This window comes from Grampus griseus, assembly GCF_964374135.1.
Source record: "Grampus griseus genome assembly, chromosome: 2".
Lineage (NCBI taxonomy): Eukaryota > Metazoa > Chordata > Mammalia > Artiodactyla > Delphinidae > Grampus > Grampus griseus.
The window spans coordinates 114,737,653-114,790,704 of record NC_139018.1 but is presented as its reverse complement, the minus strand read 5'-3'; the positions used below and the strand labels follow the sequence as shown (position 1 = coordinate 114,790,704).

Genomic DNA, 53,052 nt, shown 5'->3' with positions numbered 1-53,052 from the left:
ATTTCAAAATATATTGTATAAACAGTTCATACAACTCAGTAACAAAAAAGACAAACAACCTGGGCTTCCCTGGTGGCGCAGTGGTTAAGAATCTGCCTGCCAATGCAAGGGACACGGGTTCGAGCCCTGGCCTGGAAAGATCCCACTTGCTATGGAGCAACTAAGCCTGTGTGCCACAACTACTGAGCCTGAGCTCTAGAGCCCACAAGCCACAACTACTGAGCCCACGTGCCACAACTACTGAAGCCTGCGCACCTAGAGCCCGTGGTCCGCAACAAGAGAAGCCACGACAATGAGAAGCCCGTGCACTGCAACAAAGAGTAGCCCCCGCTCTCCACAACTAGAGAAAGCCTGCGCACAGCAACGAAGACCCAACACAGCCAAAAATAAATAAATTTTAAAAAGAAAACCCAATCAAAAAATGGGCAAAAGACCTAAATAGACATTTCTCTAAAGAAGACATACAGATGGCCAATAGGCACATGAAAAGTTGCTCAACATCACTAATTATTAGAGAAATGCAAATCAAAACTAAAATCAGGTATCACCTCACACCAGTCAGAATAGCCATCATTAAAATGTCTACAAATAACAAATGCTGGAGAGGGTGTAGAGAAAAGGGAACCCTCCTACACTGTTGGTGGGAATGTAAATTGGTACAGTCACTACAGAAAACAGTACAGAAGTCCCTTAAAAAACTAAAAATAGAGTTGCCATAGTGGGAACAAATCAAAGATTGCCATTTTCACCTCTCATATTCAAGATTATACTGGAGGAGAATCACAGTTCCTAGTTTTCTGAGTTTTATGAATTCAACTTTGGTACTGCTTACTGAGGTTGTGTACTTTTGCGTAAATTAATAATACAGCATATGTGGGGATTCCCTGGCGGTCCAGTTGTTAGCACTTCGTGCTTTCACTGCCAAGCAGCCAGGTTCAATCCCTGGTTGGGAAACTAAAATCCCACAAGCTGCGCAGCGTGGCAAAACAACAAGAACAAGCAAGAACAACAACAAAAACAAACAGCATATGCTAAAACAAATTAAAGTGCCTAAGGTAGAGCTTTTATATTATACATGATCATTATGAGTGTTGCCACTATGAAGGGGAAAGAACTCTGATCAGAAATGTGGACATCTTATTCAATGTCTTATTTTTTATATATATAAAAAGAGAAAACTGGACTAGATGTAGCTACACTTTGTTGGGCCCTGTAACTGTGATTATTTCCTTGATAATTTAAAATATATAAGTAAAAAGAAATATCAAAACACTTTAAAAAAATATTGTACTGGAAATTCTAGTCAGTGCAATCAGGCAGGAAAAAAAGTACAGATTAAACAGGAAGCAGTAAAGCTGTCTTAATTTGCAGATGACATGATTCTTTATGGAGAAAATCCAACTGAATTATACTTTTATATACAAGCAGGAAACTACTATAAATTGCAATTTTTAAAAAGATATAATTTGGGAATTCCCTGGCAGTCCAGTGGTTAACACTCCACATTCTCACTGCCAAGGGCCCAGGCTCAATCCTTGGTCAGGGAACTAAGAACCCACAAGCTGCATTGTGTGGCAAAAAAAAAAAAAAAAATACAATTTATAATAATATCAAAATTTTGTACTTTGCCAAAATATACTTTGTTCAAGGGGCAGAAATCTCAGTCTTGTAAGATGTCAGTTCTCTTCCAAATTGATCTACAGATTCAGTACAATCCCAGGAAAAATCTCAGCAGGCTTTTTTTTTTTTTAAGAAATTAACAAATTGATTCTAAAATTTATATGAAATGCAGAGGTCCTAGGATAGCCAAAACAACACTGAAAAAGAACAAAACTTGGAGGTCCAACACTAACTAATTTCAAGAATTATGGTAAAGCTAGAGTAATCAAGGCAGTGTGATATTGGCATAAAAATAAAGAAATGGGATAGCCTCATCCACCAGAGGACAGACAGCAGAAACAAGAAGAACTACAATTCTGCAGCCTGTGGGAGGAAAACCACATTCACAGAAAGATAGACAAAATGAAAAGTCAGAAGACTTTGTACCAGATGAAGGAACAAGATAAAACCCCAGAAAAACAATTAAATGAAGTGCAGATAGGCAACCTTCTAGAAAAAGAATTCAGAATAATGATAGTGAAGATGGTCCAGGACCTTGGAAAAAGAATGGAGGCAAAGATCGAGAAGATGCAAGAAATGTTTAACAAAGACCTAGAAAAATTAAAAAACAAACAGAAGAATTAAAGAATAAACAGAGATGAACAATACAATAACTGAAATGAAAAATATACTGGAAGGAATCAATAGCAGAATAAGTGAGGCAGAAGAACGGATAAGTGACCTGGAAGACAGAATGGTGGAATTCACTGCAGCAGAACAGAATAAAGAAAAAAGAATGAAAAGAAATGAAGACAGCCTAAGAGACCTCTGGGACAACCTTAAACACAACATTCGCATTATAGGGGTCCCAGAAGGAGAAGAGAGAGAGAAAGGACCCAAGAAGAGATTATAGTCAAAAACTTCCCTAACATAGGAAAGGAAATAGCCACCCAATTCCAGGAAGCACAGACAGTCCCAGGCAGGATAAACCCAAGAAGAAACACGCTGAGACACATAGTAATCAAATTGACAAAAATTAAAGGCAAAGAAAAATTATTGAAAGCAACAAGTAGAAAATGACAAATAACATACAGAGGAACTCCCATAAGGTTAACAGGTGATTTCTCAGCAGAAACTCTACAAGCCAGAAGGGAGTGGCACGATATTTTTAAAGTGATGAAACGGAAGAAGCTACAACCAAGATTACCCGGCAAGGATCCCATTCACATTCGATGGAGAAATCAAAAGCCTTACAAACAAGCAAAAGCTAAGAGAATTCAGCACCACCAAACCAGCTCTACAACAAAGGCAAGGGACTTCTCTAAGTGGGAAACACAAGAGAAGAAAACAACCTACAAAAACAAACCCAAAACAATTAAGAAAATGGTAGTAGGAACATATCGATAATTACCTTAAACGTGAATGAATTAAATGCTCCAACCAAAAGACACAGGCTCGCTGAATGGATACAAAAACAAGACCCATATATATGCTGTCTACAAGAGACCTACTTCAGACCTAGGGATACATACAGACTGAAAGTGAGGGGATGGAAAAAGATATTCCATGCAAATGGAAATCAAAAGAAAGCTGGAGTAGCAATACTCATATCAGATAAAATAGACTTTAAAATAAAGAATATTACAAGAGAAAAGGAACGACACTATGTAATGATCAAGGGATCAATCTGAGAAGAAGATATAACAATCATAAATATATATGCACCCAACACAGAAGCTCCTCAATACATAAGGCGACTGCTAACAGCTATAAAAGAGGAAATCGACAGTAACACTATAATAGTGGGGGACTTTAACACCTCACACCAATGGACAGATCATCCAGACAGAAAATTAATAAGGAAACACAAGCGTTAAATGACACACTAGACCACATAGACTTAATTGATATTTATAGGACATTCCATCCAAACACAGCAGATTACACTTTCTTCTCAAGTGTACACAGAACATTCTCCGGGATAGATCACATCTTGGGTAACAAATCAAGCCTCAGTAAATTCAAGAAAACTGAAATCATATCAAGCATCTTTTCTGACCACAACGCTATGAGATTAGAAATTGATTACAGGGAAAAACACATAAAAAACAAACACATGGAGGCTAAACAATACATTACTAAATAACCAAGAGATCATTGAATAAAACAAAGAGGAAATCGAAAATACCTAGAGACAAATGACAATGAAAACACGACAATCTAAAGCCTATGGGATGCAGCAAAAGCAGTTCTAACAGGGAAGTTTATAGCAATACAAGCCTACCTCAAGAAACAAGAAAAATCTCATATAAACAATGTAAGCTTACACCTAAAAGAACTAGAGAAAGAAAAGCAAACAAAACCCAAATTTAGTAGAAGGAAAGAAATCATAAATATCAGAGCAGAAATAAACGAACTAGAAGCACAGAAAAGAATAGCAAAGATCAATGAAACTAAAAGCTGGTTCTTTGAGAAGATAAACGAAATTGATAAACCTTTAGCCAGACTCATCAAGAAAAAGAGGGAGAAGATTCAAATCAATAGAGTTAGAGGGCTTCCCTGGTGGTGCAGTGGTTGAGAGTCCACCTGCCGATGCAGGGAACACGGGTTCGGGCCCCGGTCTGGGAGGATCCCACATGCCGCGGAGCAGCTGGGCCTGTAAGCCATGGCCGCTGAGCCTGCGCATCCGGAGCCTGTGCTCCGCAACGAGAGAGGCCACAACAGTGAGAGGCCCGCGTACCAAAAAGAATAAAAAAAAAATTTCCAACAAAGAAAAGTCCATGACAAGATGGCTTCACAGGTGAATTCTATCAAACATTTAAAGAAGAGCTAACACCCATCCTTCTCAAGCTATTCCAAAAAATTGCAGAGGAAGGAACACTCCCAAACTCATTCTTTGAGGCCACCATCACCCTGATAACCAAAACCAGACAAAGATACCACAAAAAAAGAAAATTACAGATCAATATCACTGATGAATATAGATGTAGAAATCCTCAAAAAATACTAGCAAACACAACACATTAAAAGGATCATACACCATGATCAAGTGGGATTTATCCCAGGGATGCAAGGATTCTTCAATATATGCAAATCAATCAATGTGACACACCATATTAGCAAATTGGAGAATAAAAACCATATGGTAATCTCAATAGATGCAGAAAAAACTTTTGACAAAATTCAACACCCATTTATGATAAAAACTTTCCAGAAAGTAGGCATAGAGGGAACCTACCTCAACATAATAAAGGCCACATATGACAAACCCACAGCAAACATCATTCTCAACGGTGAAAAACTGAAAGCATTTCCTCTAAGATCAAGAACAAGACAAGGATGTCCACTTTCACCACTATTATTCAACATAGTTTTGGAAGTCCTAAACACGGCAATCAGAGAAGAAAAAGAAATAAAGGGAATACAAATTGGAAAAGAAGAAGTAAAACTGGCATTGTTTGCAGATGACATGATACTATACATGGAGAATCCTAAAGATGCCACCAGAAAACTACTAGAGCTAATCAATGAATTTGGTAAAGTTGCAGGATACAAAATTAATGCACAGAAATCTCTTGCATTCCTATACACTAACAATGAAAGATCAAAAAGAGAAATTAAGGAAATAATCCCATTCACCGTTGCAACAAAAAGAATAAAATACCAAGGAATAAACCTACCTAAGGAGGTAAAAGACCTGTACTCAGAAAAGTATAAGACACTGATGAAAGAAATCAATGATGACACCAACAGATGGAGGGATATACCATGTTCTTGGATTGGAAGAATCAACATTGTGAAAATGACTATACTAACCAATGCAATCTACAGAGTCAATGCAATCCCTGTCAAATTACCAGTGGCAATTTTTATAGAACTAGAACAAAAAATCTTAAAATTTGTATGGACACACAAAAGACCCCGAATAACCAAAGCAGTCTTGAAGGAAAAAAAAAAACGGAGCTGGAGGAATCAGACTCCCTGACTTCAGACTATACTACAAAGCTACAGTAATCAGGACAATATGGTACTGACACAAAAACAGAAATATAGATCAATGGAACAGGATAGAAAGCCCAGAGATAAACCCATGCACCTATGGTCGACTAATGTATAACAAAGGAGGCAAGGATATACAATGGAGAAAAGACAGTCTCTTCAATAAGTGGTGCTGGGAAAACTGGACAGCTACATGAAAAAGAATGAAATTAGAACACTCCTTAACGCCATACACAAAAATAAACTAAAAATGGATTAGAGACCTAAATGTAAGACCAGACACTATAAAACCCTTAGAGGAAGACATAGGAAGAACACTCTTTGACATAAATCACAGAAAAATCTTTTTTGATCCACCTCTTACAGTAATGGAAATAAAAACAAAAATATACAAGTGGGACTTAATGAAACTTAAAAGCTTTTGCAAAGCAAAGGAAACTACAAACAAGATGAAAAGACAACCCTTAGAATGGGAGAAAATATTTGCAAACGAATCATCGGACAAAGGCTTAATCCCCAAAATATATAAACAGCGCATGTAGCTCAATATTAAAAAAACAAACAACCTGGGGCTTCCCTGGTGGTGCACTTGTTGAGAGTCTGCCTGCCGATGCAGGGGACACGGGTTCGTGCCCCGGTCCGAGAGGATCCCACATGCCGTGGAGTGGCTAGGCCCGTGAGCCATGCCCGCTGAGCCTGCACTTCCGGAGCCTGTGCTCTGCAACGGGAGAGGCCACAACAGTGAGAGGCCCGCATACCGCAAAAAAAAAAAAAAAAAAAAAAAAAAAAGCCCAATCCAAAACTGGGCAGAAGACCTAAATAGACATTTCTCCAAAGAAGACATACGGATGGCCAAAAGCACATGAAAAGCTGCTCAACATCACTAATTATTAGAGAAATGCAAATCAAAACTACAATGAGGTATCACCTCACACCAGTTAGAATGGGCATCATCAGAAAATCTACAAATAACAAATGCTGGAGAGGGTGTGGAGAAAAGGGAACCCTTTTGCACTGTTGGTGGTAATGTAAATTGATACAGCCACTATGGAGAACAGTATGAAGGTTCCTTAAAAAACTAAAAATAGAATTACCATATGACCCAGGAATCCCACTACTGGGCATATACGCAGAGAAATCCATAATTTAAAAAGACACATGGAGCCTCCCTGGTGGAGCAGTGGTAGAGAGTCCGCCTGCCCGATGCAGGGGACACTGGTTCGTGCCCCGGTCTGGGAGGATCCCACATGCCGCGGAGCGGCTGGGCCCATGAGCCATGGCCACTGAGCCTGATTCCTAAATGTGCGTCCGGAGCCTGTGCTCCACAACGGGAGAGGCCACAACACTGAGAGGCCCGCGTACTCAAAAAAAGAACAACAACAACAAAAAAGACACATGCACCCCAATATTCATTGCAGCACTGTTTACAATAGCCAGGTCATGTAAGCGACCTAAATGCCCATCGACAGACGAATGGATAAAGAAGATGTGGTACATATATACAATGGAATATTACTCAACCATAAAAAGGAACAAAATTGGGTCATTTGTAGAGACATGAATGGACCTAGAGACTGTCATACAGAGTGAAGTAAGTCAGAAAGAGAAAAACAAATATTGTATATTAACGCATATATGTGGAACCTAGAAAAATGGTACAGATGAACTGGTTTACAGGGCAGAAATAGAGACAGATGTAGAAAACAAACGTATGGACACCAATGGTGGAAAATGGTGGGGGGACGGGTGGTGGTCGTGGTGGGATGAATTGCAAGATGGGGATTGACATATATACACTAATATGTATAAAATAGATAACTAATATGAACCTGCTGTATAAAAATATAAATAAAATTAAGTTAGAAAGAAAGAAAGAAGAAAGAAATGGGTCAATGGAATGAAATAGAGTCCGGAAGTAATCACATAACATAAACATACAATTAATTTTTGACAAAGGCAGTTGAGTAAAGAAGGGGTAGCCTTTCTCAATAAATGCTGCTGGAACAAATGGATATCCATATGTAAAAAAATTTTTCTTAGTTAACTTGATCCATACCTCATGCCATACAAAAAAATTATTTAACTAAAAATGATTCATAAAACTAAATGTAAAACCTGATACTATAAAAACTTCTAGAAGAAAACATAAGGGAAAAATCCTTGTGTCCTTGGTTTAGGCAACAGTTTTTAGATATGCTACCAAACCCATTAAATAACAAATTGATAACTTGGTCATCATAAAAATTAAAACTAAAAACTACTATTGAAAAGTCACTGTTAAGAAAATGAAAATACAAGCCACAGACTGGGAGAAAAATCTTTACAAAGTATAACTGACAAAGAACTTGGAACTACAATATCTAAAGAATTTCTGGGACTTCTCTGGTTGTGCAGTGGTTAAGAATCTGCCTGCCAATGCAGGGGACATGGGTTCAAGCCCTGGTCCGGGAAGATCCCACATGCCATGGAGCAAATAAGCCCATGCACCACAACTACTGAGCCTGTGCTCTAGAGCCCGCGAGCCACAACTACTGAGCCTGTGTGCCACAACTACTGAAGCCCACACACCTAGAGCCTGTGCTCCGCAACAAGAGAAGCCACCACAATGAGAAGCCCGCACACCACAATGAAGAGTAACCCCCGCTCTCCACACATGAAGAAAGCCTAAGCACAACAATGAAGACCCAGCAGAGACAAAAATTTTTTTTAAAATTATATAAAATAAAAAAACAGAAGAAAACCATTAAGAAAATAAAAGAAGCTCTTAAAAAATCAGTATAAATAAGAATTAGAAAAATTCAGAAATGTGATAATTGGAAAAAAATAAGATTTTAAAAAGTAAGCTTACAAAACTCAGGAAAAAGAATAAACTAAAAGTTATTTCTGAAATGAAAAGTAAACTAGAATGGGGGCTTCCCTGGTGGTGCAGTGGTTAGGAATCCTCCTGTCAATGCAGGGGACATGGGTTCGATCCCTGGTCCAGGAAGATCCCACATACTGTGGAAAAACTGAGCCCGTGTGCCACAACTACTGAGCCTGCACTCTAGAGCCCACAAGCCACAACTACTGAGCCCATGCCATGACTACTGAAGCCCGCATTCCTAGAGCCCATTCTCCACAACAAGAGAAGCCACTGCAATGAGAAGCCTGTGCACTGCAGTGAAGAGTAGCCCCCACTCTCTGCAACTAGAGAAAGCCTGCACGCAGCAATGAAGACCCAATTCATCCAAAAAATAAATAAATGAATAAAAATCTAAAAAGAAAAATTTAACAGAGCCTCAGGGACCTATGGGATTCTAACAAAAGATCTAACATTCTTGTCATCATAGTCCTGGAGAAAAAGGTAAAAGAGATGAAAAAGTACTTGAATGGCTGAACACTACCCAAATTTAGCAAACCCCAAACAGGATAAAGGCAAAGAAATCCACTTCAAGACACCTCATAGTCAAACTTCTGAAACTAAAGACAAAGAGTAGAATTGCAAAAGCAGTGAGAAAGAAATGACACCTTACCTATCAGAGAAAAACAATTCGAATGATAATAGATTTCTCCTCAGAAACTGTGGAAGCCATAAAGAAGTGGCACATTTTTTTATGTGCTGAAAGAAAATAACTGTCAAGCCAGAATCCTGGGACTTTCCTGGTGGTCCAGTGGCTAAGATGCCACTCTCCCAATGCAGGGGGCCCGGTTTTGATCCCTGGTTAGGGAACTAGATCCCACATGCTGCAACTAAAAGTTCACATGCTGCAACTAAAAGAGCCCACATGATGCAATTGAAAGAGCCCGCGGGACTTCCCTTGTGGTGCAGTGGTTAAGAATCTCCCTGCCAATGCAGGGGACACGGGCTCAAGCCCTGGTCCAGGAAGATCCCACATGCCACGGAGCAACTAAGCCCATGCACCACAACTACTGAGCCTGTGCTCTAGAGCCCATGAGCCACAACTACTGAGCCCGTGTGCCACAACTACTGCAGCCCGCATGCCAGAGCCCATGGTCTTCAACGAGAGAAGCCACCACAGTGAGATGCCCGCGCACCACAACGAAGAGTGGCCCCTGCTCTCCACAACTAGAGAAAGCCCGCATTCAACAGCAAAGACACAATGCAGCCCAAAATAAATAAATAAATAAATGTAAAAAAATAAGAGTTTGAATACCACAACTAAAAGAGCCCGTATGCTGCAAAGATCCTGCATGCTGCAACAAAGGTCCCGTGTGTCGCAACTAAGACCCAGCGCAGCCAAATAAGTAAATTTTTTTTAAAAAAAGCTGTAATCCTGTATTCAGCAAAAATAACCTTCAGGAATGAAGGGGAAATCAAGATATCGATATTTTCAGATGAAGGAAAACTTAGGGAATTTGTCACCAGAAAAACTACGTTAAAAGGATGGCTAAAGAAGTTATTAAAATATAAAGGAAATGATAAAAGAAGGAATTCTAGACTATCTGGAAGGAGGAAAAAACAATGGAAAGATGAAAATATGGGGGGACTTCCTTGGCTGTCCAGTGGTTAAGATTCCACGCTCCCAGTGCAGGGGGCACGGGTTCAGTCCCTGATCAGGGAACTAAGATCCTGCATGCTGCACAGCGCAGCCAAAAAATTTTTTTAAATGAGATTTTTAAAAAAGATGAAAATATGGGTAAATATAATAGGCTTTATGGGTCTTCTTGAGTTTTCCAAGTTGTTTTTGAATAATACTGATGTGGTTCTCAAAGTATGTAGAAAACATAGTTAAGACAATTATATTATAAATGAGAGAAGATAAAGGGACTTAAGGTAGGTACACTTTCTATACTTCACTTGAACTGGTAAAATGTCAACACCAGTAAACTTTGATGTGTATGTATAATGTACCTAGAATAAGGAACAAGTAATCCTTAGGAAGATAGTAAAAAACAAAAAACAGAGATATGAAGGACAGAGGGAACAAAAAGAAGACAGAAAATTAAGTGGCAGATTTAAGCCCTAACATTATTGATAATTACATTAAATGTGAATGGTCTAAATACAACAATTAAAGGACAAAGATTGATGGCCTGAATTTAAAAAGTGACCCAACTATATCTTGTCACTTCAAATATAACAGTATAGGTAGGTTGAAAATAAAAGGATGGAAAAAGATATACTAGGCAAACATTAACCAAAAGAAATCAGGAGTGGCTATATTAATATCAGATAAAGTAGATCTCAGAGCAAGAAATTTGTCAAGAACAGAGAATGATATTACATAATGATAAAAGAGTCAATCTTAAATATGTATGCACCAATCAACAGAGTTGCAAAATATGTGAAGCAAAAACTAATAGAACTGAAAGGAGAAATAGATAAATTAAAATTACAGTTGTAGACTTCAATACGCATCTCTCAACAGGTGATAAAACAAGTAGCCATAAAGTCAGAAAAGATACAGAACTCCACAGCACCATCAACCAACAGGATCTAATCATCATTTATAGAACAATGCACCCAGCAACAGCAGAATATACATTCTTTTCAATCACCAAAAAACCCACATTTACCAAGATAGATCATATTCTGAGGATCACAAAACCTCAACAAATGTAAAAAAAATTGAAATCATACAGAGTATGTTCTCTGACCACAATGGACTCAAACTAGAAATCAGTAACAGAAAGATAACAGGAAAATCTCCAAACACTTGGAAACTAAACAATACACTTATAAATAAAATGAGGACGTTTCAAAGAAATTTTTAAAAATACATCAAGCTCAGTGAAAATGAAATGTTCTGGCAACCCATTCCATAATCAGGTAATTACAAGGAGTAACTTTTATTAAAAGTCAAAAAAGAATTTTAAAAAATCACAGTTTATTTCTGAATTTGAATTGTTGTAAGAACATTTTATTGATTCCAGTTGCTACTGCTGCTCTTGAGCAGTTTCTTAGAATAGTCAATGGAATTGACAGGTTAGCAATTTTACTGAAAGAAGGCAAGAAAAAATTAATGAAATAAACATATAATTTATTGTATTACTTCTCTGAACATCACTGACCCATCAAGAGTATACTCAGACATGAGCAAGAGTAATAAAATTCTATCAGGTCTGATATTTTGCCAACTTTCAGTCATATAAAAACAGCTTTACACATTTTTTTTTTTTTTTTTTTTTGCGGTACGCGGGCCTTGCGGCCTCTCCCGTTTCGGAGCACAGGCTCCGGACGCGCAGGCTCAGCAGCCATGGCTCACGGGCCCAGCCGCTCCGCGGCACGTGGGATCCTCCCGGACCGGGGCACGAACCCGCGTCCCCTGCATCGGCAGGCGGACCCCCAACCACTGCGCCACCAGGGAAGCCCTTTACACGTATTTTTCATTTTTATTATGAAAGTGTATTTGTGGAAATAGGAAGTGAACATATTTTATTTAACAAATTGTAACTTGATTTATATCTTTTAAATATTTAGATACCCGGTATGTCTGTTTTTCATTTCTTCTCTTGCCCTGGGCCCAGCAGATGTTAGGGGTGGGCCTGATCCTAACCTCCTTGACCCTCAGACCCTCAGCTTCCTTTTCCGGAAAAGGAGAATAACACTCCTGAGCTCACGAATTCGGATGAACTAGGCACCTGAGCAAATATGGCTAATGTAAGTTCCCTCACTCTCCTGAGGAGGAATTCATGTTCTAGGAGTGTTTTGGAGTCTTTGTTTTGTTTTTCTTTCTTTAAAATTTTATTTTTATTTTTTGGGGTATGCACGGGAGTCTCGTGGGTAAGGAAGTGGTTGAAAACACCGAAGGGAGAGTTGTGTGATAGGGCGGGGTGGGATCGGCTCCGAGTAACTGGCTTTGGTAGTGGGAATGGAGAAGAGGAATCCCCATCCGCCCCCGCAGGAAACGCTCCAGTGATTGGAGGTGTGTGTGCTTGTGTGTGCCGGTGTGTGAGGAGAGGGTTAGCTCTGACTCCCGCAGACATCACCACGCATGACGAAGCTACTTCCCCTCACGCGGTCCAAGGCGCACACGCGCGATCCACGGCCACGCCTGCACACACTCGACACACACAGGGTAACCGAGGGTCCGGTTGCCATGGCGAGCAGGAGCGCGAGAGCCCTGCCGCCCCGCCCGCCCCCGGCCGAGCCCGGTCAACTCCATCTCTGATTGGCCGCTGCTTCCTCATTATGCAAATCATTTGCGTAGACCCGGCGGCCAGCTGCCTTACGTCATCAAACACGGGGGCTGGGGCTCGGGGCTCAGCTCCGGGAGAGCTCGGGCGGGAGCCCAGAGAGCGAGGCGCGGGGACCTGAAGCTAGACCCCAGCATCCCGCCGCTTCGGCCCGGGCCTGCCCCGCCCCCTGCCCCGCCCTTTTCCAGCCCGCCCCACCCTTTCTACGCCCCTCCATCCGGACCCCGCCCCCGGTACAGCCCCCCGCCCTCGCTGCCCGTGTCCCGCCCCCTCCCCCCCTGGCCCTCGCCACCGGTCCAGGGAGGGGACGGCGGGACAGGCGGGACCGGCGGGAGGGCGGACCGGGCGGGGATATGGCCGCGGCGCCCGGAGGGTCTGCGCCGCCCGCCGGCCCCGGCCCGCGCCTGGGTTTCAGCACCGCGGACAGCGGCGTCGGCATGAGCGGGCTAAACCCGGGTCCTGCCGTGCCGATGAAGGACCACGACGCCATCAAGCTCTTCGTGGGGCAGATCCCGAGGGGCTTGGACGAGCAGGACCTCAAGCCGCTGTTCGAGGAGTTCGGCCGCATCTACGAGCTGACGGTGCTGAAGGACCGGCTCACCGGCCTCCACAAAGGTGCGCGGGGTCAGCCCAGCCCAGCCCAGCCCAGCCCAGCCCAGCCCTGCCCAGCCCTGCCCAGCCCCATTCCGATTAGAGTGCGGCCCAGCCCAAATCCCAGCCTCAACCCCAGCCCCAACCCTAGCTCTATCTAGAGCCAGTCCAACACCAGTCTAATACCAGCCCACTTCAGCCCAGTCTTCTTCCCAGATCACAGAACCCCCAACCCAGAATTTTCTCTCTGACATCCTCCCTCTGATCATCACTCTGGTCCCGACATGTACTCCACTCTAACCTCCAACTCCCTTCCCTTCACGTCTCACATTGCAACACTCCTCGCCTTTCAGCTGGACTTCCCTCTATCTCCCATCAGACATCTCAAATCCTGGAATTTGGAAACTTATTCCACCTTCTAGGTCTCTGACACCTTCAATCTCCCAAACCCTGGACCCAATCATTCCTGAACCACCATCCCTCCACCCCCATCTGGGGCCACCCCACTCAGGCCTAACCACCTTCACACACATTTTCGGCTTGCACCCCTCATTCTGGCCTCCAAGACCAGTCAACCCCCAGAACCTTCTTTTGATTCACACTGCCAACCTAAAATCTCACAGACACAAACTCTCCGCTTCTTCAGAACCCATGCCTGTCTAAGTCACAAAATCCAATTCCCCTCCCAGGAGGCTCTCAGCACCAAATTCCGCCTTCATGCTTAACAATAGCCCCAATCTCTCCTACTCCCATCCAGAATCCCACCACTGTCTTCCTTTTCTGATTTGAGTCCAGAACTCTGATCTCAGCTGGGAACTCTAGCCACCTTGTGCCCCCTCATCTCAGGCTTCTTCTCAGCTGAACCTACGCTTCTTTTACCCTCTAATCTTCCCACTCCTGTGACACATATTTGTCCCCTCCCAATCCTCTTTATGGCCTCCTGCTTTCCCTCCCTCACAGGGTGGTCCTGGACCAGAGCCTGTGGACCAGAGCCTCAGGGTGGGTCAGGTTGAAGAGGCAGAAAGGGGTCTTCTCCCTGCCCTAGCTAGAGAGAGACGCACCAGGTCCTATCCAGCCACACCCCTTTCCTCCTGTAGGAATAGGGAGGAGGCTTGTTTACATGCAGAAAAGTCTGTCCAGGCTGGGCTGGAGTAAGAGAGCCAGAGACACATTCATACATGGGCAGGGGAAGGAAATTATTTAAGAAGAAACACCTTTTTCTCTCCCCACCTTCACCATGCTGCAGTTTCAGGGTTTGGGGAGTGGGGGAGGGTCCCCAACTATCCTCCGTGATCTTTCCAGGAGAGAAGTGGTGGGTCCTGGGTAACAGTTAAATGTACTTTCCTAAGGGCTAAGAGCTGGAAACAGGCTGCCACCTTTTCAACTCAGAGGCTTTGGAGAGTTCCTAGGCACACTAACATAGAGGCTCCAGGAAAATGCCCATAGAAGATTTGGGAGCAGCTATGAAGCAGTGCATCTTCCACCCTCCTGGGTGGGGTCATTTTTAGAGGGGCATGAAATGACAAGACCATACCATCCAGATTCCTTCTAACACAGTCCAGCTGCCCAGCTGTACATCCATCCATAGCAATTTATTTTCTTATTTTCTAGACATTTATTTCAGTATGTAAGTACAAGCTAATCTTTCTGAGCCATCTGTACAGTAAGGGAAGTGTATAGAATACCTTTAATTCTCACTCAAACACCATCGGAGTCTCTGAACTGTTCCCTCACCCTTTCTCTCTTTCTCTCTACACTTAGTTCCAATTCTTCCTGTTTTTTTTTTCATTCATCTGTCCTTCAAGCCATGCGTCTCTGTCTTTTTATCCTTCATTCTTCCACTCTCTTTCCCAGGTAGTCACACAGGGCTCCTTTAGGCATCAGCTAGGCCCTCGAGCCTTTCTGAGAGGCCCCCAGCCCTGCCCAGTTCTGACATCAGCTAATACGGCTTGGTGGCAGTAGATGGAACAGAGATGTAAGCGGAATCAGGTGTTTGGTGATTTATCCCCAAACCAACCCACAGCTCTTGAAGGCAGGGTTGCCTTGCAAGATCACTGAGGAGGGTCTCCAAGTCAACATATTCTCCACCTTCTCCCCAGCAACAGTGATGTCCAAAAGCCAGAGTGACTCGTTTTCTTTTTGATGGCTGAGTACCACGGGGGGCAGCCACAGTGCTTTTAAAACAAGCTCAGCCTAGGAGTTTGGAGATTCCAAACCCTATCCTGCCACTTGTATACTCTCTGGGCTTCAGTTTCCCTATTGATATGATAAGAGTTTGTCCCAGGAGTTCTCTAAGGTCACTTTAACCCAATGAATGGCAGATATCCACCCACCTTAAGAGGGCAACCACATAGGAGACATTGGAGAAAATGTTCCCATTTGCCTTTGAAGTCTGCTGAGGTCTAAGTGGAAAACTGCACCACATTCCTAATGGCTTCCCACATCCACTTTCTCTTCCTTCAGTCTTTCTCCTTCCTACACTCAGAAGGCTGTTTTTGAAAACACAGACCTAATGTCACAACCCTTTAGTGGCTCTCCACTGTTCTTAGGAAAAAGTTCAAAATCCAGACTGAGGTTATAGATGAGCTGATCCCTGCACACCCCACTGGCCACTCTGCCCCTAAGTTACCAATCTCCAACCATACTAGCCTTCCATCCATTTCCCCAACACACTGAATTCTTCAGTCAGTCATCATATGTACTATTCTCTCTGCTTGAAATAATCGCCACACTTTTTGTTACCTCATTAACACCCGTTTGTTATTGAGAATTCAGTGTGTTCTTTGAGACATTCCTCAACCTTGTGGAGTTAGATACATCCCCCTCATGATCCTTTACATGATCCCCCTTAAGGCAGGAAATGTATCTGTCTTGTTGCCACTTTACCTTCAAGCCCTCATAATGTCCCACCATAATAAGTATTCAATAAATCTTTTCTGAATGAGTGAGTGCTCAATGACTTTTGGAAAGGAAGAAATCTTGGCCCTGTGCTTCTTAGCAGGCTACAGGTTCTGAGGCTGGACAAAGAGAGGGTAGGACTGATCCTCTGGCTCAACCCCGACTCCTTCTCTCCCCTGCATCTACTGATTCTTTTAGAGAAGTCAAATTTGGGGCACAATAACTATTTAAGAGGCCCTATCTTGAAGTCCTGGGAGAGCTGACAGATCAAGTTCCTTGGATAGGATTGGAAGTCCCTAGAAGCTCCTACCCATAGGACACCCTTAAACCAGTCCCATCTTCCAAGCCTCAAAATTATCCCTTCCTCAGACTCAAACTAGGAGGAGGTGTTAGGAAGGAGTTCTGGGGTCCTGGGGTCCCAACCTTTCTCCTCCTCTTCTGTCTCCTCCCATCTGAAACTGAGTTGGGAAGGAATTGAGGCTGATTCTGAGAGACTTTGGGAGTATGAATCCAAAAAGGAAAGGGGAGGCTGGGGTTAAAGCTGAAGGCAAAGCTGCTTAGGGAGGTCTAACCCTAACAGGATTTATGGCTGGAGTGGGGAGGGGAGATGTGGGATTGTATTAGCATGTGACTGGGTGTGGGTACACATGTTCCGTAGGCAAGATGCCATGAGCAATTGAGAAGGAGCCAGAGCCTGGGACACAGGCACACGAAGCCCCTCCCTTCAGAGAAGGTGGGAGGCAGAGAAGCCTTCTCAGAAGTAGTGTCCTTGTTTAAAGGAGAGTGGCCTTGAGTTTGTCAACTTAATGGGGTCTTTCCAGGAAGAGTATCTGGGGGTTTCAGGAAACCCCCTGAGCCAGCCTCTTCCTCCCCAGGCTGTGCCTTCCTCACCTACTGCGCCCGGGACTCTGCTCTCAAGGCCCAGAGTGCACTGCACGAGCAGAAGACCCTGCCAGGGGTAAGTCCACCAGGGTTGGTTGGGGTGGGGGGAAATCACCTCAGGCTGGGGACATAGGCCCTATGTGCATGCCAAAGCAGCATATAGGGGCTGGGCTGGGACCAGGAACTAGAAGAAGAGTCATCTTTCCAGGAGAGGACTTACCTGTACCCTTAACAGTTACAGGTTATGTGTTATGTTCAGTCTTCTGGTCCAAAGAAACGGGCTCAAGACTCTTGGGCTAAGTGTACCACGCCCATAGCTAGGGAAGGCATTACTGTTGTGAGCTATGCTAGAGTTTGTCCATGTTGGCTAAAATCATGATTTTTAGGTGTCATTTGTCACTGGTGTGAGCATATACGCAGATACATGGAGGAGAGGCCCTGCTGGTCTGGAATCCCACTTCCTCCAGTTCTAGGGTCCTTGGTGCACTTCCCTCTGGTCCTCTTCCTGTAATGCTTTTTGGGGTGTCTTGACTCAACAAGATTGCTTTCCCTCCACACCCCAAACACGCAGCTAAAGTTAAGAGAGATCTGATTCCACAGGCAGCTAGGCTACTGTGTATCAGTGGCACTTGATATGGCCTTGGCTAATGGCTAATCACTGGACAAAAGGCAAAGTGGGACCTACTGTGGAAGGAAGAAAGTGGTGATTGTTAGGAACTAGTGTGGGTTCACCAAGAGCAAGTCATACTACACAGCCTCATTCTTTCTTGTCCAAGGAGTGATATGTCTAGAACAAGAATGCTATTCAAATGTCCCAGGCAGGCCAAACATGGGACACATACCCACTTCCAGGCCTCAGATTTAAGAGGGTCACTAGCCTACCATAAAGAGACTAGGATGGGATGGGAACATAAAATATATCACGGAATGATAATTTGAAGAACTGGGGATATTTAGCTGGAGAAAATAGGGTTTAGTGGGGGCTGCAATAGGGAGGCATCATAACATAATAATTAAGAATACTAGTTTTTTGAGACTCACAGACTGGATCTGAATCCCAGCTCTGCCATTTACCACTTTTGTGTCTTCAGATACATTACTAGAAAATTTCCTCATCTATAAGGAGTAGGTTATACTAACACTTAGCTCTCTGGGCTATTGTGAGGATTAACCGAGGCTTAGCAAGTGCCTGGCACAGAGTAAGATCTTGATACATATTACTGTTGGGGTGGGTAACCGCTTTCACATCCTGAAGAGGGATTTGGTTTCCTATGGGTGGCCTCACAGAGCAGTGGGGTATAAAGAACAGATGCGCTAATTTCAGCTCCGTGTAAAGAAGTCATTTCTCTGAATTGGAGCTCTCCAGCCATAAGGCAGGCTTTACTTAGAGCTGATCAGGCTGTCATTGGGGTGTCAGATCCTAGAACCAATCCTTGTAATTGAAGGAACTTGAGCCTCGCTCTTGAAGACTCAGTGTCAAGTTAACACTAACTTATCACCCTCGCCAATCCTCTGTATGCAGGCTCTGGAGTCAGACAGACCTGGGTGTCGATCCAGGCCCCACCACTCACTGACTCTATGACCTTGAGCAAGTCTTTACCTCTCTAAGCCTAAGCTTCCTCATCTGTGAAATTGAACTTGTAGGGTTGTTATAATAATTAAATGAACTAAGTCATGTAAAGTGCTTAACACAGATCTTGGCAGACAATCAGTACTCAATACAGGTTAGCTGGTGGTGGTAGTAGTAGTAGTAACAGCAGCATTACTAGGAGTAATAGTAGAAGTCATTACTCATCCAACCTTGGGAGTAAATGACTTCTGTCACTAGAACTGAGTCAATGATACGAACAGTAACACTCCACGTGGGAAACATCATGGTAAAGGTGCAGAGACAAGAGGAACAGATGGGTGTGAAATGAGGCTGGGAGTGTAGAGGAGGGGGCCCTCATGTGAGCAGGGGCCAGACCAGAAAGAAGATCCACAGAGGGCAGTGGCTGAAGAGGAAACTTTGAACTCCAGGCTGAGGGGTTTGGACTTTATCCTGAAAGCAAATGAAAGGCACTGAAAAAATTAAGATGAACTTTGGGAGAACAAATCCCCTCCTTAGGGACTTCCTTGGTGGTCCAGTGGTAAAGAATCCATCTGTAATGCAGGGGATGCCAGTTCAATCCCTGGTCGGGGAACTAAGATCCCACATGCCGCGGGGCAACTAAGCCTGCACGCCACAGCTAGAGAGAAGCCCGTGCACCAGAACGAAGAGCCTGTGCACTGCAACGAAAGACCCCGTGTGCCGCAACTAAGACCTGATGAAGCCAATAAACGTTAAAAAAAAAAAAAAATCCCCTCCTCAACCAGCCACAGGGCTCCACAAGAGACGGGGTATCTGGGGTACTCTATGAGGCTGAGGGCACCTGAGATAAGGACAGTGAAGCCCTATACTACTGGGACAATTTCTGGGAGAAAAAAGAGAAATAATAATAACTAACATATATTGATACCAGACAGTGTTCCTAGCACTTTACAGGTTCAAATTCATTTAATCCTCTATGAAGAAGGTATTGTTATTGGCATTCCCATTTTACAGGTGAGGAAACTGAGTCATAGGAAACAAGTGACTTGCCCAAGGTCATGTAGCTACTAATGGGAAGATGTGGGCTTTGAATGCAAGTAGTCTGGCTCCAGAACTCATTCACTTAACCACTGCACTGTTACCTGAGCCAAGCTGGTGGCAGATAGGGGTCTAAAGTTCTGGAGGGGATGGTGACTGGGTACATCTGCCCCCTCTCACCCTTTCATCTACAGGCTTCCAACATGGCCTGACTTCCTCTTGTACTGCCAGGATTGGCTTGTTCACCCTCCTCAGCTTAACAAAGTGAAAATTAATATTTAATTATTCTCCTAAATGAAAATCAATGGCCCTGTTGGCCAGCCCCAGCAATGGCCGAGTCATCAATCTTTCCTCTGGGCCTGCCAGGGGCAGCAGTAGCTTTAGTCACCTGGCCTCAGGCCCACCAGCATGGAGAGGAGGGTGCCCAGCTCTCTGTAGGCACTGGGTCCTGGGCACACCTGCCATCTGCTGGAGAAGCAGGGACAACACTTCAATCTGGACTCTGACTGGAGGCAGGCAGGACTGTCGCTGTGGGACTAGGAAAGGCTGTGTCAAACCTAAAGAGAAAGCCTGAACCGCTAGGAGAAATGTCATGTTATCTGCTGGACTGGGACCTCCCCTCAGCCCCCCTCCACGAGCTCCCTGCTAATTTCTGTCACCTATCAAAGCTTGACTCCCTACTCAGGACTTCCTTTAAACCTCAGTGGTCTGTCCCATCTTCTACAGCTTCTTCCCCATGAAGCTAGAGTTACTTCTTTCAGCCTCACTTTAGGCTCCAGAATCCACCTGAAGAAAGTGAGGCCCAACCTCAGTCCCACCTTCTGGGATTCAGAAGGTTCCCTCCTGCCCCCACACTTGTCTCCCTCCATGTTCATGCTCTCCTTTCCCCTGGGCATCCATCCCTTCAAACACCATGAAGGAGACAGACATAACTGAGTACATTTGCTTTTGCAGGCCGTGCCCTGCACAAAACAGCTTGAGGGGAAAAGGCAAACAGGGCCTGAAATCCAGCCATGCTCTATTGACCAAGCCATGCACATTATCACAGGACTGTGTCAGCCCAGAGGAAGGGGGACATTTTTCCTAATTTGCCCACAGGGTTGCCTCTATGTAACTCACACAAAGGCACTGTATGTGCTAGCAGCTGCCCAGTGCATGAGGTGGCGCCTTTGCCCTCAAGGAGCTTCCAGCCCAGAAGTAACTTGTTGCACTTCGATGGGGTTTAACCTCTGGGCACGTAGAAGAAGCATCAGGGGTGGAGAAGGAGGAGATGCTTCACAGGCGAGATGCTGTCTGAGCTGAATCATGATCATACTTCATCATGTTTGAAGGCCTAGAAACCTAAAAGACAAAAGTGTCTTCTGGAATTCTGGGGACAGTCAGGGAAAGTGCCCAGCAAAGATGTCTACGGCTCCAAGTGAATGGAGAGTATCATGCATGTTGGGCAGCACGGGAGGCAGGACTACCAGGTGTTGGCTCCCAGTCTTAGGATCTCGGGCTTTACTGGGCGGCTTGCAATGGGGAACTGTGGGTGGATTTTGAGCAGGGAAGAGTGAGGGACTGGTACTGAAAGATCACTTTGGCTACAGCGTGAATGCTGGGGTGGAGAGGATGCAATGCTGGAGGCAGATGACCCTCTGGAAACACTTGCTGAGGGCATGTGAGTGATGATACTGGCCTGGAGCTGGGGTTAGGGTAGGAACGGAGAGGAGAGGATGGACTTGAGAACTATTTAGGAAATCCATATAGATTCTAGAACGAATGGGACTTGGCAGTGGGTTGAATTAGAGGAAGGAGGTGAGATAGAACAAAGTACTGAAAATGGTGGTTTCCTCTTTATCTGCTCCACTCTTTCTTGCACCCATGACACCTCTCTTAGACCCATCAGTAGTCCCTTCTTTGTGGAGGTTCCAATAAGCATTCTTCCCATGGTGAGGGGAAGGGGCTGAGGGCATGAGTGCTGAGTGGAGGGAAGAGCTGTGATCAGGACAGAAGAGTGTGAAGAGGGCAATGTGGACCCCAAAGGCAGGAATTTTTGGCAAGTCAAGCAGGGAGAAGGGGTAAGATCTTGCCTTCCCTGCTGCTTACAGGGGCAGAAGGCCTAGGACCCCGTACGTGTCTGTCCTGCCTCTGACCTTCTCCACTCCACTGCTTGGAGTAGGTTGTCCTCTCCTCTTTCTGACATACTCTCCCTTGATTTCCCCTCCAGGGCTGGGTCCTGAAGCAGAAATGTGCCTGGACTTGGGAAAGCCTCAGGGGAATAGGTGCCCAGCCAAGGGCAACAGCTCCCGTGAGGTCCCATGACAAGTGCTTGGCCAAGGAAGCAACGCCCTCTTTTCTTCAAAGGGGAACAGTGATTACTTGACCCCGCTTCCACATCCCTCCCCTGGCTGTGGCAGGAACGAGGCAGGGTAGGGTTGCCCAGGTAGCTCATGGGGGCAGCTCTCTTTCTCCTTTAGCCACACAGAACATACCTAAAAACCGGGTGTCCTCCCTAACCACTTCCCAGTGGAGACTGAAGGCCCAGAGCCTGGGGACCATTCCTCTTCTCAACTCTGTCATCACCATCTTGGCTCCTCCCCTGAGGGCTCCTCCCCTGAGGACTTCCCCTGCACCTCCTAACTCCCAAATTACCAACTTCCCCAACACCTAAGCCATAAGCCTGAGAGTCAGCCAAAATTCCCTCCTCTCCCTCAGTCCCCACATCCAATAGAACTTTAGTCCAGTTCCTTCTTCCTGAACATCCCCTGAATCTGTCCATTTCCTTCTGCCCTAGTCCAGGTCACCCTCACCCTCACCTGTATCACTGATCCTCCTGCCTCTAATCTTTTCCTTTGCAATCCTTTCTCTGCATAATGACAGCTCACGGGATCCTTCATAAGACAGATCCCTCCCCTACTTAATATCCTTCCCTGGATCCCTATTGCCTTTGAAATACAACAAAGTCAAAGTTCCTTGTCACGGTTTTCACAACCTGCCCTGATCTGGCCCCTGCCTACCCTTCAATTTCATATCCTTCCATTTAAAACCCACACAAACAAAAACAAACAAACGAAAAATTTATTACATCTGGTGCACCTACTAAGATCTTGCCTTTGTCATTTTCACCACAGCCCTTCAAGGTGGGATCCGGAGTCCCCTTTTACTAGTGTGGATACTGAGGCTCAGAGACCTTAAGGAAGGTGTCAGTGATGGAGCCAGGATTTAAACCCACGTCTATCTGACTTGGTAGCAATCTGTACTACCCTAGCTCCCTCGGTGTCAGGTGCCCACCAGAAAACCCTTGCTTCTTCAGACTTGCATCTCCCTCTCCGTACCCCAGACACCTGGAGTGTTCAGCCTCCAGCCCCACCTCTCCCACGATCTCCACATGGCCCAAATGACCCCAGTGCTGCAAGACCCAGCTCAAACCCTGCCTCCCCCATGAAACTTTCCCTGAGCCAGCCTCTCCAGCTGGAGTCAGCCTCTCCCACAGCACTTTGCCTTGCACGCCTCCCAAGGTCCTGGTCCCTCTGTGCCTCTTTATTTGTGTTCATGTCTTAAGAACGGAGCTGAGTGACACAATGCAAAAATCATGGACTTCAGTGTCAGGCAGACCTGGAGGCAAATCCCAGCTCAACCACTTACCCACCATGTGATCTTGGACAAGTGATTTAACCCCCCTCAGCCTCAGCTTTCTCATCTATACTATGGGAACAATGGCACTATCTTGCAGAGTGGTTGGAAGGAATTTAGAGACAATGTATGTAAAGTGCCCCAGGAAGGGCCTGGCACATAGTGGGCTCTCTGGAAATGGTGGCATTATCTTCCCCTCTTATAAGCCTTTGAGGACAGGGTCCTAGGGTCATCGCTGTCTCCCCTGAAGGGCCCAGCCCAGGGCTCTTCACAGAGTTCTGGACATACTGGCAACATGCCCGAGTGGTGGAAAGTCTAGGTGCCCAGCCTCCGAGACCTGGACTCTGCCAGGTCCACGTGGGACATGTATGTACCACCTAATGCCCACTCTCCATCAAACAGTGGTGGAGACGGGGAGGGGGGAAAGGGACATCCTCCAGAGCACCGATGAGCTCCACCTCCCCAGAAACCCAGCCGGGGAGGCAGCCGCCATGGAAACCACTGCTGTTACATGTGCTCGTCACTCTAGGCTCCAGTGAGAAATTCGTAGGATCTATTTAAGAACTAATAAAATAAGGATGGTCTTGCTCACCCTCACTGCCCCCCACCCCAGGCTTCTACCCTTCTGCCACACTCCTCCCTACCTTTCCTGCACCCCCCCTTCCTGACCCCTTATCCCCTCATTTCCTTCCCATCTCCCCCAGTATTTCTCTCTTTCCTTGCCCTGTGTAGGTCTGTCTTATTCTCTCATCATTTCTGTCTTCCTATGTCTCTTCATCTCTCCCTGTGTCTCTGCTCTCCATGGCTCTCTTTTTTTTTTTTTGCTGTACGTGGGCCTCTCACTGTGGTGGCCTCTCCTGTTGCGGAGCACAGGCTCCAGACGCGCAGCCTCAGTGGCCATGGCTCACGGGCCCAGCCACTCGGCGGCATGTGGGATCTTCCCGGACCGGGGCACGAATCCATGTCCCCTGCATCAGCAGGCACAGTCTCAACCACTGCGCCACCAGGGAAGCCCAGCTCTGTCTCTTGGTCTCTCCACAGTCACAGGTGGCCATGCCCAGGGACGGGTCCTGTCCTCCTGGTCCCTGGTGCAGGCCATCCAGACCTGTCCAGCTCACCCTGATCTCCTTGGATTGATCTGTCACCCCTCTAGACTGCAGCCCGAGTCCTGTCAGTGTCTCGGCCCTCACCCACAGCCTGGTACACTGCAGGTGCTCCACCACCAGCGGGTGGGTGTGTAAGAGCGCATAAGAACCTGAGCCCTGGGTGGGAGGGGGATTGCTCTGGTTCAGGCTCGGCCTGTTTTCCTTTCCTTTCCTTTTTTTTTTTTTAAGCCCTCCCCCCACCCCTCCCCCAAATTTGATCCAAAGGAAATTGCTCAACTGTGACTGCCAGGGCGTTACTATGGTTTCTAGGTAGCACTTGTGGCTATGGTAACAGGAAGCTGCCTGTTGTCTCGGCAACGAGCACACTGGTAGGGGATGGAGTGGCCCCTGATTGGTGCAGAAGCATTGCATTTCCTGAGGGGAGGGGGTCAGATCATCACCTTCTCAGGCCAGATGGCCATCAGTACCCCTTCCTCCATGAACAGGAAGGCTGCTCTTCTTTCCTTCCGGCACTCAGCTGTCTGCCCCCCCAACAATAATTCCTCACATCCTACGCATCCAGCTCTTGGCTGTTTACAAAGACCTTTTGCGTCCCCATTATGTCATGTGATCCCCACAACACCCATGAGAGGAAGGTGAGATGGGGATTCAATCGTGAATTCTCTCAGGGTGGTTGGGGGATGGGAGTGGGTGGGGTATATATGGAAATCACCTAGGAGCGTTTACAAATTATACAATCCCCCAACTTAAGAGTCTGATATGGTTCCCAGGTGATTTTTATCTACCCCTGATCAGGGAACCCCTGAATTAGAAGGTGAAATTGGTTGGTGGGGGAGGGTATGGAGGGAGGAGTCAAGCTGCTTTCCAGGTTTATAGCCTGGATGACTGGATCAGGTTTGGGCAAAAAGATGAGCTCTGGTTTGGGTGTGTTGAGTGGAAGGTGCCAGTGGACTTTCTAGGCGGGGTGTCCAGCAAGAAGCTGGGCACATGGGTCTGAAGCTCAGGAGGGAGGTAAAGGCTGGAGATGCAGAGCTCTGAGTCATCACTGTGGGGACAGGAGCTGAGGCTGTGGGTGTGGATGAGATTAGCCAGGAAAAAAGGAAGAGTGGGATGAGTAGGACCAAGGATGGTGCCCTGGAGAACTCCAGCATCCTCAGGGGAAGGGGTCCGAGGGAGGGAACTGAGAGGGTGAGGGTAGAAACTATGGTGACATAGAAGCTTGGGGAAGGTTTTTCTCATTTGACAAGTTGAATCTGAGAGAGGATGGCTTACTCGAAGTCATACAACCATTAAATGGCAGAGTTGGGGGTAGATGGCCCTAAATCTGATTCCCAGATTGTTTAATCTAAGTGACACATAGAAGTATATTCTCAGTTTTAGACACAGAACACACATCTGCCCTACTACCCAATTCCTCGCACCCAAAGCCTTTAAGGAAGTCCAGGAGCCAGAGGGACAGGCCGCACTTGGTCCCTACACAGAGCCAAGGCAGGAGAATCTTTTTGACCTCCACAGTCCCTACTCTGCTTGCCCCTGAGCTTCCTATCGCCTAATCCTTCAGGCTTCAGCACCTTCTAAATTCCTGCCTTTAAGGGATGAATCTTGGAGAAAATCTATAATCCCTGTGTGAGAGTGGTGGGGTGTAGAGTTCAAAGGGGTGAGGGATTAGATCCTGAGGAGTCCAGGGGTGGAGAAGCCGGGGCAGGGCCAGGCAGTCACGCTGACTGGGTGTGTTGGTCCGATGTCTTTCAGATGAATCGTCCCATCCAAGTGAAGCCGGCTGCCAGTGAGGGCCGAGGAGGTAACTTGCCTGCCTGCCGAATCTCAGGGTATCATCCATGTCGGGGATGGTGGGCCCACTTCTGGAGTCAGGCCTACCTAGAGTTTATTACTAGAGCCTCCCTGGGTAAGGGGGGCAACTAGGGAGGGACCAGATTATTTAGCACCAGACAGCTCAGCCATCCCAGGTCAGACTGAAGAGGGATGGGGTCCCAGCATCCCCAGACCCAGAAGAGGCAGGAGACAGAGGCTGGACATAGAGGAAGGGAGTTCTTGCTACCTTGCCCCTGGAGAGAGTTCATTCCTGTTTTAACAGGTGGAACTTCCAGGTTTGTTTGAAGAACCAGGTTAGAGTTATTCTCCTTTTCCAGATCTTCTGATTACAGAGAACTCAGTCCAGTCTGGGTTGGAGCCATTCATTCCTTCATTTCAGTTGCCTTGGGAAAAAGATGAGGCTCGTAAGACAGATTTTGTAGGCCATATTAAGGAACTGAACTCTATGCTGAGGACCATGGAAAGTCTTCAAAAGTTTTTTTTTTTTAGCTGCACTGTTTCCTAGTGCAGAAAGACTAATGCTCCTTAAGAACAGGAGGGTTTGAGAGCCTGTGCTTTTTTTTTTTAATCTTTATTAGAGTATAATTGCTATACAATATTGTGTTAGTTTCTGCTGTACAACAAAGTGAATCAGTTATATGTATACCTATATCCCCATATCCCCTCCCTCTTGCGTCTCCCTCCCACCCTCCCTATCCCACCCTTCTAGGTGGTCACAAAGCACCGAGCTGATCTCCCTGTGCTATGCAGCTGCTTCCCACTAGCTATCAGTTTTACGTTTGGTAGTGTATATATGTCCATGCCACTCTCTCACTTTGTCCCAGCTTACCCTTCCCCCTCCCCATGTCCTCAGTCAATTCTCTATGTCTGCGTCTTTATTCCTGCCCTGCCACTAGGTTCATCAGTACAATTTTTTTAGATTCCATATATATGCATTAGCATACGGTATTTATTTTTCTCTTTCTGACTTACTTCACTCTGTATGACAGACTCTAGGTCCATCCGAGCCTGTGCTTTTTGACAACCAGCTGAGTTCTGGCCGGCTTCCATACTGGAAAAGCAATACTAGCTTCTGGTGTCAGTTCTTGGTGTCTTTCTTGCCCTTGGGTGTTAAATCATTCCAAGAAATCTGCCTGGAGCTCTCCCTGACATTTGCGGACTCCCTCTTAAATAAGACTTTCTCCTGAGGGAGACGCAAGAGGGAAGAGATATGGGAACACATGTATATGTATAACTGATTCACTTTGTTATAAAGCAGAAACTAACACACCATTGTAAAGCAATTATACCCCAATAAGATGTTAAAAAAAAAAAGACTTTCTCCCCACCTTAGGGAGGTCAGCCATGGCTTTTTATTAGGTAAAAGAAGCTGCCCAAGATCAGGGAGGGAATGGAACCTCATTGACAGACATTTATTGACTCCTAATAATTCTGCACATCCTCTCAGACTTCAGGCTCAGTGTCCACACCTACAAGGGACTCTAGTAGCTTCATAGCTCCATTGTGGAGTTCTTTCCTCCAAGAAATCCATTCTTCCTCCTTTTAGATTTTCTGATTTTGGTCTTTGATTCTCCACTTCTGGTCAAGATGTTATCATCCCACTTTGTCTTAAGGAGATATTTCCAAGCTTCCTCCCTCTCCTCCAAACACAAATCCTCCTTTTCCATCTCATTCTTTCCAGACTGGTTTTTGAGAAGTTCCAGGCTGCATACCAAACCTCTCGTTCACTTGTCCCAAGAATTTCTGCTTCTTGGGAAACTGTTAGGCATCAGGGCCAATGTTGGCCAACTTCTCAGCCCTGCCCATGAACACTAGACAGCTGAGAGGTCACCTGAGAGTACTTGAGTGAGCTAAGAAGTAGACAGATTGGGCTGTAGTTTGTTCAACCATCCAACCAATATCTTTTGAGTAACTTACTCCACATTAGGAATGCAAGGCAGACCTGGCACCTGGCCTCACGGAGCTCTGGAGCTATAAGGGGATATAAACAGTAAAACAAAGCTATCATCCAGTGTGATCAATGCTTTTCAAGTCCTGGGGGATTGAAAAGCATTGGGGAAAACATAGGGCACCTTAGTCTGGGAGGTCAAGGTGGGCTCCCAGAGGTGGTAATATTTAAGCTGAGATCTCAAGGATGAACAAGAAGTAGTCAAATAGAAAAAGGAGGAGCAAGGGAGCAAGTATTTCAGGTGGAGGGAAGAGCATGTACAGAGCTCAGAAGAACATAATGCAACTTGGAGTCTGGTTCAGGAACTAAATCCAGGATGCTGGGGGCACACTTGCTGCTTGGAGTCCAACACCTCTTGCCAGGGTGAGGGCCACTGCCCAAAGGAGGCCTCCACGCTGATTATGCTTCTGCTTAGTCTAGTCCAGATGTCTTGGTCATCTGGGCTCCCAGCAGTGGCATCAGCATGAGTTTTATCATTTGCCTCCCCGTTTTTGTACAGGTTTTTCAGGTGTAATATCATTGACATATTCTGTACATATGGCATTTCACCTCTACACCTGTTCAGATTCCGAGCAGCTCAAGAGAGCAGGAAAAGAAAATCTAGCTGAAAAGAGGTCTGCCTGGCAGTAGAATTCATAATTTTAGTAGTTATGTATAACATAGCTATTTCTTGACAAGTGATGGCTTTTTTCTTTCTTAACATCTTTATTGGAGTATAATTGCTTTACATTGCTTAAGTGATGGCTTTTAAAGAGCATGTACTCCAAAGGCATCTGTGGATAATCCTTCTTGCAGTTTTGGATGACCAGATCTCTCAATTCTTTCGTGTTCCCACTCAAAATCACCAAATGTTCCCTGATACACATTTGGGAGACAGGAGGCATATGTACTAAGTCTTGCAAAACAGCTGGGTCTTTACAATTTACAAGTATTTTACTACCAACTGATCTGTGTTAGATACTAATCAAAAGGTGTTTCTTCTCTTCAGTGCTATTATATATCTCTTCAAAAGTGAGCTCAGGGCTTCCCTGGTGGCGCAGTGGTTGAGAGTCCGCCTGCCGATGCAGGGGACACGGGTTCGTGCCCCGGTCCGGGAAGATCCCACATGCCGCAGAGCGACTGGGCCCGTGAGCCATGGCCGCTGAGCCTGCGCGTCCAGAGCGTGTGCTCCGCAATGGGAGAGGCCACAACAGTGAGAGGCCCGTGTACAGCAAAAAAAAAAAAAAAGTGAGTTCAGCTCTCTGCTGAATTGTAACACAAATTAATGCTTTAGAAACTCAACTTTTAAAATGGTATTGAATTTGGTTTTGAAATGTAACATTTGACACCAATGTAGGACAGCTTGTCTCATTCAAGTCTTATCTCTGTTATCCCAAACATTCTATAAACCTTCAGAGTTAATGGTCACACCTGCCCTGATACAGTTAAGCCTTTGAGCTTGCATATTTTAAAATTATTCCTGAAATTAAATCCTTTGTTTACAGTTGATTAATAATGATTTTTACATCTGACAAAAATACTGGTATCAATGCAGGCATAATCAAGGGGGTATCAAGGCAAACGTAATCTTCCAAAATTTTGCCATTTTTTTTCTGGAAGGGATTATTAGATTTTTCTTCCCATAAAACAGGGATCACTACTCAAGTGCTATAGGAGCCAGGTAAGGAACCCTAAATGGGTGAGACTGTCATGACATAATGAAAGTTTCTGTTTTAATTATATTAAATTATATTAAATGTTGGCAACTAATTCAATTTTTAAAAGTGGGCCAGCATTGTGACAGCCTAACTAAACCTATCAGGTTTGCTTCTTCGGTCCAAAGACTGCCATTTTCTTTCCCATCTGCCATACAGGAGTATTCTATTATGTACACATGCATGAGCTTTTTGACAAAAATAGTTACTTTACATTCTATCTCTTGAATTTTCATGCCAATGCAACAGAGTAGTATTACTCTTATTTTTAATCACTAGACATGAGGTTTGTGGTTGAAATGACCTATGTTTTATTTTCTTATAACTTCTATTATAGGTCTGTTTTATTTTCACTTCCAGCCAATGTTGTAGAAATCAAAGTGTTAGCACAGCAGGGGAGAGCCTGAATAGAAGTAAAATTGTTTTCATTGAAAAAAAATGTTTAAAGCAAATTTATAAAAATATTTTTCATAACACCTTGGAAAGATACAGAGACATCCTGTCTTCTTCCCGCTATAACATTACCTACAACATCATTGTTCTTAAAACCACCCATTTGTCCCTAGGAGGAGACCAAACGGCTCCTCCTAAATCTGAAAGATCATAAGACTTTCTGTATAACCATGCTCTACAGGTCACAGATAGTCTCATGAACTTGATTCCCCCCACAAGCTTCTAGAATAGGTAGGGCAGGAAGAACTATTTCCTCCAAGTTTCCAAATAAGGAAACAGAGGCTCTGAGGGCAAAGCCATCTCTGACATTCCCCGTCTGACTTGGAGTCCCCTCATAGGCACTTCGAAATAACCTATATTTTAAACACACTGTATGTTGCATTACTTTTAGAAGTTACTGGTAACACTTGCACATTCAATGCTTACAATGCAATAATAGTAGCAACACAAGATCTGCCCGATAGAAGGTCTGGGGCCCTCTTCTTTCATGGTCATCCCCTGCAGCCTTGGTGGCACTCAGAGTGCATCCAAGTCTTCATGGACTATATTATAGTAGCCTGTTAATGTATGCCAGCCCTATGTGTATGTTTATACATATATATTTATACATATGTTTAATGTATCCCAGTTCCCATAAATTCTGCAGTCAAGTCCCACACTGTTCATATACTCCATGCTCTGTGCCTATATTTTACATCCTGTGGCATTGAACAGTACACTTTTTTATTTTTTCAATAAATTTATTTACTTTTGGCTGTGTTGTGTCTTCGTTGCTGAGCACGGGTTTTCTCTAGTCATGGCGAGTGGGGGCTACTCTTCGTTGCGGTGCACGGGCTTCTCATTGCGGTGGCTTCTCTTGTTGCGGAGCATGGGATTTAGGGACGCAGGCGTCAGTAGTTGTGGCACGTGGGCTCAGTAATTATGGCATGTGGGCTCTAAAGCGCAGGCTCAGTAGTTGTGGCGCATGGGCTTAGTTGCTCTGTGGCATGTGCTATCTTCCCCAACCAGGGCTCGAACCCGTGTCCCCTGCATTGGCAGGCAAATTCTGAACCACCGCACCACCAAGGGAAGTCCTTTGAACAGTACACTCTTAAAGGAAAATTAATCTAATTTTCCAAAGTGAAATTATCTCATAATATACTAAAGGCGCCCATTTCTTTTTTTATATATAAATTTGTTTATTTTATTTATTTGTTTATTTTTGGCTGCATTGGGTCTTTGTTGCTGTGCGCGGGCTTTCTCTGGTTGTGGTGAGCGGGGGCTACTCTTCGTTGTGGTGCGCGGGCTTTTCACTGCGGTGGCTTCTCTTGTTGCGGAGCATGGGCTCTAGACACGCGGGCTTCAGTAGTTGTGGCTCACGGGCTTAGCTGCTCCGTGGCTTGTGGCATCTTCCTGGACCAGGGCTTGAACCCATGTCCCCTTCATTGGCAGGTGGATCCTTAACCACTGCGCCACCAGGGAAGCCCAAGGCGCCCATTTCTAATTAAATATACATAGTGCCAAAAACTTTTCCCTCAGCATTTGTGTTTAATTAAATGTGAACATTAAAATGTTTGCCTGAATGAAAATTCAAAGTTCATGTATTTCAAAATGTTAAATTAACCTCAAATTACATGAGGTCAGAGCTAGGGATCCCTAAATCCCTCAGACAATGGTAACTAAATAGATCTATTTTATCTGCTCTTCAGCATGGAGACTGTGGTTGATTTTTCCTAACTTAGATTATCTCTACTATGGAAACACTAAAAATAAGTTGAACTGTAAGTACCGATCATATAGGGAAAGTATTTTTTAGTTCAAAGGCAAAATCTTCAAAATCACTGAACTCCTGTATTTTCTTTCCTATCTTTCAAATTTTATAACATAAAATCAATAAATTCATAAGTCACAATTGTGATTGCTCTTTCCCCAACTTGGCTGTATTTTTTACTTAGCAAATATTTACAGATCCAAGATGCCTATGGTACAGAAATAGTTTAAGTAATAAATCCATGCAATCTTTTCACTTTAAGGGTTTTTTTTTTTACTTTAAAATTTAAAACTTTCTCTGAGGTAATGCCTCTGTTTTTTAATCTTCACATTTGGTTTAACTCAAAAGCCAATTATCTGTCATCACATCAACCCTCCTATAACCATCCTATAATTGTTTAATTTCTGCCTGAATTTGCAAGGGTTTGTTTAAATATCAGCCTGGATTTTGAGTAATAAACATATATTACTATCTAACTAAGTAAGCCATCTTTTCCAATTTTTTTTTCTAGGATTCTATTCTATTCAGTGTTTAACAACCAGACTTTAAGTTAAAGTTAAATTTTGAGCTAGAATTTTCAGAATTTCTTAATACTGGGACATATTCTCTGGCCTAAATCAGACACGGATCTTACCAACAACTGTTCTATTAGTCAGTTGACACTCATATCTGTCTTTGATCCTCACACTGATTTAATTCTAAAAAGTATTCTTCCAACTAAAACCTGACTGGATAAGGCTCACAGTACTGCATAAGACCTGGTAATGTCAAGTTAATGTTTCACTTCCTGAAATGCATTCTACCTCCGAAGGAAAAGAGTGGTGCTTTCCTTCAGTCTGACTCAGAGTGGATCACCCAAAGCTAATTGTTGTAACACTTTTAGGCCATGGCTGTGTCTGAACCTCTGACAAGCCCTTCAGGTACAAGTGTATAGCCCACAAAAGAAAAATGCATCTCCGGAGGCTGAGATCTTCTCTCTTAAGGGAACCTGAAAGCCCAGGCTTGGTCTACCTTTCTTACTCGCCTCCTGGCTCTCCTGGATCAGGATGAAGGAACAGTGGAGTCTCTGTTCTTTCTTAATCTAAGTCCCTATTTTTCAGGCCTCCTCCTTCACTGTATTTTTTTTTCAATTGGGGTAAAACAGACATAACATCATCTTTACTATCTTTACCATTTTTAAGAGTACAGTTCAATACTGTTAGCAATACTCACATTGCTGTGCAACCTCCAGAACTTTTTCATCTTACAAAACTCAAAGTCTGTACCCATTAACCAATAACTCTCCATTTCTCCCTCCCTCCAGCCCCTAGCAACCGTCTTTTTGTGACTGGCTTATATCACTTAGCATAATGTCCTCAAGTTTCATCCATGTTGCAGCATGTGTCAGAATCTCCTTTTCTTTTTTTTTTTAACGTCTTTACTGGAGTATAATTGCTTTACAATGGTGTGTTAGTTTCTGCTTTACAACAAAGTGAATCAGCTATACATATACATATATCCCCATATCTCCTCCCTCTTGTGTCTCCCTCCCACCCTCCCTATCCCACTCCTCTAGGTCGTCACAAAGCACCGAGCTGATCTCCCTGTGCTATGTGGCTGCTTCCCACTAGCTATCTATTTTACGTTTGGTAGTGTATGTATGTCCATGCCACTCTCTCACTTCGTCCCAGCTTACCCTTCCCCCTCCCCGTGTCCTCAAGTCCATTCTCTACGTCTGCGTCTTTATCCCTGTCCTACCCCTAGGTTCTTCAGAACCCTTTTTTTTTTTTTTTTAGATTTTTCCTTCCTTTTAAAAGCCAAATGATATTCCATTGTACATATATACCATATTTTGTTTATCCGTTCATTGCTTGATAGACATTTAGGTTGCTTCTACCTTTTGACTATTGTGGATAATACTAAGGTGAACGTGAGTGTACAAATATCTCTTTGAGACTCTGCTTTGAATTCTTTTGGATATATACCCAGAACTGGTATTGCTGGATAATATGGTAATTCTATTTTTAATTTTTTGAGGAACTGCCGTACTGTTTTCCATAGCGGCTTGTACCATTCAACATTAGTGCACATACCTACATAATTTCTCCACATCCCTGCCAGCACTTATTTCCCCCCAGCTTTTTTAAAATAGCAGTCATCCTAATGGGTGTCAGTTGATATCTCATAGTTCTGATTTGCACTTTCTTAATTATTAGTGATTTTGAGCATCTTTTCATATATTTGTTGGTCATTGTATATCTTCTTTGGAGAACTATCTATTCAGATCTTTTGCTCATTTTTAAAAATTGAATTATTTTTGTTGTTGAGTCATAGGAGCTCTTTATATATTCTGGATATTAAACTTTTATCAGATATATGGTTTGCAAATATTTTCTCCCATTCTGTAGGTTGCCTTTTCACTCTGGTTGTGTCCTTTGATGCACAGTAGTTTTAAAATTTGATGTAGTCCAAAATTTCTATTCTTACTTTTGTTGCCTGTGCTTTTGGTGTCATATCCAAGGAATCACTGCCAAATGCAAGGTCATGAAGCTTTCCCCCTGTTTCTTCTAGGAGTTTTATAGTTTTAGCATTTATGTTTACATTTGATCCATTTTCATTTAATTTTTGTATACAGTACAATGTAAGGGTCCAACTTCATTCTTTTGTATGTAGATGTCCAGCTTTCTTAGCAACATTTGTTTAAAAGACTGGCACTCTTGTCGAAAATCAATTGACCATATATGTGAGGGCTTATTTCTGGCCTTTCTATTCTACTCCATTGGTCTAAATGTCTCTCTTTATGCCAGTATCACACTTTGATTACGGTAGCTTTGTAATAAGTTTTGAAATCAGTTAGACTGAGACCTCCAAAATTCTTTTTCCCCCCAAGATTATTTGGCTATTCAGGATCTCGAGATCCCGTATGAATTTTAGGATCGATTTTTCTGTTTCTCAAGAAAATGCCACTGAAATTTTGATAGGTATTGCATTAAATCTGTAGATTGCTTTGGGTAGTACTGATATCTAACAACATTAAGTCTTTCAATTCATGAACATAGGATGTCTTCCATTTATTTGCGTCTTCTTCAGTTTTCTTCAGCAATATTTTGTAGTTTTCAGGATACAAGTCTTTTGCAGCCTTGTTTAAATTTATTCCTAAGTATTTTATTCTTTTTGATGCTAAGTGAAATAGTTTTCTTAATTTCATTTTCAGATTGTTCATTGCTAGTCTATAGAAACACAACTGATTTTTTTGTTGATTTTTAAAAATAAATTTATTTATTTATTTTTGGCTGCGTTGGGTCTCTGTTGCTGTGTGCGGGCTTTCTCTAGTTGCAGTGAGCGGGGGCTACTCTTTGTTATGGTATGCGGGCTTCTCATTACGGTGGCTTCTCTTGCTGAGGAGCACGGTTCTAGGCCCGCGGGCTTCAGTAGTTCTGGCATGCGGGCTCAGTAGTTATGGCTCATGGGCTCTAGCATGCAGGCTCAGTAGTTGTGGCACACAGGCTTAGCTGCTCCACGGCATGTGGGATCTTCCCAGACCAGGGCTCAAAACCATGTCCCCTGCATTAGCAAGCAGATTCTTTTTTTTTTAAATAAATTTATTTATTTATTTATATTTTTAATTTTTGGCTGCGTTGGGTCTTTGTTGCTGCGCGCAGGCTTTTCTAGTTGCGGCGAGTGGGGGCTACTCTTTGTTGTGGTGTGCGGGCTTCTCATTGCGGTGGCTTCTCTTGTTGAGGAGCATGGGCTCTACATGCACGGGCTTCAGCAGTTGTGGCTCGTGAGGTCTAGAGTGCAAGCTCAGTAGTTGTGGCACACAGGCTTAGCTGCTCTGCGGCACATGGAATCTTCCCGGGCCAGGGCTTGAACCCATGTCCCCTGCATTGGCAAGCGGATTCTTAACCACTGCGCCACCAGGGAAGTCCCTGTTGATTTTTTTAATAGGAGAACTTTGCTGAATTTGTTTCTTAGTTCTAATAGTTTTCTTTTGGAATTAAAGCCATACTTGGGCTTCCCTGGTGGCGCAGTGGTTGAGAGTCCGCCTGCCGATGCAGGGGACGTGGGTTCGTGCCCTGGTCCGGGAAGGTCCCACATGCCGCAGAGCGGCTGGGCCCGTGAGCCATGGCTGCTAAGCCTGCGCGTCTGGAGTCTGTGCTCCGCAACGGGAAAGGCCACAACAGTGAGAGGCCCGCGTACTGCAAAAAAAAAAAAAAAAAAAAGCCCTACTTGATACTCATCAGATCTGATCAGGAGACTTCGTTTCCCCTGGATATTTTCTTCACTCATTTCCTAGTCTTCCTTGGATCCTTATGCTGCAGTCATCACTGAGAATGTCAGAGCATCAAATGCTGCCATCAATAGGATCTCCTGGGTTGGTATTTGGATGGAAAGGTGGACTGGTAATTTTAGGATGTGTCTGATGGTTGGTACCCCAATGCGATTTCTTGTCCCTGCACTGTTTCTACAATCATGATATCCCACCAACATGGAAGTGAGTGGTTGTGGGGGGCTTAGAAGCCAGAAACCTGGGACTCCTTTGGGCCAACTTGGGCAGAGCCTTCTTTCTAGAACAGCATCTTGATACCTTTCCTGAGGAAGATGGCGTGGACTGACTCTGACTCTGGGCTTCCAACCCCATCATTTGCTACCTTAGAATCCCTGTACGATCAGCTGCGCAAGACAGCTTTATGGAGATGAACCTCTAGGGTCCAAACAACTTGATTTGGGTTCAAAAAAGCATTTGGTAGAAGAGCAAGGAGTATACACAGGTGGCCATCATGAAAATGCAGTTACACCGTTCAACTGTGTGTCTTTCCAACTATGTCTCAACTCCACACTGATGCTATCTTCCAATTCCATCCACTCCAGGAAAGTTGAGCCTCCCAGTTTGAATTTCCATCTTTCTAGGGACCCACCCACCACTCATGGAATGATTTTATTCAGACATTTCCGACCTATCTCTTACAGAATCCTTTTCTACCAAACTGGTATAGTTTGACCTAGAGGATATTGCATTTTCTGGGCTAAATCCCATCATCTCCATCTCTCTGGGAGCATGCATCGGCCCTGAAAATCTTCAGGGGTGTGGATTTGCGGGCTACTCTCAGGAGTCTAGCCTGTAATTCTCTTTGACCAGGTCTCTTAAGAAACTTATCCCACCATTTCAGGATCATCTGATGCTTATATTCACTGTGACCCAGATCATCCTCCTGTCAAACACCATGAAGGTCCCTGTAAAGTGGCAAAGAGGACACCAGGATTCAAGGTGACAGCTGTGAAATGGGCAGCATAGAGATTAGCCCATAGCCCAACCTCATTTCAATTTCAAATTCTGTACAGCCCAGTAGTCTAGAACCATAGAGTCAGTGCCCTATCATGGAAATGGAAATTCTTAATTTGGGAGACTCTCACTGGAACAGAAGGATCAGAGAATTTCATGGTCTGTGACATGAGCTGTGACTGACCACCATCATCAGAAAAGAGCAGAAAGAGGAAGAGCAGATGAAGGATCGGACCACTGTTCACACAAACCTCTTTACTGTCCTGGGGGCTCCATCTCAGCCATGACCTCTCTCTTCCTACCTAGGGCTACCTGGATGCTGTTCCATGTGGCATGACAGCTTACCTAGGTGCTGTCATCATCTTGCAGACCCTACCCAATGTCACAGCTGCACTATAAATTAGGGCATCATGAAGCCCTGAGACTCTGGAGACCCTAGGATCTTCTCCAGCCCCTCCTGGGCCTCTTGTAGACGCATGGGCATAATTTAGTTTCATAGCTCAGAACAATAACAATCTCAGAGGGTTTGATTCCCTGACCAAATAGGGCCTGTCTTCCAATGTCAAGGCAAAGCCACCATCAGATTAGTCAAGAGAATCATGAAAGACCTTTCCTGACTTCTCAGGTTCCTGAAGAGAATGATCTCAGATGCCTCTTCATACACCATGTGGAATTCTATTTTCTGTCTTTTAGGTCAGTGGTTTACAAAGGACTTTCCTTGGAGCCCCCTCTAGGGAGTACGAGGGGAAGATGAAGCAAGAGGAACTCCAGCCCTCCTCCTACTTTTCTGCCTTTTCCAAGCAGTTCTACTTTTCTCTTACATTTTGAGCTTCATCCTAATATTTTTGTTAGAACAATGGATTTCACAGCTGTTTTAAAAGGTTAGGAAACCAGTGATCCATTCCAAGGGCACTATTCTGTGGCTAACCCTCCCAGGAGTGAAGTATACCCACTGGTTTGTACTCTCACCACAGAAGGTTGGTACCTCTACTGGAATTCTGGCCACAAGTACATTATCTATCCTTTCCCCATCAGGATTTCTGGGCAGTAATCCTCTGGACAGAGGGCAGGATTCTGCTGAAACACACTCTGTCCCATATAAGCCACAGCTCCTGCTCTCCATACAGACACAGCATTAACAGGCAGGCGACAGATACCAAGGTACCCAGGGCAGCCCAGGCTGAACCCCACACCATCCAGGTGAAATATGGACACACACACATAGCCTTGTTGGAGATTCCCTCCACTGCTAATTTTGGCCTTTTCACTTTCCTTTTCACTGTCACCCAGGCTTCAGTCTATGACCTTCAGCAGCCTTGTTTCCTTTGCACTCAGGATCCAAGGACCCCCATCAGCCTGGCCAAGCTTGTCAAAGAGTGAAGGAGTTTGGGATGGGTTTTCTTGGGCTTCAGGATCTCAGAGGTGAAGTCTGAAGCCAGATTCCCACCCACTCTTTCTCTCCCAACTTGTATTACGCCGAAGAAGCCCCATCTCAAAATCAGAGACTTACCTTGGTGCAGATGAGAGAGGCTTTGACAGCAGGACCTGTGGGCTGGGCTCCTCTATCACACACTCCTGGATAGTGCTCCTGAGGCCCGACTTGCTGGATGTGCAGCTAAGCCCTGGTTTCCAGCCCCAGCTCTCCAGCTTTCTCCAAGGTCACGGGGCCCAGCTTACGGCCCCTCTCTGGGCATCTCTACCATTCCCATAGGAAGGGTGGACACAGGGAAGGATCCTCAGGTGGCCATCCAGGTCTATAGGCAGAACCTGTTCTCCCATAGCATGAACACCTGGGGAGAGATCAAGGCAGGAAAACAGGGGAAGTCAGAGAGGAGGCAGCAGGGCTCAGTGAGGGCCCTGGAAGCTCAGTGAGGGAATAAGGGAGGTAAGGAAAGGGGTCATGAGTTCAGTAAGCATAGTGGGCAAAATGCCAATGTTAGAGGATCAGGAACCCAAGCTTCCTGTTCTCTTTAGGCCTTTGGGAGGGGCACGCAGGTTGAGTTGGGTGCTGGAGTTGGGGATTCATCATTCCAGTGCTCATGGTCTGGGGTTGAGGCAGTGCAATGAGACAACTGCTTTCTGTGCTGTTTTTTTTGACCCAGAATCCTGGACTCTAGCCACTGCCATCAGGCTTATCAGGAGGGTGTACTTATCTTCTCCAGACCCAGTATGAATACAAGGACTCCTCTGAGGACTCCCCTCCCTTAATAGGGCTGAAATGGTCCAAAATAGCATTTCCCAGACTCTAAGAACAGAAAGGTCAAACATATAAAATGATGCATGTAGGGCTCTATCCAACCAAAAATATGGACTGAATCATTCCCACAAGAGCAACAATGAGTTCCAGGACCCAGGTTTTCCTGATGGAAATCTGGAGTTTCTCTCCTCCAGATCTGTCTGTAGGTCATCCTGCCCCTCAAAGAAACCCAACCTTGTGGCCCCAAGTGAGTAGGGCCTGCTCACTCACCTCTTCCCAGAGCCAGACCGTGGTTAACTACCTTCCTAGGCTCCTCCTGTTACTCTGGGGAGTCCAAGAGGTCTTAGGGTTCCCAGGTGACTCCTGGATTTGTCCCCAGAGGACCGAAAACTGTTTGTGGGTATGCTGGGCAAGCAGCAGGGTGAGGAGGACGTCAGACGCCTGTTCCAGCCCTTTGGCCACATCGAGGAGTGCACCGTCTTGCGGAGCCCCGATGGCACCAGTAAAGGTGACTTGAGCTGACCCCTGGATTTCCTGATGACCCCGCCTCACTCCGGACCACATGACCCTTTGGCCTCTGTGACCTGAGCCACCTCTATCCTGCCCCAGGCTGTGCCTTTGTGAAGTTCGGGAGTCAAGGGGAAGCTCAGGCGGCCATCCAGAGTCTGCACGGCAGCCGGACCATGGCGGTGAGGGCGGGTGCCAGGGCCCGGGGTGAGACCAGGGGTCTGGGGACTGGCTCCTCTTCCCCACATGCCGGGGAAAGGGCCTGAGGAGCAAGGCCCTCGGCCCAGGGCCGGGGCTGAGGTCTAGACCCGTCCTTGCAGCCTTCCCTGCCTTACCCAGGGCGCCTCGTCCAGCCTCGTGGTCAAGCTGGCGGACACGGACCGCGAGCGCGCGCTGCGGCGGATGCAGCAGATGGCGGGCCAACTGAGTGCCTTGCAGCCGGCGCCGCTGCCGCTGGGGGCCTGCGGAGCCTACACCACCGCTGTAAGTGCCTGGCCCGGTGGGCGCGGGCGGGCAGCGGGTGACGGGGGGTGGGGCGCCGGGGCAGATGCCCGCCGCTGGGCCCTCCACACCCGGCCTTCTTCCCTCCCAAAGATCCTGCAGCACCAGGCGGCCCTACTGGCGGCGGCGCAGGGCCCGGGCCTCGGCCCGGTGGCCGCAGTGGCGGCACAGATGCAGCACGTGGCGGCCTTCAGCCTGGTAGCCGCGCCGCTCTTGCCGGCCGCAGGTACTGCGCGCAGGGGGCGGGGCCCGCGGCGGGGGCGGGGCGAGGCGGGGCTGCGGCCTGACTCTTCCACTTCCTCGCCACCTGCAGCCAATTCCCCGCAGGGCGGCGGCCCCAGCACGCTTCCGGGTCTCCCGGCGCCCATCGGGGTCAATGGATTCGGCCCTCTGACCCCCCAGACCAACGGGCAACCTGGCTCGGACAGTCTCTACAATAACGGGCTCTCTCCTTACCCAGGTGGGCCCCCCCCACCCGCTCCGCCCAAATCTCCCCCAAAATGGAGTGGGGAGCGGGGGTCTGGGGGGGGGCGGGTGGCAGGGTCTGGTCTCCTTGAGAAGGGACTCCTCCTCCTTCCCTGCTGCCTCTCACAGCCTCCCTCCACACTCCCTGCGTTCTCACCTTACCCTGCCCGCCCACCAGCCCACCTTCACTGTGGGCCTTGCGCCCCTCTCTCCCCAGCCCAGAGTCCCGGCGTGGCTGACCCCCTGCAGCAGGCCTACGCTGGGATGCACCACTACGCAGGTTTCACTTGGCGCTACGCGGCCTGGGGGGTTTGAAGGGCCCCAGAAAGTAATAGGGAGATTTGGGGGTGGGGGGGTTAGGCTCTGTGCTGAGGAGTCCGACCCTCCTTTCGCCCACCCTTGGACCCAGAACGACCTTTCTAGGGGTGAGGGTTACTGTGCACTGGCTGAGTTGGTCAAAGGTGGCCAGGCAGATGGGGCCCTGATTGGGGGTGGCTCCTGGGGGTCACTGCCCACTCCCACCTCTGTCTCCAGCAGCCTATCCGTCGGCCTATGCCCCAGTGAGCACAACTTTTCCCCAGCAGCCTTCAGGCCTGCCCCAGCAGCAAAGAGAAGGTGAGGGACAGGGGTCTGGAGATCAGGGCCTGGTGGGGCTGGACTCAGGATTCCTCCCCTGAACCAGCCTGCTCCTGTTCCTGCAGGCCCCGAAGGCTGTAACCTCTTCATCTATCACCTGCCTCAGGAGTTTGGTGATGCAGAACTCATCCAGACATTCCTGCCCTTTGGAGCCGTTGTCTCTGCCAAAGTCTTTGTGGATCGAGCCACCAACCAGAGCAAGTGTTTCGGTGAGCTGAGCCCCATCCCTAGGCCTCTCCCACTCCCAACTTCGAGATTCCTTACAGACCCTAAGACTGTACCTCCGGAAGTCAGTGACTCCTAGAAACTGAGTGTATAGCGCTCAACAGAGTCACAGACCAGTGATGAGGCTAAGCCCAGACAAGGGACAAGTCTATTTCAGGTTCACCTGGGAAGGTCAGGTGTCTGGTAGATCTTCAACCAGGTTAGGCTTTAGAGTCTAGCCAGGGCAGGTGGAGTCTGGGTCTGGGACCAGAGATCCCCTCCAACTGCAATTCAGAGGACCAGAATGGGGGCTGTGGAGAGAGAGAGTTTTCCCACGCCGGGGAAAGACAGGGAAACACCCCATCAACACACTACCTGCCTCCCCAATACACACACTCAGAATTACCTCCTGTCCTTCCAAGAATCACACGTTTAGGAAACTCAGGCCACTTGCCTGTGTAAGTACGAGCATGTGTCCATGTGTGTGCACACGTGCAAACACTGGAGGGTGGAGGAGTACTGATTGATGGAACTGGCCTGAGGGGGCAAGGAGAAGGGGCTGGTCATAGAGAAAGGAGGCCCTGCCACGCAGAGTTCCCAGCTAACCTCTCTGCACACACCCTCCAGGGTTTGTTAGCTTTGACAATCCAACCAGTGCCCAGACAGCTATTCAGGCCATGAATGGCTTTCAGATTGGCATGAAGAGGCTCAAGGTCCAGCTAAAGAGGCCCAAGGATGCCAACCGGCCTTACTGATCTACTCTCACTGACCAGCCACAGAAAGGTGAGTCCTTAGTGGAGCCCCGGCAGATGGGGCCTGAGTGATGGAGGCGCTCCCAGCTTTGATATTCCTTTTGGGATGCTGGGGGCACCGACCCCTGAAAAAGTCTGGGAGAGAAGAGCCAGGAGTTAGGAGGAATCCTCAGTCTGAGGCTGTGTTTTTCCTTCAGTCTAAGGACTGAGATAAATTAGACAAAATTCCTGCCCCCACAGTCTGGGAGAGACAATTACAGTAAGATCCAACCAGTTCTTTCCACTCCAGAGATAGCCACAGGGGACCATAGTAGAGAATTCCTGTGTGGGGAGGGCAGGGGGGTGGAGAACGAGACTAGAAAAGTAGGTTTGTGCTAGCTTGTGAAGGGTCTTAAAGGCCATGAGTTTGGACTTTATCCTGAAGATGGTAGAGGACCACTGAGGAGTTTAAGCAAAGAAGGGACAGGATGTAAGGGCTGGGATAATGGCAGTGAACATGGAGATGAGGAGAGAAGCAAATACACTGAAGATGCAGGATCTACAGGGTGTGGTGGTGATGGGGAGGGCTATGACAAGCTCTCAGGTTTCTGGCAGGGCCGGCTGCCTGTGACTTTTAGAGATTGCTGTCTCAGAAGATCCACAGGACCCTGCCGCCCTTGAACTACCCCCAGGGAGCACTCTGGAGGGGGTGCTGGGCTGAGGTCATCTGCCCAGGACCCAGGGTCTGGCTTCAGTGGAAGCCTGAGATCCAGCCCCTCACCTGAGCCTGAGGTCCAGCCACTCACCTGTCACGGATAGGGCAAGCTGCTCTTCTTGTCTTGCCCTCCAGAGTGATTTTTTCCTTTTTTTCCCTTTGTCTCTCCTTATCAATTAATACCCAACATTGGAAACTGAAGAGTGAGAAGAAAGGAAAAGAAAAGCACAGAAATGCTTGAGCAGCCCTTCCTGAAGGAGCAGCCACAGATGGAGGTGGACCCAAGGCCAGTGCCTGGGCTCAGGCCACTTTCAGGATTGTTTTCACCAAGTGGGTTGTTCTGTGCCTGTGATGTAGAGCTCAGGCTGGCAAGGCCGCTGGGGCTGGCTGAGGACTGACTGTCTAGGGGAACCAGCAGAGGGCCTTGGGGGGTGCCAAGGGCTTCTCCACAAGGGAAGCCCAGATTTACTTCTTTCAAAATCATATCATTCCTTAGAGTTTAGGGACCAAAGGACTATTGCTTTTTAAAGAATTATATATATATATATATATATATATATATATATATATATATATATATAAATTAAAACAAAGAAACAAAAAAATCACAAGAGAAACAAAAAGGACAGTATAGAGTCTAATAAAAGCTGCCTTTAAATATCCCTAGGAGGCAGGGTGAAGGAGACCCTTGAAGGCCCCAGCCTAGGCAGAGGAAGGCTGTGGAAAGATTGTTCTGTGTCTCATTCCCTCTTAACGCCCCCCACCTCCCCCCCACCACCTTTTAAAAATAATGAAGGACTTGAGGTCTGGGCTCATATGCAGGTAACAAGAGAGTTATTGAAGCAGTGAACCCACAGTTCCCAAACTCAGAGAGCATCCACGAAGAGGCCTCAAGGAGGGGCTCTGGCCTGCCCTGCTCTTTGCCACCCCGAAAAACCCCTTAAGCCAGCAGGGGTGGGAACCTGCCTTTCCTTCTTGACAGCCTTTCCCGTGGAACCACTGCTTCCTCAGGCAGGAAGAAAGGGAGTTTGGACTGCCCCAGCCTTTCCCTTCCCCATCCAGTTAGACAGAGGCCCTGCCTTTGGCTGAGCCGAGACACCTCCTGTTTCCCCTCACCTTGAGCCAGCCCCAGTGTCCCCTTGCTCCAGACCACCTTCTGTCTCTAAGTTTGCCCACCGGTAAAGTAGATTCAGGATATGTGTAGAGGGCTGTGACAACAGACTTGGAAGGTTCGCTACTGTATATACTGCCATTGAGAAGGGGATAATTTTCAATATGTAGAAGCTTCAGAATTTAGAGGTCCCTCTTTACCCAGGACCTGGGAGGGAAGTAGATGTTTTGCCAAAATACTTCATCATTCCTTTAAAAACTACATCTTTCCTATGCAAGAGTGTCTCAATGTGCTTATCCAAGGTGCTTCTAGATGGTGAGCAGTGTTCAGCTTAGAAGTGGTGTGTGCTCTGTCTGTCTGTCTTTGTCTGTCTGTTGTATACAGTGGGTACCATATAAAGCTGATCGATGGTGGTGCTTCCTGCCTGCTTCTGTGAGATGGGCAAAAGATTCAGCTTAGAGCACCATGACTCACTTGCCTTGGTCAGCCTTTCCTGGGCCTGCAGGGCCTTGCACATAACTTTTCCTAGGAGGATAATTTTCCCTCTACCCCACAGACCTGGATCAAACTAGTCTGGGGCCCCAGCTGTGTGGTGGGCACTCTGGTCCCTAGATGTTGCTGAGACTGGAGGCCTCTGATCTGATATCACATCAGACAATAAAGCATGTGGGGGCGGGGGCGGCGGGTTCCTCCTTAATAAGAGTTTCTAAGAAAATTTGTTCCCACCTGTTCCTCTGTCTTTGACTCGTTTTTGGAGGGAATGGAATGAAAAATAACATTGCCAGGTAAGGTGTGGTAGTTCACAGGGCTGACACGTAGACTGACCACCCTGGACACAGATGGGAATGTTAACACCTGCACATTCAAACAGCTGTTCACATGGAGGCATAGAGACCCGTCACTGCTAGGTGCTAAGCACTGAGAGCTGGGGGAAGGACGGTCCGATAATGTAGTGATAATGGAGGGCCCCAGAGAGCCTGTGATAGCAAGAAGAGTACCGAATTCAGACTTGACTGGTAAGGCAGGTCAGAGAAAGGTTTACTGAAGAAGATGAAGGAGGGGAAGGGTCTTCGAGAATGAACTGGCACATATGCACAAAGCCATTTGGACAGCCGCATCATGCTGATAAATTATTGGCAAGAAATCATAATGATTACCGTTTATTCAGTGCCAATTATGGGGCAGACAGTGGGCACCAAGATAAGACCCTTTCCCATTTCTAACTCTACCCTGAACCTTAACTCATCAAGTCACGTCAAGACACAAACCAAAATGGCATTTGAAGTATCTTGTTTCATGGTTAGGGGCTGGCAGACCATGTATAAATGTTGCAGAGGTTGGCAGGATCTAGATCAGGGGGTCGGCAAACTATGGCCTGTGGGCAAATCTGGCCTACAGCCTGCTTTTGTATGGCCTACAAATAATGTTGTTTTTACATTTTTAAAGGGCTGTAAAGATAAAACAAAAAAGAATATGAGACAGAGACCATATGTGGCCCACAAAGCCTAAAAGATTTATCTGGTCCTTTAGATAAAATGTTTGCTGATCCCTATAAGCTCATGGAAGACGTGTATAATGTCTAATGAGTTTAAGCAACAATGGTGTTTGTGTCTCTGTTGTGTGTGCATGTGTTAGTCCAAATCCTTTCAGCTGTAAGTGTCAAAAACCCAACTCAAACATGTTTAAGCCAATAGGAAATTAGTTGGCTTACTTAATTGATAAATCAAAGGATGTATCTACCTTTAGGCATGGCTTGATCTAGGGGTTCAAATGATGATGTCTCCATCTCTCGGCTCTGCTCCCTTCTGTTTAGTGGCCTCGCTAGTTCCAGCTCTAAAGACCTTGGGAGGACTTTGGCCAGAATGGACATGTGGCTACCTCTAGGGTGGAAGAGTAGGCCACCGTAATTGACAACTTCACAAGGACTGTGTGGAGGGGAGAACTGGGTCTTCAAAAGAAGGGATGATGGGCAGATAAGCAATTTGCATCCACAGTATTCCTCCCCTTTATTGTTCACCTTCCACCTATACTTTTCTTGACAAACATACACTTTCAAAAATGTGCCTGCCTAACAATGCAATGTTCCTAGGCTCAACAAAAAACAGTCACCCACTTCTGAATAGGAGAAAAAACAGAATCATGCCCAGTTGCTTTATTGAGCCCTCAGTCCAGGGTCCCTTTGTGATGTGCAATTCTTGATCAGGTCTGGATATAATTTCTTGTGATTTTGCAATCTCTGGCTTAAAGATAAATTTAGCTACCCCTACATAACCAATATGGAGAGAAATAGGGTAACCATTTAAAAAAAAAAAACCCTTCCATTTGGAATAGGGGAGAAGAGAAAACAATGGTCACTAATCTATAGCATATAGCACATCCTTCTGGACAGTGGAGCAAGTTTCTTCATCAACAAAACTAATCGCTCTTGGTCCTTTCCACTGGGAAATATCTCCCTCCTTTATGGACAGCCCTGAGAAGATACCTCTTCTGGAATTGAATCATCCACCCTCCCTTTAGACATGGGTTTGGACCTAAAGATTGCCTTAGAGATTATGCCTTCCCAGATCCCTGATCACCTGGTGAGGATTCTCTGGACAATTCCTTTCAAACCAAGTGATTTGATTCCTGGGCTCTCTGTGAGCTAGTAACCATCGTCAAGAATCTTGCTGAGTTCTTGTCCTTGAGTCTGGATCTGGCCCTTGTGGTTTCTGTCTCTTAGCAACAGGTCACACTGGGCCCATTCCCCTCCCCCTCAGCTTCATGGTTTCCACGATAGCCTGTCTGTGATAATAAGTCAACCTTAATCTGCTCAGTGCCCTCAGAGAGAGATTACCTATATAACACTTGGCTGGCTCACGCTCCAGTGACCCTGACTAGATAGTCAAAATCCCTAAGTGGTACTGGCTCCTAGGTCTCAGCCCCAAGGCAATGCTTAGGACAGGAGTGAGGCAACCACACAAGCACTCATTCTGGACAATCTGCAGCTTGCTCCACTCCTCGCCCTCTGGCTATGGTCCATTATTACACTAAGGCCATGTCACCAAAGCACTCCTGAGAAGAGTCTGTCAGTGGACATTGAATTGGGGGGCCCTCTGAGAACTTGTTTAACTTGGGGACTGTGGGCAGAGTCTTCAGCCTTCAGGAGGGCCCCCGGAATTTCTCTCTGTCTCTCTGGATGCAACCTGGGTGTCTTGGATACAGAGAGAAAAGACCTTTGGTCTGAGATGGGACTGACAACCTCTGATCTCAGAGCAGCTCTGGATCTACTGTGTGCTCTGACCAGAACTGGGGTCTCACCTCTGCCTCAGTGGAACAGAACATGCATGTAATACCCTCCAAAAGAGGATACTAAGGTCAGGGAGGTCACAGAATCTCTCTTTATCTTTTCCAGCTTTGTTTGCAATCTTTGGCATCCACTGTCCTCACTGTACCTGCCTTCACTGTGACACAGCCAAATCCAGCAGGGATTCAGAGGCTGTCTTGGGCCTGTGCGCCTCCCTCAGCCAGTATATTTGCTCAAGCATGTTACACAGTCCTGTGTTCTTTGGGAGAACCAATGAAGGAATAAACCTCATGGGCTCAGGAAGCTCAGAGCCAAAGCGGATTCTGTAGCTGCCCTTCGAGCTTGAGCCACGTGAGGTCCACAAAGAGTTGACCAAGTCTGCGCCCAGTGCAAACTCAGAGAGGGTGGAGAGCTACTCTTTTTCTCCCCAACCCCGCTTCAGACACTGCCATCACAGTATGGCAGCCTGGGCTGATCAGAGCCTTTGATTGGCCGTCTGTAGAGGGGACTTTGAACTTCCATGCTCTAGCCTGCTGCCCTCTAGTGGCCTAAGAGCACAGAGACCCAGAAGGCAGAGCAAGCTGCAAGCCTGGGTTTGACTCTTCCAAAGGTAAGTCTTACGTACCCAGGAGAAAATGCAGGGAACCACAGAAAGAGCCTGAGAAAATTAGCCTCAGCTTCTTCTAGGGAGTATGCCAGAAATGGGCTGACCCTGCACCCTTGCCACCGGGCGTCTGACAGGAATCCAGCAGCCTGGGCTGGATTTCCTGCACGTGAGCAGGAAACATCAGTTGCGCCCTCAGGACCTTCTTGCTACCCCACTGTTGGGACTCAGTGTTGGGATGGGGGCTTTGACAGCAGCTCCATATCTTAACGCAAGTGCTCTAGAAAACAGACTCTGAGGCAAGGATTAAAGTGCTCACACCCTTTGGGGAGACGGAAGCCCAGGATAATGAGAGGGGAGAAGAGACATGTGGCAGGGGAGAAAGATGTGAAGCAACGCAAGACAACATATTACTGCGGTGGCCACTGTTTCACATGAGCTGTGAGGAGAGAACAGGTGACTTGACAGGACTGTTTGCTAAAGCACATGGTGTTTGCAGGGAGAAACTGCACCTTAGAACCGTTCACCAGGAGGAGAATTGAGAGGGAATTTTCCCATCTGTTCCCCTCTCATCTCCTGTTTTCTACTGGCCAAGGTGCACTTCACGGAGAGCTAACTCCACTGCATTTCTGAGTTGCATCACCCTCTGGGTGGCTGCTTGGGAGGTTTCTACCACAAATGTGGAAGTGGAGGGGCTGCTTGGCACGGGTGGGGTGCCAACCAAGAGAAAGAAAGATGGAGGTGGCCCAGGAAGCCCAGAAAGGTGCATGAGGGTTGTGACCAATACATTTCACTCTCTCCCACAGGATTCACAGCCAGGGTCCCCAGGCACCAGAACCCCCAGGACTGTCTGAATTTTAAGTAAAATAAACATTATTTAATTTGGGAGAAAAAAGATGCATTCAGGTGTGGCTCGGAGCATCAGGCTTTTTCTCTAGAACATTCCAGGCCCTAAGCTTCAGTATCTCCTGCTTGATGTCCCACCTCTCTGCCTTTGTTCTCACTCATTTTAGTTTGGGGTAGAGGATCTGGCTTTTATAATCTGTAAGACACATGATTATCTGACCCTTGGCAGTCTAGCTAGTAGGCCAAAGGCAATAAAGGCAACTCTAAACAAAGCTGCATATGGTCTGGTTCTGCCAGCATGGAAGCAAGCTGAACTGCAGTTCCTTGCTAGAAATCTTGCGAGAGGCCAGCATACGCCAACATCCAGACATTTGTCCAGTGTGTCCCTGGAATCTCCATCTAGGATGGATGCCTGACCCAAAGCTCCACATAAAATAGAAGATCATGGGGCTTCCCTGGTGGCGCAGTGGTTGAGAGTCCGCCTGCCGATGCAGGGGACACGGGTTTGTGCCCCGGTCTGGGAAGATCCCACATGCCGCGGAGCGGCTAGGCCCGTGAGCCATGGCCGCTGAGCCTGCGCGTCCAGAGCCTGTGCTCTCAACGGGAGAGGAGGCAACAGTGAGAGGCCCGCGTACCACAAAAAAAAAAAAAAAAAAAAAAAAAAAGAAGATCATGTAACCAGCTGACCTGATACCACATAACAGGGATTTCTAACTTCCCACTCAAGGATGGGCAGATCCCCACACTGCCTCCACTTCACTTCAGTTCCACCAGGTATACATTCTAGAGTCTGTTGATTGCACACACCATTCCATTTGTGTATCAGGTCTGGTTTAATTACAAGCGACAGGAACGAACCCAAACCAGCTTATGCAAGAAGGGAGCTGAGAAGTGTAGTGCTATTACCAACCAGGCAGGGCTGAATTCAAGGGCTCAGACAAATGTCATCAGACCTCTCTCACTTCATCTCTCAGGGCTCTGCTTCTCTTCGTTCCTTGTCCCCTTCTCTTTCCTGCCATAAATATACTTTCTCCCTGTGATAGAGAGCTGGGTGCCAGCAGCTTCAATCTCATATGCTCCTGGCACCATGGCCTCAAAAGCAAGAGAGTTTAAGGGGAAGGTTATGATTGGCTCTGCTTAGGTGACAAACCCTTACCTGAACTAATCACTTTGGCCAGGGGGATGGAGTCTCCTGCCTGGCCTGATGGGTCATGTATCCACCTCTGGGTGGTGGAAAACAGAAGGGAGCAGAGGTGGCACTGCGACTGTCAGCCCCACTAAGTAGCCATAGAATGTAAAGACATGTCCTGGGTGGTCTGTAAAAACATGTAGTTTGACCTGGCTGGAGCGTAGGACGCAGGTGAGGGAGGGCTGAGAGTCAGTTAGGAGCCACAGCCATAGAAGGGGTACATATTTTATCCTGGAGGTGGTAAGGAGCCATTGAAGAATTTTAACAGAGGAATGACATGATCAGCTTTGGGTTTTAGAAAGATTCCCCTAGGCAGCTAAGTGGAGAAGAGATCAGAAGAGTTGATACTGGGCTAGTTAGGAGGCTAGTACAATGGTTCTGGTGAGGAAGAGTAGGCATATAAAAGAGGGATTGATTTAAGATTTAATAAGAGGTAAAATTTGTTCTGTTCACACGAGGGTGGGAGAAGTCTAAGATGTTTTCCTCTCAGGGTTCCGGCTGAACAAGTCATAGGTGCTATTTACTAAGCTAGGGTCATGAAAAAAATGCAGATTGAGAGGAAGAAGAAGAGTTTGCCTGTGAGACATACAAGTGGAGTTGTCTAAAAGGCAACTTGAAATGCAAGAGGTAAAGGATGGAGATGTATATTCGGGAGTCCCAGTCACCTGCAGTCAGTGTGTCACACGGGACGATTTAAACAAAAAAGCCACTTTTTTCTTTTAGTGCTAGCAAAGAACTATAAACACTTTTGCTGTGTGTAAATGTTCTCACTTACCCCTCTCTCATTCTAAGAAAAAGATTTCCCAGGCTTATTATTTTTTGTTTTTGGTTTTTTTGGTAACATATACATGTGTCTATTCTTCTTCAAATTCTAGAAAAGCCGTCTCTTGAAACGGCACTGGGTGGGTCAGGGGATTGCCAAGCAGGACATGCAAGCTTGAAAAACAACTAGGAACAATGGGAGGCCAGTCCACCAGAGCAAAAGCCAAAATCAGCTGTCAGACCAGCACCGTGAGAATATTGCCACTGTCATCACCATTGGACACTGGATGTCACCACCACCAGTACCCACACCACTACAGCCCCCAAGCACAGGATAGAGCTGATTGCACTGTGGCCACTGCCATCAGGATGAATTCTCCATGGTTCTATTTCTCTGAATCATTTACTCCAGAATCTACTTTTCTGGGGGCTACTTGGCCAAGCTTAGGTCACATACCTCTGTCTTAGATGCCAAAAAGCTGGGAAAGCAAAGACCCAACCTGTTCAATATCTGTCATGGAAGGTGGGCTCTGCTTACCTCCAAGACCTGTAACACAGGAAGGTGAATCAGATTCTGGGAAGTCACTGGAAAGAGTGATGAAATGAGAAATGGGTGTTGACTGAACTGTTTTTTAAAAATTATTATTATTTAAATGATGAATGACAGAAAAGGAGTCTATTAAGGAAGTTGTGAAAGAGCCACGTGAGGTTTAGGAAGAAGCTGGAAGAACATAGCCGCCCATAGGAGCCAACAGAGGAAAGGGATGCAGGGACTGCTGATCAACGATGCCAACTGACATCAATGGTCAAATCAGTTGAGCCTGGAATTTTCCAGTGGGTTTGGCAGCTCGGAAGTCATCTGTTAGTTTGGTGAAAGTATTTTCAGTAGAGATTTGGGGGAGAGGTAAGATGGCACTAGATTTAAGGAACACATGGGAGGTAAGGAAGTAGAGATGGAGAGTGTAAACCACTCTCTAGAAGCTTGGTTGAAGGCAAGAAAAAGTGTGTAATAATCAGTAATGTGTGGGATTAAAATTGGATTTTTTTTTTTAGGTTGGGCTAGTTGATTAAGTTTATATGCGGAGATCAAAGAGTAGGAGAGAGGAAAAAGTTGACTATCCATGAAAGAGAGATGAAAATAAAGGATCAAATTTCCTGAAGAGACAAAGGGAGTGAAAAACAAATTGCAGTGAAACGATTAAGCTTGGATTTGAAGGGAGACCTCACTACCTCTGAGAAAGAAAGTGAGGGAGAGATTCAAATGTTTGGAGGGGGCTGAACATTAAAGCAGTTTCCTCCCCGTTGCCTTTATTTTCTCTGTGAAGCAGAAGGGGGGATGGTGGCGGAAGCTGATGTGTAGAAGGATTGCTGGGTACACTCAGGGCCTAGCTGAGGAGACTGTGAATTTGTTGTAGCTCTATATCGGGTCCAGGGTAAGTTTTCTTAACGATTTATTCTAGATAAGGGTGACTCATAGATTCTAAGGTCAGAGGGCCTCAGAAATGGTCTGGGAAACTTTCAGGAACCAGGCAGCAGTCTCATGATTTCTGGTCTCTGCCTGTCCAGGCTTCATTCTCTCTCTGCAAATAAACTTTCTCCATTCCTCATTCCTCATAGTATCTGGGAGGTGGATGCACCATAGCTCCTGAGTTTATGTATCTCTTCTGCTCAAGAAACCAGTCCAGTTAGAAACATAATCTCTCAGCCCTAATCCAAGATTCCCAGGAGAGAACATTTGCTTAGCTCAGCTCACATTAGGAATCCACTCACAGTTTGATAAACTGCAGCCAGAATGCCAGGGGTCACAAGACAAACGTGGCCCTGGAGCCTATAGATCTGGAGAGAGAGTGTGGAAAACTTAATTCCCAAAGAATAGGGCTCGTGGGCTGGACTAACATAAAACAGTGTCCACTCATAAGCTCAAT

General features: G+C 46.1%; 1 protein-coding gene across 6 annotated transcripts; it reads left to right on the top strand.

Moving 5' to 3' along the window:
- Nucleotides 1-13,088: 13,088 nt before the first annotated feature.
- Nucleotides 13,089-42,641, top strand: CELF6 (CUGBP Elav-like family member 6; the record flags this gene model as incomplete). 6 transcript variants are annotated; one of them, XM_082649209.1, is made up of 12 exons in its annotated part: nt 13,089-13,350; nt 17,100-17,182; nt 26,188-26,236; nt 39,953-40,081; nt 40,183-40,262; nt 40,420-40,563; nt 40,675-40,807; nt 40,895-41,041; nt 41,264-41,326; nt 41,581-41,661; nt 41,748-41,891; nt 42,514-42,641. In XM_082649209.1, 12 exons carry the CDS (start codon nt 13,089-13,091, stop codon nt 42,639-42,641), a joined length of 1,443 nt encoding a protein of 480 aa, XP_082505335.1. The 6 variants fall into 6 exon arrangements, with proteins under 6 accessions (XP_082505335.1, XP_082505338.1, XP_082505337.1 ...); XM_082649212.1 differs by lacking the exon at nt 41,264-41,326 and having other exon boundaries at nt 40,684-40,807; XM_082649211.1 differs by lacking the exon at nt 41,264-41,326 and having other exon boundaries at nt 41,584-41,661.
- Between the last annotated feature and the right edge of the window lie 10,411 nt (nt 42,642-53,052).